Below are 72,089 nucleotides of genomic sequence, written 5' to 3' on the forward strand. Positions count from 1 at the left end.
TTACTGATACTCAGTTCTTGCAAGGAGGTATTAAAATAAAAAGCTAAGAGAACACATGCACACAAAGTCAAAACTTCAGAAAACACTATTCAAAAATTGCAAGCACTGAACTATTAGACTTGCAGTTTTTTAATAGTGGTTACTGGTGGATGTCTAAGAACATTAGCTTTAAACTCACAATTTCTGCCAAGGAGAGAGGACAGCAGGGTGCAGACGATGGTATTTTCATTTTTTCTTACGATTCTACAGGGAGGTTCAGGATAGAATAATTCTGGATGATCTTGCGTGCTTTAAAACCGCATGGTATCAAGTGATAACAGAAAAATAGATATTTTAAGTAATTTACTTATAAAACTGTAAGAAATTGTTTAGCAAATGTCTTAATTGCAACAACATGTCTCTCACCCATTCTTTAAATTAATATGCCAAATGTGTTGTTACTTTCGTACATTCTGGTGATTGCTTTTCAAAAACACATTCAATGTTCTTTGCGGAGATTTCAGAGGCTTTTTGAGGGAAAAGGTCCACCAAAATTAAGTAGTTCCCCCCTCCCCCCACCACTTATAATGTGATGTGCAGGGTCAAATCTTTTTCTGTTCACTGCCAGTAGGATTTGTCCAGCAAAGTGGCTGCAGTGGCTCTCTCCCACTAAGATAATCAGATTTTCTGTTCCAGTTGTGAATGGGACCTATGAAGGTGGAAGGAAAGGACCAATATGTCTGGAACTCAGAACCTTACAGAGCTCTTTTGAGCAATATTTTCTTCCTATCAACACTGTACAATGTAGATGGTAAGAAATCTGTACCACTTTCCAGTTCTTTGCTCTCTCTACGCATTTTGGCAGAAGAAGGGAGTGCATAGATCTTTGTCTCAATCTCTTGATTTAAAAAATGAGTATAAGTGATAGACACAAAACAACGACCTAATACTCATGTAAATTCCATAAAAAGTACTTACTGATTAATACATATTAAGGCTGTTATACCAAATGGAGAGCAGAGGGAAACAATTCATAGGACAATTACTTCAGCTTCAGCCTCTTAACCTTATAATAAAATCACATCAGAAGTAGAGCTGAAAGAATAATTCTAAGAGCACACATACACCTCCTAATATTATATGATTTTGAATTTATTATTTTCCACATTTTTTGTCAGGATTTGGAGTAAATTTATTTTTACTCCAATTCAAAATCTAAAAGACCCAAATTCCTTGTTCTATATACAAAGATCATATTATATATTCTTCTTAAACTAAGCAATTATTTTTCAGCTTCATGAAAATTACGATAATTTATGAACATGTGTAAAAAAATACATGGTATATAGAATTTTATTCAGGAAAAATATCTATTCATCAAGATGTCAAAAGATATACTTTAAGTTCAGCATGTGTTCAAGAGTTTTAGCTAAATGATTTAAGATTACTCTTACATTCCTTCCTGTACTAAAAAAGTCCACAGAAGCTATTAAGAGAGATTAACAATCTCTTTTTACTGCATATGCCTAACAATATATACAGAATATTTTCTTTAACTCAGTTTATATATCAGTAGAAGATCCATAAATGGCTTCTGAGGATTTTGGAGAAATCATGGTATTGCTTTGATTGGCTATGCCAATATTATGCTGCTATGAGGACCTTTTTTATATAACACATTTGTCGCAGTGTTTAGTAATTACCAGTAAGAAGTAATTTTTTTCTCATTACATACTGTAGCATAAACTGTTAATTGATAATGATTTATGATTTACTATTTTTGGCTTTAAGCAGATTCCAGATGAGGATATTTGTATGTTGTAAATCAAGACAAAACAACCTTAATTAAAACTGCCCACTAGAGTAAGTGATATAATTAAGAGGGAAGTACAGCCTGGGAAGACAAAGAAAATTCTGGAATAAAGTAACAGCCCTACAAGTTTGATTCATTCACTAAAAACAATATCAGTCCTACTTTCAAAACTCTGTCATTGATTCACCTCATAGATTTTGTTCAGTCACGAAACATCCTAATTGATTATCACCTGAGTAACAACAATAATAATAACTGCCTTTAAAGATCCTCAGAAGAATAAGGAATACTAAGAATGCTAAAGATTTTTTTTTTTTTAACAGAGATGTTTTTGTAGAATTGTAATTTCTGCAAATGAGCAGGATCTTGAAGTGTGCATAGTTAACTAAGAAAAATGAAAAGAAGAGAGAATGTTGCCGTAAAGCAATTATTAAGCTAAGTAATACTAGACTGAAAAAAAAAATCAAACCAAAGATAATCGCCTAAATAGAAATGTAATGTAAAAAGATTTAAAAAGCAAAAATGTGAAGTTTTCCTGTCCTTCATGTTCCTTAAATCTTATCAGCTAAACACTGACATTGATGCAGACTATGTTTTTAGGAGTAACTGCTTTTGGTAGTCACAGAAACTTTTTACTGGAGCCTGATTTTCAGTCAATATTGCACAGATCAACTTTTATTTCTCTCCTGTGTACATTAGGATACCAACATGGCAAAAGTTCAAATACAACCACCTTGTCAGCTAAGAAAACCTCAGTCAACCACAGAGATTCCTAAAAATATCATGCTTGTATCTATCTACATCGGATCTGTAGTGGCATATCTTTGGTTTGGTTAACAACTGTATGATGATGAACCATAGCGTAATTTTTTTTCTTTTAGGGTTCATGTCCTCATAAATCTTTTCCTTAAGGGTCACTGCCCCTATCCAAAAGTATATCCTTTGGGAATATCAGACAAATGAAATAGAAACATAATTTTCAAACTGATGATCTGCTTGGCTTCACTAGTAAACTTCTATTTAAGAATTTCACAGGGGCTATCAAGAGTTGCCCCAAGTGGATGGCCATCTTCCTTATTACATTTTTGCTAGTGAAGGAGGCCTGAAGTTCCTGAGACACACGAGACAATGTAAGCTAAGTTAAGAGGTTTTTGGAGACTGCAGAGAGAAGGAGAGATACTTATGCATTCTTTTTCTAAACTGAATAATAATTATTCAGCTTAATTCAATAATTTTTGCTTGTTCAGCTGCCTCGTACACCTAAAATTTAGAGATACCAGTACAGGTTGGGATTTTAAAAAGGAAAAATATTATAGGACACCACAAAGAAAGAGTGAATATATAAAGTTCATAGCATCCCGTACAGATACTGAAAATAAAATATTCTACAACTGTATTTACTGTGATTTGTACAATCATGCCTAAAATAAATTTAAAAAGTCATTAGATTTTACAAGATCAAGATTTTACAGGACAGGATAAGGAAATATTCTGATTAGGCTTTTTATTCCTTGGTAATTTTTCACTCTCTGTCAACCTCTTAAAGAGCTCCCAGCCCATTTTCCTTATTGTTCTCAAGCATTTCAGATAATTTCCTTAGGACAATCTGTTTATAGAAATGAGTATAACCAGTAGGTTACAAAAACAATAATATATCTTCAGAGGAAAAATAACAGTATTTAAACAGAAAATCTTTGGAAATTAAAAAAAAAGTTAAATTAATAAGGTTTTCCTTACAGTCTTATGAAACTGAAAAAAAATTCATTTTATCCGATTTAATGATTACTCTATAAACACATTATGACCAGAAGAAAGAACAAGTCTTGCATAAATTATCTTAATTAATAGATCAACAATTATGACAGAAGTTTCCAGATGTGGTATTGAAAGAAAACTGGCAAAAATCTTTAGATGTAAAATATTTTCATTTTAGTTTTGATTTTTACCTTAAATCTGCCAAACATGACTGTTAACAATAATCAGCTCCCAGCTTTCTTCTGACACATGCTTCTGTAAGTTCTTCCTCCTGGCACTGTTGTTTTAATAGCAGTCTTTATGATTTATTTACAGTTTATTAAATATATCTTTATAATGCAGGTAGGGGAAAGAACAGCAGCATCAGAATTTTGTTGACATAATATATTTTAGGAAACTGATAAAATATATTAAACAGAAAAAGATCTGTGGTTTATGCACTGTTGCCTAGATCCTTTAAAAATTACGGGTTACACAGCTTACAATCCTGCTCATTTGGTTATTCCTAGTCATACTTTTCATGATTAGCTTGAAGCATTAGCTTAAACATCTTAATTTGTGGCAAAATGTTATTCAGCAATCTATTAGTAAAGGACATCAGGGAAAATCGGTGCTAGGTACAGATGTATGTTCACTGTTAACGGGGAACAGATACTTGTGATATTGCTTGTCTGATACCTCAGTCCATATTAATATAGATTTGCGGTATTCAACACCAAAATGTCTAAGAAGCTATAGGAAATGACAGTCTAAGCTGTTTGACCTGCATCCCAAGCGTATGTCTTAAAAATTCCCAAATTTTTACTAGCTTCCATGTTCAATTTGCACTTTTAAAACATTCCGTTATTCTCATTCCTTCTTCACTCTCCAAAGCCATCTCAGTCATGCCAGGGTTGCAGACTATATAAGTATATCCCAAAGCATACCTACACACTCAGTTTCATACATTTCTTCAGTGTGCAGTTTCAAGCTGAATCTGTTTGGTTACCTATGACAGGATTCATTTAATCTCTCCTTGAGTTGCACCCACCATGTAAATATTTATGTCTAAGCTAATAACTTTTTTCTTTAGTGGGAAGAAATAGACATTTTTAAAGCATGAGTCTTCACACATTTTCTTGGGAGGAAATCTTGGATACAGTAAGTTATGCTCTAAACTTGCTTAGTTTCCTCCAATGACATAAAGGATATCCCGACAACTAGCCCAGATGCAAAGGACTCTATAGATGGACACAATGATCGGGTGAATTACACTCCCAATGGCTGTATCGCTGAAAATTAATTAATTTCAAAAGGTTCTAAGTAGTAAGGTCTGATATACCACTGTGTTCACTTTAAAAAATGCCCTAAATTCTCTATCATCCAGTAAAAAGGAAATAGTATTTGCAGTCAATTTTGTAATATATACAGATATTACTTTATGGGCAGTATTGGTATTATAGCTATTTAAAGTATGATAGAAAAGACAGGTAGAAGAGAATTACTATGACATAAGATCCACTGCCAGACCACTGTAAAACTGTCTTGGAAGTTACACCTTCTGATTCATCATCCTTTTAATATACCCCAGTGAATTCATTTGCAGTATTTCCTTTGGGAGAAAAATCCAGCTGAGGAAACCAGGAGGCAACATCGACAGACAGATGGCATAGGTACCACGAAGGTAAAAACTACTCAGTATAGACAAAACTTCTTAGATTAAGAGTTGAGGCATTAATTGCACAGAAAATTAGGAGTTAGTTGAGATTTAAGGTAGAAGCAGAGTTAAAACAGAATAAATCATTGACTTTTGAGAAGTCAAGAAAACAGATACTGATTTAACCCAGAATAAGTATGACAAACTGAGGTGAAAGGAGATTTCTTCATATGTGAGTTTCAAAGCAACATGGCATGTTGACATCCAGGTTTGTCATCCACACTTTTTGGTATCCATTAACACAATATGAATAGGAGATGTTTTTCTAGAGAAACACCTTGGAAGGGAAAGCTTATGAGGTTGTTCATAACAGGACTTGAGGCACTCTTTATAGTGACATCTCCGCCTATTGTCATTCATAAATGTTCCTGAAATAGAAAACTGCTGTCACTAGGAGGCTTTTCATACTGTTTGTGTTAATCCATATCTCCTGTATGGTGAAGCAACAACACAACTGAGGTATGAAACTTGTGTTCATGTACTCCTTCCCCCTGCCATTACATGTTTTTTTCCGCCATAGCCAGTGGAACTTCTGGTAGCACTCGTAAGTTGTTATGAGCTTTTGTCAGCCAGAAAGATTAATGGACAGCAGAATAATAATTAGATTTAGTTTCTATTTTCTCTTTATATATGCAAATGTGAGTTTATTATCATAAGGTCATAATATCACAGTATCAGAAAATGGTTGAGGTTGGAAGTGAGCTCTGGAGGTCACCTAGTTCATCCCCTCTGCTCAGTCAAGGCCACCTACAGTCAGTTGCCCAGGTCCACGTCCAGACAGCTTTTGAATATCTCCAAGGATGGAGACTCCACAACCTCTCTGGGCAACCTGTGCCAGTGCACAGTCACCCTCACAGTTACAAAGTTTCTCCTTATGTTCAGACTGAGCTTCCCGTGTTTCAGTTTGTGCCCATTTCCTCTTGTCCTGTCACTGGGCACTGTTGAAAAGAGCCTGGCTGAGTCCTTCTTGCACTCTCCCTTCAGGTATTTATATACATTGATAGGATCCCTCCCTCAGCTTTCTCTTTAGGCTAAACAGTCCCAGCTTTCTTAGCCATTCTTCATACGTGAGCTGCTCCAGTCCCTTAACCATCTTAGTGGCCCTTCACTGGACTTTCTCCAGTATGTCCATGTCTCTCTTGCACTGAGGAACCCAGAACTGGACACAGTACTCCAAGTGTGGTCTCACCAGTGCTGAATAGAAGGGAAGGATCACCTCCCTTGACCTGACGGCAACACTCCTCCTTAATCAGCCCATGCAGGACACTTATACTTCTTTGCCACAAGGACATGTTGCTGGCTCCTGTCCACCAGGACCACCAAGACTTTTTCTACAAAGCTGATAACATGGTAAATTAGATTTTTGATAAATGAACATGTATAATGACAGGGAAGTATTGACAAATGGTGACAATCTGCTTTGGAAATTAATTACCTTATACCTTCTTCCTCTTGGCGGGCCTAGTTCAGAATGCGTTTATGTGCGTAAATGTGGGATGCTACTCTGAATCATGCCACAAAAGATCTTTTCCTTCTCCGTGGATTTTGGTGAGCATTATTGCTGATTAGCTTCTCCCTATGGGCCTGGTTTTAGAGATGAATTCAATTGCACCTCAGTATGTTCCTGATGTGCAATTGTCCCATACTGGACTACATATAAGGCTACTGAAAAATTAACAATAGAGAAAAGGCTTTCAAGAAATTGTTTGACCTTCTCTTTTGGTTCTAGCTGGCTTTTTGATTCTACTGCTTTTAGCAAAACAATAAAAGCATCTATTAGCCTTAAAGAATAGCTTCCACTAGATTTAGTTAGTATGTGAGTCTGTATTTCAGAAACATTTCCAGATGTTTAGAGAATTCCATTTTACTGACTTGGACTAGAAGGTAACTTCCAAGTCTTTCTCTGCATAGTACTTGTTTAGGTGAAACACAGAAATGGTTCGTTTAAAGCAAACGATTCTACACAATATGCAAGGTGAACATGCCAACATATATCAGAGGTGAACTTTCAGTAAAAATATTTTTCCTAATCTTAGCTTAGATTGCTTATTCTTTTAAGACTGCAGGCAGTCCCTAGAGTATTATCCTTTTAGGACCCTCAAAGTAATGGTGTTGACCATTAGTTTTTCCAATCATTTACTGCTTTCATTGGTGAAAAAAATGGGCAGTGGTCTTCAGAGCTTTAGATGGTGTCCACCTGATGAAAAAACACAGAGAAACCAACCAGGACCATGATACCACTAAGTTTTTGCAGTAAGAAGAGTTAAATAACAGACCCAAACAAAAACCAAAAAGGGTGTGCAGGGTGGCTGGATGTGACTGATAGCCACATGAAATAAAAAGAAAGAATTAAGCTCTAAAAAGGAAGAAGGGAAGAACCATGTTTGGTGAGGTGGTAAATCTGTAAGGTTGTCTATGCTGTATAATGTATGCCACTCTAGAGAGAAATATGGAAAAACTTGTATATCAAAACAGCCACACCATACATATAGCTGAATGTCAGGTCCCAGAAGCCATAGTACTGTGTCATTCCATGCAGACTAATTAGCACTGCTTCCCTACAAGGCTAATTAGCATACACGAGCTCAGGAGTTCAGGTGTTGCTGGGATACCTCAATGCCTGTATAGTTATTTTGTTTCCGAACCTGCAGCTAATGCATTCAGAGCCAGCTCAGGTATTACTGCAAAGCCCTGTAACTATTTCCAAAACCTTTTTAGCTGATTACTTACCAGAGAGAAAAGAGATCACTGAACAAGTCTGTGGTTTCAAAAGTCACATTAGAGGAGTAAGGACCAAGCTGTGCAAGGATGAGCAGATGGAGAGAGCAGAAGCTGGTGATGTCTCTTGAGAACTACACCAGAATTTACTCCACAACAAATGATCGTCTTATGTTTCTTGGTCTTGTAATGCAATTTAACAGCCTTTGATGTATTTAACAGGTTTGTCTTCTAACCCTCCATGGAACTTTCCTTATAAGTATTTATAATTTTTTTTATGGGTTAAAAACAAGGAAAATGGTGTGGGAGGATACGTTGTTTACTTTATCAGAGATATGTATTATAATTATAATTTGATAATTATGAACGATGAATAACAATTAAATGCATTTCTATTTAATTACAATATATTGTAAAGTCTTCCCCAGTGAGAAAAATCTCCCTTCAAAGCAAGAAAGTGGCATAATCTGCAAAATTTCTAAAAATGTTTTATCCACAAAGAGAAAACCTGCAAGAATGCTATTAGCATCTCAGTATGATGCCCATTATACTAATATGTGCATCATTCAGAAAGCCTAAATGAAGGAAAAAATTACTTTCCATGGATTGGACAGCCTAAGTACACACAGAACATGTAATTAATTCAAAGATAGGAGGGTATATTTATTAAATTTGGGTTTTTTTTTTCACTCTAATAATCAAGATTATGCTTAATTAGGGTTATTGGATGAAGAATAATTTTTAGATATTTTGTGTTATACATTTAGAGGCGCTAACATTCAGAAGCTGTTCTAAACATATTACATTAGGTAAATAAGTTGATAATGGAACAAAATCTTCAGTTAATATAAAGAATAACCAATTTTAAAAAGTCAAAATGTAGTGACATACGCTTGAAACAGGAGTCATTTAATACAATGTACCTCTCTCTTTTCAATGTTTTTTCTACAAATAAAAAAGTATTTTTACCAACTGCATCACTTGATCAAAAGAAATTTGGCTATGTTGATGAAAGCAGAAAAGGAAATCCTATCTAAAACCTCTGAGTATGTGCATGCAGTTCAATAATCTACATAGCTCTTAAATAAAAATCCAGTTGAATATCTATCAATCCCAAGCATGCATAGAGATGATCACCTGTAGATTTAGCACTAATATGTGGTGCAAGAGCTTCCAGATAAAAATGTGATCCCATCCCTCTGCAATTCCCAGAGATACACATTTTAAGTAGACAAATCTAGAAAGAAATTCACTGCAGAAATTAGTAATGATTCCTAAATGAGAAAATTTTGAAAGCTATAAACACAAAACTGCTCAAAGAAGTTTTGACAAAAGTGTAGACAAAAGACACAGTCTACAGGAATGCTGAAAAATCATAGAATCACAGAATCATAGAATAGTTTGGATTGGAAGGGACCTTTAAAGGTCATCTAGTCCAACTTCCATGCTGTGGGCAGGAACATCTTCAACTAGATTAGGTTGCTCAGAGCCCCGTCCAGCCTGACCTTGAATGTTTCCAGGGATGGGGCATCTACCACCTCTCTGGGCAACCTGTTCCACCACCCTCATTGTAAAAAATTTCTTCCCTATATCCAGCCTGAATCTACCCTCTTTTAGTTTAAAACCATTACCCCTTGTCCTGTCGCAACAAGCCCTGTTAAAAAGGTTGCTGCCATCTTTGCCCCCTTTAAGTACTGATATGCTGCAATAAGGTCCTCCCGAAGCCTTCAAATCAAACCTACACTGAGGTAACAAGAAGTGAAGAGAAACAATCACTGATGTATTCTTGCCTTCCAGAAACTGCCCACCAAGAAACACTACCCACCAATACAATGAATGCTATCTCTTAAAGAAACCTGAGACAGGGCCACAAAATGAACAGTAGAGAGAAGATTAATCTAGAATTCCTCTTAAATCAAATAAGCCCATTCAGGTTCAAACAGCAAATTCATAACCGCACCCTTCATACGTATGGATAGATATCTTAATACACTTTACTAGAATGTCACTGCAGAGGTTACACTAATATACAAAGGCAAGGACTGGATTACCAAGGGGGCTTCTTACCCTGCAGCCTACCTGCTAGTTGAATGTTACGTCTTAAAGAGTTTAAAGCTCAGTATGAAAAAGATGCTAATGCTAACCAGCAAGAGAAGTACCTAGGTAGTCATGAGGGAAAAGGAATTACTGTGATCCATGTAATTCATAGTCTCAATTCTCTTCACCTAAGTCTTAAGCCCCACAGGTGATTGGTATCCTTAAGGAACATCTGTTCTTTCTCTCTTCCACAGCATTGATTAAATACAAGCTGAAATCAATAAACAACATTCCTAATCAGAAGGCATTATCCATCAGATAAATATCATCATACCATCATCAGGCTTTGTTCAGAGACTATTTCCCTGTTTGAGATCCATATAGTGGTAATGCAGAGTTAATTTTGTGTATATTATTAGTTTTACTCCTCAAAATCTTTTGTGATAGTCTCTTTAGTTGCAATTATTTTTTTTCTGCTTTGCTCTACACTGACAATGACAGTATTGTTATTGCTTTAATGCATTAGGAACAAAGTTTTGGGGTTTTGGGGTTTTTTCCTCTTCAAAATTTTACATTTAAGAGAACAGTGCACAAAACCTTCCAAAAAACCAAGACAAACAGTAGGCAAGATAAACCCCAAGCATTTTGACAAAGCTGTGTGTGTATTTCTGATTAAGACTGCAGGAGAGATACCAAAAAGGCGCTCTCTTATCAGTTATACAACTTCCTATTTTCTTTATCAGACACTATAAATGGCACACAGTGGATTAAGTTGCCAAACACAAACCAAAATTGTAATCATCTCCAGCATGTCAAGGTGCTGAGGCATACTTGCATCAATATACACGTTTTCTGTAAAGTACTACTAAAATATTAAGTTCCTGTATCTTCAGCATATTGGCTCCTGCTTCACTAAAAATTATGTGTTAAAGTTGATTGAATGTCCCAATAACTGGGATTAGCTCAGGCATATCCAAGGCTGCTAAAGGAGCTGGCTTATGTCAGCAACAGAAATTCTGATTAGATGTAAGGAAGAAAAATGTCACCGTGTGAATGTAATAAACCAGGAACAGGTTTCCCAGTGAAGCTGTTCAATCTCCATCCTTGGAGATACATGGCACTTGACTGGACATGACCCTGAGGAACCTGCTCTAATGTTAAAGCTGACCCTGCTCTGAGAGGGCAGTTGTACCAGACAACCTCCCAACTTCCTTCCAACCCAAATGCTTCTGTGATTCTAAAATGTTTCCACCACATTTATTAGCCTTATCACCTCCCTGTGCACAAAACTTTGGAGTTTTGCAAAGAAAATTAGATGGTTCAAGAGACCAGATCTGGTTACAGGACAGAACCACGTGGCAGGGATGTTTGGTTCCATCTACTTGGATTCCACCCATGGGGCTTTGTAGCCCTTCCTCCTCCTCCTCCCTCTCTTTGTTCAGAGCCTATATGGATTAATCAAACCAAACCAGAAAGTCATCACAATTCTGTAAACTTACTTTGGAATTCCTTGCTTATTCTATTCTCTACATCAAGGTTGTGCTGCAAAGCATAACTGAGCAGAACGAAAACTTTTTCTAAATTTGTGTTTAATGTAAATAATTTGAATATTTAGTCTTCCAAATGATTTGTGTATAATTGCTTTAAGGGTTTTTTTTTTTTAATTTAAATTTTTTATATAAAAATTTAAAAAAAAAAAAGCATTTTCTATGAAAAACTTCAGCATACAGTTTACTAACAGCCTGTAAGTATCATCACTTACAATTTTGACATTCCTACCAACAATCTCTTAACTATGAAATACTATTTTTAAACTTTTGTATCATTATAGAAAATAACACCCAAATTATATAATAATTTACTGAATTATGAACAAACTTTATTCTGAGAACTTTATCCTCTCTTCCATAACAAATTGATCTCAAGAAAATGGAAAACCATTTTCTAAGGTAATGCTTAGTCTGTCATTTAGCCAAGTGATTATCTAATATCATATAGCTATCATGAACTTATAAATCAGTGTGAAATTATGACATACAATTATAAGAGAACTTTATAAAGTTTATAAACAGCAAATAAATTTACTATTCTCACTTTTTTATCCAGTCTCTACACAACAAAAGCTGCCATTTTTGACACAGCTGGGAAATTACATTAGCTCTGGGAGTTCATATTTAAATATGCTCTTCACATCTACCGAGGGAAAAATGCTCAGATTTCAAATATTTTTGATGGAATAATTCATAAGTAAAGCACGCACTCCCTGAAGGATTATGCCACTATTTCCATTTAATTAAATTGATTAAATTAAAGTAAATGGTGGCCTAACCTCAAAAGGAAAATATATTTCATTTATGAAGAATATTGTCATTCATTCTGCTATATTGCATGTACAGCACATAATGTCTTAAATATGAGATTCCAGCTTTTCTAACAAGTTATTTGTTATACAAGATTTAAGGTGATATTGAACATCTGAAAAATTTCAGCTTGTCTGAATGTATTACTTTAAAAATACCAGAGTCTTATGCTCCTACCCTCTGATTACAGCTACAGATAAGAATTGAAGCTGAGATAGTGGGCACATAAAAATGTTTTTCAAAAATGCTATAATTCTGTGTAGTTGTTGTGTATGTTTTTAACCAAGGAAAAAACTTGTCAGAGTTTCTCTACTACCCCCATGACCAACAAGAATCTTATCTGGGGAAGTACTACAGCATCCCTCAAGGGATATAATGTAAACAAACTCAATATGATACACCTAGGTGACACAGTAGGATAAAAGAAAAATATTTGAAGACAACCGATCTAGATCCTATAGTCCACATATCCTTTCCTCTGTTTTGGAAAGGCTTGATTTGTCTATATTTCATGCAATAGTCACTTTGAAATAGCTACAAACCCTGGCACTTTTTTTTTTTTGGTAATGATACTGTGACTTTTACCCGAAGGAAAATATACAAGGTTAATACCAAAGCATGGGCTGATGAGCTAGAAGGGGAAAACAGAATCACAGAATCATTGAGGTTGGAGTGGATCTCTTGAGATCATCTATTCCAACCCCCTGCTCAAGCAAGATCAGCCAAAGCAGGTTACCCAGGTCTGTGTCCAGTCAGGTTTTGAATATCTCCATAAATGGAGGCTCCAGAGCCTCTCTGAGCCTCCTGTTCTGGTGTTTGACCACCTTTGCAAGTAAAAAAGTATTTTCTTGCATTCCCATGGAATTTTATGTGTTTCAATTTGTGGCCTTTGCTTCTTTTCCTGTCACCGGGTATTGCTGAGAAGAGTATGGCTCCTTCTTCTTCATTCCTTCCCATCAGGAATTTATATACATGGACAAGATCACCCTGAGTCTTCACTGCTTCAGGCTGGAATCCCATCTCTCTCAATCTTTCCTCATATGAAAGATGTTGCAATCCCTTAATAATCCTAGTGACCCTGTGCTGAACTCATTCGAGTTGCCCAGAGAAGCTGTGGATGCCCCCTCCCTGGGAGTGTTCAAGGCCAGGCTGGATGAGGCTTTGAGCAACCTGATCTAGTGGAAGGTATCCCTGCCCATGAGAGGGGGAGTGGAACTAAATGATCTTTAAGGTCCCTTCCAACCTAAACCATTCTATGATTCCATGGTTCTATGATTCTAGTAAGTCCATGCCTCTCTTGTATCGGGGAGCTCAGAACTGGACACAATACTTCAGATGTGGCCTTACCAGTGCTGAGCAGAGGGGAAGGATCACCTCCCTCTACCTGCTGTCAACACTCTGCCTAATGCAGCCCAGGAGGCTGTTGGCCCTCTATTGCTGAAAGGGTGTCAACTTGGTCAACTTGGACCCTGAGGTCCTTTGCTGCAGAGCTGTTTTCCAGCCAATCAGTCCCCAGAGTCCCCAATCATTAGGACATGAGGTTATTTTGCCACCAGCGCAGGACATAGCATTTCCCCTGGTTGAACTTAATGAGATTCCTCTCTGCTGAATTCTCCAGTTTGTCCAGGTCCCTCTGAAAGGCAGCACAACCCTCTGGTGTATCAGCCACACCTCCCAATTTTGTATCATCTGCAAACTTGCTGAGGCTTCACTCTGTCTCAGCATCCAGGTCATTAATGAAGACATTAGATAATATTGGCCCTAGTATTGACCCCAAGGAACACTACTAGGCACTTCCCTCCAATTGGACTTTGTGCCACTGATCACAGCCCTTTAGACCTGACCGCTCAGCCAGTTTTCAGTCCATATTATTGTCCACTTATCTAACCCATAATTTGTCAACTTGTCTATGAGATTGTTGTGGGAAATAGTAGCAGAAGTCTTACTAAAGTTGAGGTGAACAACATCCACTGCTCTCCTCTCATCCACCAAGCTAGTCACCTCATTGTAGGCTATCAGGTTGGTCAGGCATGATTTCCCTTTTATAAATCCCTGCTGACTACTCCCAATCCCCTTCTTGTCCTTCATACGTTTGGAAATGCTTTTCTGGAGGATTTACATCAATTTCCTAGGGATTGAGGCGAGGCTGACCAACCTGTAATCTTCCTTCTTGCCCATCTTGAGGATAGCAGTGACATTTGCTCTCTTCCAGTCTTCAGGAACCTCCCCCAGTTGCCATGATCTTTCAAAGATCATTGAGAATGGTCTTGCAGTGACAGCAGCCAGCTGCCTTAGCATCGTGGGTGCAACCTATCGGTCCCCATGGAGTTACATACATCCAGCTTGTTTAAATGCTCTCTGATCTGATTCTTTTCCATCAAGGGTAGATCTTCCTTGCTTCAGGCTTTCCCTTTGGTCTCAAAGACCCAACATTCCTGAAGACTGGTCTTGCTGGTAAGGATTGAGGCAAAGGCGGCACTGAGTACATTGGCCTCCATTTCATTTGTCAGCAGTCCCCTGCCCCTTTCATCATCAGGCCCACATTTTCCCTGATCGTCTACTGCTGTTTAAGAAATTGAAGAATCCATTCCTCTTGCCTTTCACATCCCTTGCCAGATTCAACTCCAAGTTTGCCTTGAATTTCCTGACCTCATCCCTGAAAGACTGGAAAACATTTCTATATTCCTCCTGAATCACCTGCCCCTGCTTCCTCTTCTTGTACACCGCATATTATGTCTGAGTTGAGTTAGGAGCTCCTTGCTTATCCATGCAGGCCACCTCCTGCCTTTGTTTGATTTTCTACTCATTGGGATGGAAATTCTTGAGCCTGGACGAAGTAATCTTTGAACATCAACCAGTTTTCCTGGACCTCTCTTCTCTCAAAGGCCATATCCCTTGGGATTCTTCCAAGTAGATCTCTGAAAAGGTTTAATTCTGCTCTCATAAAATCCAGGGTTGTGGTTCTATATTTTTCCCTTTAGTTTAGTATTTCTGCTATGTGGATCTCACTATCTTGTCAGAGGACAGTTCTAGATAGGTTTACATTTTATAACTTTACATGCATTTTTGTTATTGTTCTATTGCAGCATTCATCTATTAACAGCAGAGTCAGCATAATTGCAGTAGAATTGTTTGATATTTCTCTAAAATTTTCTTTATCTTAAAATTGTTTTTTTAAAAAGCAGAACTGCTTGGTTCACAGGGATCACCTCCAGTTTTCAAGACAAAAACATCTTTCACTCAGCAACTAGGGAGTTCCCTCTTTCCTTTCGTTCATCAAGGCTAATGCTCCTAAAGTTTCTTTTCTTGTCTCGAGGATTACTAAACAGAAAAAAAAATCAAAGGAAGACATACTCAAGGGTCTTAATTGGCTTGAGGGTAGAAAGACTCTACAGAGGGATCTGATCAGGCTGGATCGATGGGCCAGGGCCAGTTGTATGAAATTCAACAAGGCTACGTGCCAGGTTCTGCATTTGGGTCGCAGAACCCCATGCAATGCTACAGGCTTGGGGAAGAGTGGCTGGAAAGCTGCCCAGAGGAAAAGGACCTGCGGGTGCTGATTGACATCCGACTGAACATGAGCCGGCAGTGTGCCCAGGTGGCCAAGAAGGCCAACAGCATCCTGGCTTGTGTCAGAAATAGTGTGGCCAGCAGGAGTAGGGAAGTGATCATGCCCCTGTACTCAGCACTGGTGAGGCCGCACCTCGAATCCTGTGTTCAGTTTTGGGTCCCTCACTACAAGAAAGACATTGAGGTGCTGGAACGTGTCCAAAGAAGGGCAACGAAGCTGGTGAAGGGTCTGGAGAACAAGTCTTATGACTCTTCCCCAGCGGCTGAGGGAACTGGGGTTGTTTAGTCTGGAGAAAAGGAGGCTCAGGGGAGACGTTATCGCTCTCTACAACTACCTGGAAGGAGGTTGTAGCAAGGTGGGTGTAGGTCTCTTCTCCCAAGTAACAAGTGACAGGATGAGAGGAAATTGCCTCACGTTGCACCAAGGGAGGTTTAAATTGGGTATTAAGAAAAATTTCTTCACCGAAAGTGTTGTCAAGCACTGGAAGAGGCTGCCCAGGGAAGTGGTTGAGTCACCATCCCTGGAAGTATTTAAAAGATGTGTCGATGTGGTGCTTAGGGACATGGTTTAGTGGTGGACTTGGCAGTCTTAAGTTCATGGTTGGACTCGATGATCTTAAAGGTTTTTTCAAACCTAAACGATTCTAGGATTCTAAAATTTTGGAAAAGAAAACATTATTAATAGATTTCTGTGCTCTCCCAGTCTGTATGTAACACTGTGAGTCCCTTCAGCATCCTATTGAAACATCCACTGTAAAGCTAGTTAGCAGACTTTAGTAGGGTGAGGAAGAATATAACACTAATTTTTCAGTTGCAGGCTTCAGCTATATAAACAAAAAAAAATTCAAGGTCACTTTTTTATCAGTTTGTCTTTGCAACATCAACAATTAACCATGAATAATAATAATAAAAACCATGCCTTGCATTCAAAACTAATGTACAAATTTGTAAAAAAAAAAAAGAAAAAAAGAGTTATCATCAAAGGAAAAGTTTTCTTTAAAAACAGTTTTAAAATAAGATTGCCGTTAGAATATATTTTAAAGAGCATCTGAAAATCAGTATGAACAGTTTCCCTGAAAAATAAATCCTAGTTGATAAAGCACCCTTCATACATTCTTTCAGGAAATACATTAGAAAATATTAATTTATAATATTATTAAATTGGAGGTAAATTAAATAATATAACTGCTTGTTAAAAATCAATTTTTATAGATTTGTTTAGACTGGGACTTTGTTTTTTTTTTTCTGTCCAAAATTTTATGCCAAAATAAAATGCTGTATTTAGCATTGGTGCGACCTCACCTTGAGTACCACGTGTAATTCTGGGTCCTACAATTTAAGAAGGATGTTAAGGTACTTGAACGCATCCAGAGGAGGGCAACAAAGCTGGTGAAAGGAATGGAAGGCATGTCCTATGAGGAGCTGCTGAGGACTCTGAGTTTGTCTAGTTTGGAGAAAAGGAGGCTGACGGATGACCTCATTGCTCTCTACAGCTTCCTGAGGAGGGGATGTGGAGAGGGAGGTGCTGATCTCTTCTCCCCGATATCCAATGATAGGACGCGTGGGAATGGTTCAAAGTTATGTCAGGGGAGATTCAGATCTGACATGAGGAAACATTTGTTTACCAAGAGGGTGGTCAAACCCTGGAACAGGCTTCCTGGAGAGGTGGTCGATGCCCCATGTCTGTCATGTTTAGTGCCCTTAGTGTTTAAGAAGCATTTGGACAATGCCCTTAATAACATGCCTGAAGTTTTGGTCAGCCCTGAAGTGGTCAGGCAGTTGGACTAGATGATCGTTGTAGATCCCTTCCAATTGAAAATAGTCTATTCTTTTCTGTTCTGTTCTATTCTGTTCTAAATATTGAGTTCTACTTTCAGACATCAACAGCGAACTTTCCACTGATTTCATCAGGATTTTGGTCAAAGTATAATGACTTTATTTCATAAAGCATGTAAAAGGGTTGAAGAAAGTAACTAAAACTCTCATAAGTCGTCTTTTTTCCTTGTAATTCTGTTCTATTTTAATTTGAAATAATAAGAAAAAAATCTTCTTTCATCATATATGTTACATATAGTAAGAAAAATACATAACGAAAAACTAGAAGTGTGAAAAGAGGTAAAGAAAATAATACTTATAAAGCAAACTTCCCACATGAAAAAGCTTTGATGTAGTTGAACATATGACTTAAAACATCATGAAAAAAAAATGTCACAAAGAAATCTAAGGAAATTCAGACACAAATGATAAGACATTAAACAGCAGAATGATCACTTGACTAGAGCTAGGAGCTTGTTTCCGTAACACTTCTCTTCCTGAATACACAAATCTTTAGGTCAGGGGCAAACAAAGAAAAGCTGCTCCAGTTACTGAATTATGACACGTGTAAGAAGGAAAGAAAAAGATGAAGAAAGAAAGAAAAAAAGGTTTTATTTCTGTGTGTTTCACCTGTGCTACAGAGGCTACAATCTTCAGAACCCTCTATGAACATGTATTTTAAGCTATATTTGTTGTTCTGAAATGACCTTTGGCTGCCATGCTTTCTGCTCCTTCTAGAAGACAAACAATTCTCCTTATTTTAATGTACCTCCGTGAGTAAGGCTGATTCCAAAGATAACTGATTTTGAGCTATTTAAAAGGAAATGAAAAAAGATCATGAAGAAATAGTTATTGAACCATAAAGGTAAAAAATAACACAAAGCTGCAATTTAACAATTTCTTTCCCATATTAATGCATAACCATTCAGGTGACAAGCTTGATTTCTGGCACATATTTCAAGATGTGGATATGTGGAGTCCAACAGTTATTTGACTGTATTTTTGAATGGCAATCTACATTTTGAAAACAAATTAACAATTTCAAGCTTACTTGAAATAGGTCCAGAGCTGTAAATTTTTAGTATCAACCCTTGATCCTACACTGACATCTAGAAGAAAAAACTTTGCTAAGTTAGAGATACATGAGGTATATTCTCCACTCAGTGCTTCCTCTAGGATCCCTAGTATTCAATAAACTGAGCTGAAAAACTGTCAATGTTTTGTTTCTCATTTGGCCCTCTTTTAGAGCGTGTTCATTTTTTCTCCATTAAATTATTCAGAATAACATAAAGGATATGATCTAAGAGGTATGTGATACAACAGTGTATGGTTGAAAGATCTCCAAGTCTACAGCTCAGAAGTATTTTTTTAATGATTCATTTGACCTGGATCATCCCAGGCTGAGGGAGCTCGGCCTTTTCAGCCTTGAGAGGAGAAAGCTCAGGGAGCCCTTATCACTGTCTAGAACTGCCTAACCAGAGGCTACAGAGAAGATGGAGCCAGATCCTCTTCAAAGGTGCATAGTAATAGGATGAGAGGAACAAACACGAGCTGGAATATGAGAAATTATGATTAGATACAAGGAATAAACATTTTCTATCATTTTTCTACAAAAAACATTAGTAGAAAAGTGTTTCCTCCAAGAAAGAATAGGGGGGGTTAAAATTAATAAAGAATGCTTTTCATTTAAATAGAAAATTTTTACACACCTTTCATTTTCATAGCAAGAGTATAATTTTTTTTTTTTTAATCTATTACTGTGCATAAGAATTACTAATCTGATTTAAAATTCACCTTTTGCACTCCTGACAACTGATGCACATACAATATTAGATAAAAATCTGGAAATGTAGCAGGCATGTACTCACATAATAACTTCTACCAGGCAGGCTGAGATAGGAGATAGCTGGTAATCAAACTTATTGGAACAGCAGACACAGAGGTTTAGACTGATAAGGCTGCAGTCAGTAATGTGGTACAAGATGGATGAGAGAGGACTGGTAGCCAAATGCAGGGAGCTACTGAGTACAGAGAAGAACAGATTTATTGGGTCAGAGATCCTGAAAGGTTATCCTGCTCAGGACACGATCAGAGTAAACATTATCTCAGCTTCCCTGGAATACCAGTAAATCTGTAAACTACCCAAAGAGTGCAAGTAACTTGACTAGGTGATTACTATTTTCTCTAGTGGATGACCACTGAACAGTGTTGTGTAAATATGTAGCACATTTTCTGAATGTAAAAGTTACTCTCCTATCTATTTTCCTTCTCCTCCTCCTGTGAGACTGTTGATCGCTTAAACTCATAAACGAGTTCAGGTTTATTTTGATTTTAACTTTTTTAGACCCAAAGGTACCTGAGGATATATTGGAGTTAATTTTATGAAACTTCAATAATATTTGGAAGGAAAGGTTTCCTCAGTAAACTATTAATATTCCCATTATCATAACAGGGAAAAAAAAAATAAAAAAGGATAGAAGCTATAAGAATTTATGAAAGAATGGAAAGTTGCCCAGGAATTTACCAAGTATAAGTTGCCTTTTCAACTAGGATAACAACAAATACACGTTTATCAAGACACTTAGCTTGATATGTAACGATAGTTCAGGCTAAAATGCACACATAAAAGAGTTAGGTTTAATCATAGAATCATTAAGGTTGGAAAGGACCTATAACATCATTGAGTCCAACCGTCAAACCAACGCCACCGTGCCCACTAAACCGTGTCCCTAAGCGTCTCATCTACACATCTTTTAAATATTTCCAGGGATGGTGACTCAACCACTTCTCTGGGCAGTCTCTTCCAAGGCTTGACCACTCTTTCAGTGAAGAAATTTTTCTTAATACCCAATCTAAACCTCCCCTGGTGCAACTTGAGGCCATTTCCTCTCATCCTATTGCTAATTACCTGGGAGAAGAGACCAACACCCCCCTCGCTACAACCTCCTTCCAGGTAGACCAATGAGGCCTTCCCTTAGCCTCCTCTTCTCCAGACTAAAAAGTCCAGTTCCCTCAGCTGCTCCTCATAAGACTTGTTCATTTAGTAGGAGAATACTGTGTACTGAGAAAGGGAAAAGTTTGAGAGGAAAATGTATTAATTGGGTAGAATAAGTATATTAAGTTTATAGGGAGTTGTAGAATAAACATTTCCAGCCCTGTAGTAGTGATTTCGTAGAGCGGTTGGAAGGTCTTTTGAGAAGAATGCCTGCAACGGTTAGATACTTCTTTTCTTAGAAAGCTTCAAACTTCAACAAAAAGAAAACATTCATTTACAACGTTTATCGTTGTCTGCATGTCTATTGCCTAATTCATATCCATGAAATCTCTGAATGAAATGAACATCAGTCAGCCTTAATTTAAAATTATAATTACAGTAATTAAAATCTCAAACAAGAAGATTTTAGCTTTGCTCTTACAGGATGAAAGTTTAATACGATTTGAATCCCTCAAAAAAAACAATCTATAAGCCTCTGAGCTGACCTTACCTTTTTTTAAGAGCATGATTATGTGAATTTCTTCAATAAATTCATAATTTGCGTAAATAATGTCAACAGAGACACAAAACTTGGATCAACTGTCTGTGAGAGTTATGAAAGAGACCACTGAAGTTCAAAGTTACAGAAAAAGCCAGAAAAATCCTTCATTGCCTGTATTTTAAACAATAATGTCACTTTGTATTGTGTGTTCCTGGTGGTTTTCTATGTCTGGACTACATTTTAAACAGAACTACTTGTCTCATATGTAATGCTAGAATTGTTTCATAAAATGTGTTCTTCCATTTACAGCATTTTTAAAATAAAAATGCAGATGTATTTTGTTGTTTTACTCCTGATCATTTCTGACATAGCATGCTTAAGTTGTCAGTAGTTTATGGGTAGGCACAGAAAAGCTATATAAAATTACTGCCCTATATATATACACAGACAGAATATATGTATACATATAAAATACTAAGAAAAAAAAAACATTCAAAGCATGTAATAGTCTCACGCTATGGTAATCAAATCATAAACACCTAAGTCTTTAAAACTTAAACTGTATTAAGGCAGGAAAACAGAGGCCCACCTTTGCTCTACAAATAGCAGAATAAAGACATATGAAAGGCAAATATCTTTAGAAGTTCAAGCTCAGACCCTACACAGTGATATAGAGAAGGATTGCAGCTTGTGTTATTGGCTCCTTTTCCATTAGAAAAGTTAAAAAAAAAATCAAGTAGAATATTTGTAGCTTTTTCCTCTCTCTACAATAAATTTTATCTCTCTGAGACAAGAATAGACACGCTGGCTCTTTTGTGTTTGAGATTTAAGTCTGTGCCAGAAATGCCAGTGGAATCAGCTTCTCACATTAGAGAGAAAACAAATTCTCTGAAGAGCTGAGCCTGTCAAAATAGATGGAAAAAAATCTTTTGCTGTGTGTTCAAATAATAGATGCAGCATACATAAATAACATTCAAGAACAGCCCAAATACTTCTTACATTTAAATTAAGTTTTCTAGTGACAGATTGGACTTCTGAAAAGTAATATGTCTTAGATTGGACAGAGGAAAAGCATTAAGAACCATAAATATTAGAATCCTTATTGATATGACAAGAAGTTTTTTGTGCTGAATAATAAGGCAAATACTCTTGAGAAAAAGGTCAATGAATATACTGAACTGCAGTTGCCATGGTAACCAGCAATGTCTTTTACCTATGATTAGATACTGCGATAAATCAGGTGCATGTTTGTATGCGTATACTTGTGGGAGAAAGGATATTTGGCTTGAAGAAATACATTCCTGAGAGACAGACAAGAAAACATGTTATTTCATATTCCATTTACAGACATGCTCTTATTCAGAATTGTCTACCCTCAAAACTGGGTCAGCAGTTTAGCTGTTGCAGTAAAATAGTTTTGGTTTGGGAAAATCAACAACTGTTTTTCTCCAAAGTCAGATGACTCAGCAGAGAAAAATTTCTCAGCAAATAAACTAACTTTAAAAAATGAACTGGCTCTATTTAAAACTGCATCTACAAGTGCTTACTGAGGATTATGTATACAGACCTGGCCTCAGATGCCTTCAGGTCCTTAGATATTGTGTGTCAGCACAGATTCTTTGAACCTGTCCTATATCTTGGAATATATATTTTATTGATAATATGACTACACAATAAAAAGAATCATACTTTTATCAGTCTTCTCCTTTGGTACACATTCTCAAAAGTGCTATACAAGCTCTTATAACTCGTTATCTGATTAATTTGTCTGATAAAGCAAGGGACAGACCAACATAATAAAAAACAGCAGCAGCACAAAACATGAATCCCATGACAAACATTTATCTAAAATAAGTATTTTACGGTATAGTACACGGCATAAGGCTTATTTCTTGTTGCTGTAAAAACACATTTTTCCTTAAAAGCAAAAGCTTATAAGCAAAACCTATTGTTAAGCTGTGGTCAAACTGTAAGTGACCTGGGCGTGTGACAGACCTCCCTCTTGCGAGCTGGCCTGCGCCAGCCCCGCTCTCACAGATTCTCTGCATCACATTGCTGGCACAAGACCCTCACAGCTACCATTAAAGAATTCATTTTATTATTTTTTCATTTTGCAGCTACCAGCGTGCTCTTCATACTGAAACTGGAGAGGAAGCACAGACACTTTTTATTTCTTCAATTCTGTGTCCCTGAAGAACTACATTCTGCCTGGGAAAATTTCTACCAAATAGTTAATACTGTAACCACAGTAGGCTGCAAAGAGGTACCTTTATGGACTTTGACAGAGTAACATAAAATCTAAATTTGAAAACATTTCTTCAGTTCTGTTCCACAACAGAATTATACATTATTTCATTAAAAGTGACATTTTTTTCTTTAAAAAATCATATCTAGCTTTGGATCTTACATTGGACACTGCAACTTGTTTGCATATGTGTTCACTGTTGCTTATCTTTCAGTTCTGCAACAATTTAAGAACTGCCCATTTAGTGAGTAAATCATAGGAAGTAATTCTCCTATTGCCAATAATGTTCTTCCGTGGTGAATTTCCCAGCCCACAGAACCATGCTGGTTTGAATCCCACCCTACTGGAAATGTTAAAAGCTCTGGCCCACAAGACAGTGGTATGGACTCTACTGGAAGGTGTAACACTGAAGTTGTAGAGCACTTTAAAAAATTGTTATCGTATCTTCCCAATAACAGACATATTATCGATTGCACTGTTGATCCTACTCTGCTGTTTCACTTTAGCAAGGTGATAAATCTCAGTTAGCAGTTATAGGAAACCTCAGAATCTTGAAATAGTTTTCAGTGCAAGGCTGGTTCTACCAGAGTCAGAATTAGAGTATTTTTTTCTTGGATTATTTATTATAGATCTCCAATTTTATAAATTAAAAAAATAAACTATACTAAATGAGAGAAAAAGGTACTTTCAAAGTAATGTCACTTTCTAGAGAGAACTTCTTTAGCTTTTTCATCAAATATAGCTTATTTAAAATCAAGATCACTGTGCTTTTGTAAGCATTAAAAATAATCAATAAATCCTCCTACTTCTATAGGTATACCAGTGACAGATGATCTGATATTAAGTCAATTTTATCATCCAGTTTTTGCTTTTTGTCTTATTATTTCAAGGATAGTTTCATTACTTGTAGCATTACTCTAATGCCCATATTTGCAGGTGACAGAGAATTTCCATTACAGTTGTAACTTATGATACCATTTTATTTTCTTCAAATTTTGGCACAGGAAAATTGCAGTCATTTACTTAAATCTATTATGAAATGGACTTTTATAATAATGAAGTAAGAATTTGAAATGAAAAGCAAGTCACAAAGACCTGTAGAGAAGTTACAAGTCTAAATGTTGCTTTCAGTATACTACTATCTACATATGCGAAGTAAAATGGAGTTGTGAGGAAGATAGCATGTGAGGAAACAGAAAACCTGAACAGTATTAAACCCCAGAATTATCTGCAAATTCAATTTTTCTGCCACTGAAACTTTCCCTTTCCCCCCCTACCTAGGTGACATTCCTTCATGAGAGCACACAGGAGGACCCCAGCTATAGACAATCAGAACTACCTTTTTATTGTTGGTGCTCGCTTACTTCCTAGACTTCTTACAATGTGACAGAGTTCACTGTGGAAAGTGTTAGGTTTTGCCTGACACTCCTATTGTACCAGTCTATGCGGAGCCTAAAATAATTTCTTTCAAGGCTTCAGATGGATTAATTTTCATTCTGCACATCTAGTCAGCCTGGATACACCTATTTATCTACTAGATCATGGTTATTTTATGAAGTAAAAATAATTTCTTGCTCTAGTAGAATGGAAGCTGAGGCACCGAAGGAAGGGAACATGTAAAAAGTTGTTTTCTGGTGTGTTAACAATTAGATCATCTTCATTAAATAAATTCACTTAGTAATTATACATCAATTTTAGTCTGCATTTTACCAACATAGAAATATTTTCATCAGTTGCAAGAAACTGGAGAATAGTTTACCTAATTTAGTTCAGATTTAAATGTGAAAATTGAGTGAGTGAATGATCAACTTACAAAAAATACAACAATTGGTATCAATAAATCTTGTTTATTTTAATTTATTTCAAGAATTACTGTGTGTAATTACTAGTTTAATAAAACAGAGAGATAGAAAATAGAAAATAACTTTTTCAAACAGACTGCTTCAATCCAGCCTGTTTGTTTTACATCTTTTCTGTATCCTTTGAAGAGTTTGATGTCAGTTGTTTTCCATGTGCTGCATATAAAAGCTAGCAATTATTAAAAATACTTCCTATTCAGCAAAATAATTATAAAAAAATAGGTTCATTTTACTCAGTACATGTGGAAGTTGCAAATACTGGAATTAAGAGATATGACAGTTTGGAAAAAAACTGTACACTACTATATGATATTATAGCACAGATGCTTAGAAAATCCTAACTCCTCAGGTGATTTTTGCTTTTCCCTGCAACATGAGTGGGACAACTATGAGAGTCTTTGATAGAGCAGCATCAGGAGATCTTTGCCTGATGGGAGCTAACACAAGTCCACCTTAAGTTTAAGTGGTTCTCCAGAAGTACGATATATTAATCTTGGTTTCTTGTGCAAGGCCAAAGAAGTCAGGCTAGAACTCAATAAACTGGGGTTCTCAATAGAGCAAGGAGATTAATCATTATTAGAACTATGACATTATTAAGAATGTTAATCATCATTCAAGATTATTCAGGCCTGAATGAAAGAGACTGTCTAGCCTTTTAACAGCAGAATGATACCCACCTATTTTGTCTTTAAAAGCTCACTTTGTCCCAGCTTACTGTTCTTGGAGACCCCACAAATTTCTAAAAAAAAAAGTAAGATATTGAAATCAAAGAAAAAATTACGCTTGCTTGTGATAGAGATCATAGAAGAAATCACGTGGCCAAGAACTATGTCTATTTCTGTTCCACAACTCTTAAAATTTGCTGCTTTGTTACTCTCTGGCTATCAAAAATCTCTTCAGTGAAATGATGAGCAAGTAGACTGTTAATTCTTTCAAAATACTCTGAAAAGTCTTCACAAATGGTATACTACAACTCTCTCACAGAGTTTTAAAATAGTTTCTTCAGCTGCAAATTAGGATGAGAGGAAATGGCCTCAAGTTGCACCAAGGGAGGTTTAGATTGGACATTAGGAAAAATTTCTTTACTGAAAGAGTGGTCAGGCCTTGGAACAGGCTGCCCAGGGAAGTGGTGGAGTCACCATCCCTGGAAGTATTTAAAAGATGTGTAGATGAGGCGCTTAGGGACATGGTGTAGTGGGTATGGTGGTGTTGGGTTGACGGTTGGACTCGATGATCTGAGAGATCTTTTCCAACCTTAATGATTCCATGATTCTATGATTTGTTCTACGAAATGGAGATAAATTCCCTGTAACGTATCAGAGAGGAGAAATGGTGAATTGCAACATGGGATGTGCACACCGTACTTGAAATGCTGCTTTCAAAAAGGAAATGAAAAAACTACAGAGATTTTTCTGGTGGTGGTATATTAAGAAAATATAGGAAATAAGTAAATGTGCGTACATTTACATTGTGGTCCTCTAGTCTATGTCCCTATTACAAAAATCAACTAGTGTTGTATACATATGGACCTGTAAGGTTTATTATCTTCATTTTTAAAGCAGCTGGCCATTGTTTTACATGATATGGTTTGGGAAAACCACAAAGGTTTTCTATATTTATCATGTTAGGAATCATTTAATAACATCCCATTCCTGTAAGATTAGTTAATTCAGCTGAAGAAATTAAATAAGCTTCATTGTTTTACTTCAGAATTTGTAACTAAATTGGCTTCTAGAGCAATTTTTCTTGCATACACAAAGAATGTAACCTAAAACAATGATTTCTTGGCACAAACTAATTTTTGATTACTTTGTCCACTATAAAGAAAACACAAATGTTTACGAGTCCCATTGTGTTCAGAAGAGTTTTAAACCCCAGCAGTATTTTTATGGATAAAGAATTACTGATACATTAATCATATCACAAACACTGAAACTTAGTAAAAATGAGGCACATTATATATTTCCTACATCACAGAGAAGATAAGAAGGAGGAATCAGAAAGGTGAAATGTCAAAGTTATCCTTTCTCTTTATATTCTGCTATTTACCTTATGGCATTAACGAAATAAATCTCTCTGTTACTGAAGTTCCACATGACAGATTCTAACAATGGGACACACGCAGACTTTCATAACCCATTCTGTATTTTTTTTTTACCCTACAAAAAATCTTGTCTTATGCTTTATTATAGGCTATTAAAAACCAAAATACAGAGTGATTGAAATTACAATGACTGTTTTAGGAATGTAAAAACAAGCCCATAAGATGCTCTAATTAACCAATCCTGAAATATTTTAATATAAATAACCTGTTCCTCCATCTCCAAATTTGACCAGAATTCTAATATTAAATGAAACTCATCTACCATATGTGCACCACTGTAGATCTGCTTGCTGCTTTTATGATGATTTTTCAATAATTAAAGAGATTAATATGCTCAAGCTCTAGATGGTCTGACATTGGTAACATCCTACAGTAACATACTAGAATTGTTAGCACACATACTAACATAGAAATACCATACTACAGCCTTATCAAGCAAATGAAACTTCCCTACATGTAAAGACAACAGTCCAATAAAATTTCAATGGATCTATTCATCTACTTTATCAAATCTAAAAGATCTGTTTTAAAGAACCTAAAGGTTCATAGTCTACTCTTGGCTCAACAATTAGAGTAAGAGCTAAAAACATAAGGGTCTTCAGGAAGAAGCTCCTTTAATGTCCTTCAGGTGTAGGAGTTGGTAGAATAGAGGCTTCTACTGAGTGCTATTATTTTTTTTTTTTTAATAAAATCTGAGTCACTTGTGTGACTTTCACACTAGAGGTGAGCTGAGCACCTCTGTATAATGGAAAACAATTTTTTAAGTGCCTATAGTAAGAGATTTGTAAAATCTTATGCTAATACCATGAATGGATTTTTTAATGTAATTTTATGCTTTATTCTAGTCCTCAGTTTGCTAGCACTACACAAAGTGCTTTTCCCCCTTTATTTACTTAAATGTTAAGCTTATAAACTGCTTGAAGTGGAATCTTTAAAGTCTAAAAATCAAAACTATACTTGTACCCAAAGTGAGTTTTCATAGCAGGATTATAAAAACATTAAAAAATTAACAGGTTTTTCCTCTTCTGCATGTTTAAAGAGGGCATTATTCAGGTGGCTACTACTACTTACACATATTTCACCGATAGTTACCATATGTCTTAATGACAATCATGCCTTGCAGTGTACCTTTTTCCTTCAGTCAACAACACTCTGAAGTTTAGAGGAATTAAATGATTCTGTATTACATTTTTATTTTCCTTAATACCTTTACATTTCCTCTTTTTTTCTCCTTCCTGCACAAGACGGGAGCTCTGAAGCGTAAAATTAAGGTTGAGCTGACAAGGTTCGTTTGAAATTAAGCTTTTGAATTCTACATATCTTTTTAACTAATCCTCAAGAAAGGTCTCATCTAACAAAACTTTAAATTGATTTTAAACACTGTTTTTTAAGCCCATTATAGAGAATCTTACATATATTCAATTTTTTGTAATGTATTATTTGCCTATACCAAATAAAAATAAGAGAAGAAACTTCCTTTTCACTTTCAAGATTGCAGGGGTGCTAATTGTTATTGGTTTTGTTCTCTTTCATATCTGTAATCCAAATACTGATTATTTTTCATTGAACAGCATAAAAAAAAACTTTATTTATTTTCTATTGCATATTACCCCTTTTCTTTATAAATATGCTAGCTTTTAAATCCTCCATCTCTGCTGGTTCTGATGTGGTCCATATTATGCTTCTAAGACACGGCAGGGGGTTAAACAATAAAAACGTTATTAATTGCTCAGGTGGCATTCTAGTAACTTCAGATTCAAATAACATTTACATGCGTGAAACTTACTACACTTCCTCTGAATAGGTATATATAATAGTAGATTGGATGGAATTCATAATAGAAATATAATGAAAGAAAAAATACAAGAAATGAAAACAGATCAAATGAAAATGCTAATTATTTCTGTCTCATTCAAACTTATTTTTATTTTGTCCCTTTCTCTGCTTCTATATAATTAGCAATACAAATTCTCAGAGAGAAGAAAAGCTAGCCTGAACATGTTCTAGCAATTTGTTCAATTTGCGAAAGAGAACTTTGTGAAGGTGATCTGAATAAAACTATTCATTACTTGTTAAAAAAAATGTTTCTAGGAATCTGAAAATCAAAGTGTCACTATATAGCAATCAAAGGTGTGAATTCAGTTGTGTAGTTATGTGAAGGCAGCTTTTGTCTAATGGGTCTGTTAGTGAATGGCAGTGTACCTTGAGCACCATGGAAATCAGTTGGGCCACCTGAATGGGCCACTGTTGGATCTTGCAGCATGGAATAAATTTATCTGATGTGTGCAAATCCAGCTACGCTTACTACTACAGCTATGTACTCTAAACAGTCGTCTTGGTTTATTTTTCTGTTTTCAACATTCAAATTTTAGATGCAGCTTTTTAATCCTTGGATGTATTTTGAACTTTTAGATCTTCAGAGATTATAAATCAAGTGAGAATAGTATATTACCTCAGTTAATAAAAAAAAAGATAGGAACTCAATAAACTGGCTCTTTTCTTACACCTCCTATAGGAACTGAAACCTGACTATAATATATGTATCATTTTCACTAAATTACTTTGGAGTACTGAGTGCTCCTGACCAGATTCCCTATTTTTCTCTAAAATCCGTGGGTGGCATTGCAAAACATCTAAAGAGGAAAGGGGAAAGAGAGGTGCTAACCTCTCACCTTCAACTAACATTTTTTCCTTAAGGAAAAACTGATCACTACAGAATTAACATTCATGTGTTCAGCTGCCATCTGCCCCTTATTCCCTCTACCTTTAAGTCATTATGCAGGAAATATTTGCCAGTTTTCATTCTCTCTGAAATTTTTACTCTGGCTACCACTCTTAGTAGTAGTAGGAGTCTGGCATAATGTCTGAAGCTGGATAGAAAAAGGAAAATTCTGCTTTGTAGAGGATTTTGGTATTTTGAAATTTTGGGGTTCTTAAAGAATAAAATTATGAAGGATTACACAGATGGCATTCTAGTGACTTCAGACACAAACAGCATGTGAAACATTACATTCTCTCTGAACACACATGTATGATAGTCAATCTGACAGAATTCAGAAAGGAAAATTTTAGTAAAAGAACAAATGTAGAGAAAGGGAAGCAGATAAAATGAAAATACTAATCATTTATTCGAATAATTGTTTCTTAGAATTATTACTTAGATGAAAAATCAGAACTAATTTTTCCTAGAAGGAAATGAGTCCTTATTTAGAGGGACTTGTGCTTTTGACTGGACTTCTCCATAAAATATTTGTTTTCCTCAAGCTGTCTAAATCTTCATCAGAATGTTTGCAAATCTCTTTAGAACAATGGTGTTTAAAACATAATAAAATAAACCCTGACATTGCTTAATTTACTGTTGAAGTACACGGAAAAGTAAAAGACAATGATGTAACCCCCCCAAAAGATATTAAACAAAACAAAAAAAAAGGTCCTTCTTCTTTGTAATTTGCTTCTGTCTGAAGTTGATTCCTCTCCTCTACACGTTCTCACTACTGTACTCGTTGGTGCTATACCAGTGATAGAAAATGTGAAGAAAATTAGAAGTCAGTATCTGAAAACGATGTAAGATGTTACAGACACAATAAAGTGTAATAGTAGTTTTGATTGGAAAAGAATTGTTTTCTAACTTCAACAAAAACCCCAATAACTTTATCCTTTGGGAAGGTTTCCTGAAATCTATTTGGCACATCTAAAAAGGGTCCATATTGCCTTTCTTTCTGACGTTGCCACAAAGACCTTGCAGGAAATTGGAGCCAAATAAATGATGAAGAAGAGTTTTCTACCATTGCAACACAAAAGCTACCAAATACATTAAGCAAGCTGATCCTAAAAAAAGCAAAAAAATCTAAACTCTTAATGACTGAAAGTCAAACATCATTCAGTGCTTTATTCAATAGAAACAATGGTTATTCACTCAACTGATCTTTGCAAGAAGCTTATTTAGTTACACCACAAATTGCTCACTTAGCAACTAGCTGTTTGTGCCATGCGTGCAGTGCAAGCCTCATCCATACCAAATCAAATGAATTCTACTAGCTTTGTGTGAAAAGAAAAGAAATATCATTACTAATGTCTCTGCTGAAGGAAAAGTTCCTGTTTGATCTCAGTTATTTTTGAACATGGTGTAATCTACCTGTGAGATTGAACTGCAGAGAAACATTTGTAGAAACCAAACATATCTAATTCTCCTCCTGCACTGAATATTTTTTAAATGCTTTCTTCAGATGGCGACTGCTGTTGCATTTCTTCATAGAGGAATGATTTACCGAAATCAACACATGGTGGGCAAGAGCTTTTTCTTTTTTCTTCCTGTATTTTTAGGAAAATGTAATATCTCTGTTAAAGCGACAATGTAAAGAGTAAATATATTACTGATTTGACTCCAACCAGCATGGGCTAATACACTCACAGAGCTTTGAAGGATTAGCTTCCTACTGTATTGTGGGATTCAGCAGTACCTAATCACCACTGTCTCTGTACTAGCCTCAGTACCCTGCCATTTTTTCAGCAATTATATTTACCATCTGCCCCATCCGGGCTGTTACACTACCTGTAACAGGCTCTGCACGCAACCGGCCTGCTTTGAAGACCTCTGACACATCTCTGATTGCCCGCAAGTCCAGTTGTAATGAGTTCTCTGGCACTCCTGGCAGCCACGGTCGTGCTGAGCGACAGGTAGACTGCTTATTGCTGAAAGAGCACCTCTCTCAACCAGCCCTTTCAATTGCTCTGCGTGGTCCTGACAGCACCACATTTCCTACCGACTGACTCTGAAGCTGGATGTTTTCAAGTGGTTTCTAGCTAAGACTCCTGAGGTGAATAGCAGATCAAAAGCTGGAAAGTTTGTAACTCATGAGCTATCAAGAATAAGTGCAATATTCAAAAGCGATCAAGGAGATAATGATGTTTGGCCTTAACTTGCCAAACAGAAATGGTAGTCACACTTTCATGCTTGAATCCTCCTTCTTTCATTTTCATTTTGCTTCATATTTTCAGACATCCAAGGACAGTAGGAAAAGTGGCAAAAAATATAGTCAATATTTATACTTCTCTTAAAAATCTCTTCCTTTTAATAGAACACACTGGGTAAAACAAAAGATTAAAATGCAACACCAAGTCACTTTTTCTTCAAAGAATGCAATTTGAAAGTGTATGTTTGGACAAACTATTCCATTATCCATTGCAGATTCTGGCAAATCTACCATCCCCTGGTTCTTCCTTCCTGTAGAAAGATTTTGGTGGGGGGGCGGGGAGGGGAGGAAGCATATATATATATATGGTTGGCTAGTCCTGCCAACCTTTATCAATATCTTCACTCTACAAGCAAATTTCAGATTTATGAAGTTATGCTACTTCAGGAACTGATATTTTATATTTGCCTACTTGTAGGAAACTGTATTGAAAATTTATACTTTGAGTGCATGAACATTCAGGATACATAAAAATGAGTAAGTATACTTTTTGCCTTGTATTTGTGTTTTAATTGAGAATCAAAGCCAAGCTGGGAAAACATATCATTGTTTATACAACCACTCAGCTTGACAGGGCAGATGGAAAATTGGGATAAAAATAGAAAGCACTGGAAAGCAGTTCTTGCTGGATGAATTTCAAATACAGTAATAAGTTAGAGGTGTATGCAACCACATAACACAGAGGACCACCGGCTAACAAATACACAGCTTGAACAGGGAAATTTAACGGCAACCTTCAAACAAGTGGAAGTGATAAAAAAACAGTCTGCAATGCTTGATTTCTTGCTGAGTAAATCTTCAAGATACATTAATAAAGATGTAGTTTGTATGAATCATCTCTTAAACAGTTTGGTTTTTCTCCTAAGTAGCACAGTAAAAAAATTTAGAAAGGGAGAGGATAAATACTAAATACTTGGAAAAACAAAAAATCTTGTTACTTATGGAATTTTTGTTCCAGTCATGCCTGGTGAACTGTTCCTTCTTTTGTTCAATTAATGAGGCATCCTAGAGGTTTCTGTATAGAAGAACTGACCTTGGGTACTCAATGTTTTGCTCTGCAACAGAAGAGATATCCTTTACTGTCTAGACCTTTTTCAGGAAATTGACTCTGAAATAATATGAATTGAAATAATCAAAGCTTAGAGATAACAAACATGTGGCTCATTTTAGCTTGAAAACAAACTGTGAAGGGAAGCACTTCACAGACAGATAGTGAATATTTTTCAGAGAACATCTACTTCACACCTTAACTCACCACATGCCACAAATTACTTCCCAACACCCTTTAACACAGTTTAAACCGACCTTAAAATTCACAACAAAAGCCACATCTCCAGCATTTCCAAGGAAGGTGAAGGTCATCCTAATGCCCTAGATTTCTGAAATACCAGGAAACACCACTATCTAATTGCAAAGTATCTGTCACTTTGGCTGTAAACCAAAGTGACAATCTCTCAAAAGAGAGAGATAGAGTATGGAGAATGGAAACTTTTTTTGTGATTTATAGATTTTACATATATAGAGTCATACAGAGGTATACACACAGCCCCACCCTCACCCCCTTAACTAATGTCTCTTGCATCTTATGTAGTTGCTCACTTTCCAGGTTTTGACTTCATGTAACCACTCCCAAGTCTACGATTACATTGACAGAGAGCTATCAAGCTGTCTGAAGGTTTTTTGCCCACATTTCAGTATGTAGTTGAATGGATATTAAATGACATTGGCAAAACGTAGTCTAAGGAAGATAATGGTGAAAATCCTGAAATAGTTGTTAACTTGTAAGAGGAAGAGCCTGCTTGTAGGTAGACAGAGAAAACCTTTAGATCCTTCCAGCAGTGGTAGTCTGTGTATTACAGCAGGTGATATGAACTCTGAAAAAGAAGGATCAAATCCTCTGATAGTTGACAAATAAAATAGAAAGGTGTGGGTTTTTTCCTACTTTACTGGCAAAATATTGAATACATAAAATGAAATGTCAGTTATCTAGTATGACCAGTGATCTTTTGTATGTTTATAGGAAATACATAACAATACAAAATTTCTTTATTTGCTTGCTTAAGAATTCCCTTTTACCCCAGTCAACTTCAACTTACTTCCTGTCTGTCAGATAATTGCTTAAAAAGGTCACCACTAGTAACATGTCAAGTCACAAGCTCCCACCCATCTGGTCAGATGTGAATATACAGGAGTCCTCACAACAGAACAGAACAAAATTTGAAAGTAGCAGGAGGTCCTTACTATTAACAGTACTAAACAACTGTATTCAGAAAATTAGAAGAATTAAGTAAATAATACATGGACTACAAAATGTGTTACAACTTTTCGTGACCTTCCCTTAGAGAAGCTACACAGTCAGTTCTTTCCACTTTCTTACCTATCTTTGTTCTGTTGTCTTTTGAGACAGAAGTGAACGTTCAACATTATAACCAAAGCAGACAGGCATATCATTACTGCCACATCACTTTACTATGTGAATAGAAACATTTCTTCTTGGTAATTTTGATAATAATAATTATCAAATCAGTCCAGAAATAATGAGAATTTTCCAAATTAAGCAGGTACACAGGCTACAACAATACTGATGCTCCAAAGCTATTTAAGCATGGATACATTTCTTTTGAATAAATGGGCTATAAACAATTTCCTTAAAAATTGTCCATACACTTGAGCAGAATCTGATAAAAACAGTATTTAACAAAAATATATTAAAAATTGATAGACAATAAAATTTAAAAACATAAGAGGGTCTATTAAATACAGAAGTTAAAAATATGTAACTAATAAAAGGATTATAGAAATGTTCAGGGTTATAACAAAGAAAAAATATTAGGTGTATTAGCTCTCATTCATCTGGATAGAAAACACTCGGGAATACTTTGGATTCTGAAAATTAATTTTTTTACTGTGAGCTTGTTTCATAACCATGGTTTATGAGAATTTGTACCTTCACTGATTCATTTCAGACACTCTCAGAACACAAGCACACTTCTAAGGCAAACTCTCTATTTCTAGTAATATTTCATTAAGTAAGAAGAAATTTGTTAAAGTTCTTGTTCTTGCAAGAAAGAACAGTGATGCCTTCATTGGCATACTATTAGAGTATTTAATACTGAGGGAATTTAATTCAAGTATATCATGTATCACTGGAATTTAAGATTTGATTCTGGCTCTTAATTATTAAATGTTATTTAAATTCTTTTTTTTGTGCTTACTGTGTAGATAATAATGCTATGTTAATAAACTTTGAAGACAGCAACAAATTCAGTGTCCTGAAAAAGAGTAGTCAGTTCTTACAGATATTTTAAAAAATATGAGTCAGCTTACTGTGCTTGAACCAGTCATCATTACCGTTTCTCTGTTTCTCACAAGAACTAATTCCGCATTTTATAAGCTGTCCACATAGTGTGAAGTTTGCACAGCACAAAACGTGTGGAGGGGAGGTAGCATTTCAGGGGTTAAATAGGATGGGAATGAGGAATATAATTGTTTTTGAAGGTCTGCCAGAGCTGACTGCTCTTCCCAAGAAAGCTTTTACAGAGAAAAAACCAAACCCTAAAATCTCTGCTAAACAAACAGCTAAGATTGAAAAAAGTTGCATGTAATTGACAGAGCAAGCAAAAGGTGCTTTCATTACAAGAAGTTCCACATTTCACAAAAAAAAAGTCTAAAAATCATCAAATAAATAATGCAGACTACCACAAACCTGTAAACAGATGTTTTCCATGTTCAATCCACAGCCCACTTGAGCTTTCTAAAATCTGTCAAAAAACCCTGTACATATTGAAATAATATGTACAGTGTGAGGTATTTTTAAATAGTAACTTATTTGCAGAAAAATACAAACTTCATTGTCCAAAAATTTGGGGCAAACATGGCAAAAAGGGATTTTCAGACAGAAAAATGAAAGGTGAAACATTTAATTTTGGCATTTTAAAGATGAATTTTTCTGATTTTTTTTCTTAAATAGCTAAAAAGATATTTGCAGGAGAAAAAAATATACAGATATGAAAAAAGTTTCCATTTCAAAAGCACAAGTCTTTTCACAAGAAATTGCATGTATTTTATCTGGGGTACATAATCTTTCATCTTGTTTGATCAAAAAAATTATTATTCTGAATAAACCCCTACCAGAATATTAAGCCTAAACCATAATTAATAGTGTAGAAGCATTGGTAATCACTGTGTAGGAAGAATATATCAGATAAACAACTTTCCAAAGAATTAATTAAAAAGTCCATCCAGAAGACCAAAGTATAACAAAGATATAATAGAGCATTACACTGAAATTTATATAGATATGTTACCTCTGCCCCCGCCTCCCCACATTCCTCTAGCCAATCAAAAAAATATTGAGGTGTCTCAGTAAGAAATTTTGGGTGATTTGGAGTTCTGAGATATTTAAAATCTCCTAGAAGATTTTGCTTTATCTGATGCAGAGGACAAACTGCCAGGAAGATGAGAGGTAGGTGGCAACTGAAACAGCTTCATCTGTGAGTAAAGGGTTCTGGAACTGGTGGCTTAGGGTTGCAGAAAGATGGTGATGATTGCCATAGGTACGCAAAAAGACTGCTGGATTTGCCACTACAGAAGGAAAATAATATTGCCAACTTTCGATGCCACCTCAACCTTTTACCAGCAAAGCATTGCTCAAAATAGCCAGAAAAGATGGGAGAGAAAGGGGGTGCAGGGGGCATGCTTATTGCTCTCAAATAGTGACACTAATTAACTCCTCCAATCAGCTCAAAAGTACAATTTACATTTCAATAATTTTATCTTCTTTCTCTTCCTGTTGATATTTTCCATACGTGGTTACAAGAAATGTAATGTTAATGCCCATTTTGAATGTACTACATTAGACAATAACAGTGCCAGAAACATTATTCAAGATCCTGCTAACAAAACATTGTCCATGGTTGTAAGTAGTTTGAAATGTTGTGCAGACTGTCTCTAAATTCATAGAAAGCATCACTTCATTGTTAAGCTTTATCTTAGAATTTTAATGGCTTTCCAAAGGAGATTCTAGCGTCAGACTCAAAAGTTAAGCCTGCCATTTCTATCTTCATTACCTGATATAACTAAAATGGAAAACAGACGAAAAGTAAAAAGAAGGTTTCAAAGCTTTTCAGTGTTTCACTGAAAAAAGAAAGTTCTTATAATTGCTTCATCTCCAGTTTCAATATTTATCTTTCAAATCTTTGACACAGTGCACAGTGAATAAAAGTTATAAAACAGGCTTCAGCTTACCACCTATGTTTTAAAATGCCTTTTATTATATAGAACTCTCCACTAAAGAATTATATAATACCTGCTGGTTAAGAACTTCAACAGCCCTTCCCCTGCTTTCATCCATCCTTTCACAGGGACCATATCATCCCCCGTCTCTAGGGTCTTCACTAGTTTCTACTATCTTTCTAGGTACAGTTCAAAATACTCATTTTATAGTCCAAATACCTCTTTTTCTGTAGACTATTGCTAAGTCAAAAACTTCATCTCTTCTGTAGTAGCAAAGATATACTGAAATACGTAACCCAAGATGTACTTTATTTCAACAGGAGGAAACTGACAGAATACTGGTAATTTTTAGTAAGACATCCTTAGGTAAAATAAACTTTCCTCTTTGATCTCAGAAGATGGACATTTTGCCCAGCAAAGTATCCATGAAAGTAGATAAGTACTTTCTCTCTCAGACTTTTGAAAGAGGCAATTTAAGAAGACATTGAAAACCTAAACTTACTGTATATCTTTGTGTCCGACTGTTTAAATGGTAAAAAGAAAACTGTATTTCGAGTCAAAATTAGCGAAAAGAGAGCAGAAGTCAACTTAGACCCTCTTAAGAATACTGTACTCTGAAAACAGAGCATAATTTTCTTCCTTTTTCATTGCAGCACAAAGCACAGAAAATGCAATAAAAGATTATATTTGCATATAGAGATGGTAGAAAACTTGCACTGAAAACTAAGGGAAGGGGTATACTATGGGTTAATTCTAATTATGAAATTATTCATGAATCTGGATTTAACAGTCTGGATAAGCAACAGAGCAGAAAATAGGTGTTAGAACACCTTCTGAAATAAGGACATCTACGTGACATTTTCAGTGTGTGTGACATTTCAGTTTACATCATTGGAAACCTCCTCTCTTGCAGATGTTTCTGTTCTCCAGACTTAAACTTCACCTTCTGCTGCTATTTTTTTTTCCCTTTTTCTGCACTGTAAAAGGCAGGGGCTACAAAGGAAAGGATGTGATTAAGATTTAGTGATCTTTTAAAAGATGACATTGAGCACTCTGGAAGAAGCAGAAAAAATGGGGGAAACAGAGATTCAGGGGAGAGGGATGAAGCAGGGGAGAAGTTGAAAATGGTGACAAAGATAGAGTCATGACGTGAGTGGAACAACAAAACAATGTATATGAAAGAGATGGGAAGGAGAAGGGAGCCATAACTGAAATAAAGATTACTGAGGTGGGCAGAAGGTAGAATCTCTTTGAATGAGAAGAAAGGAGATATTTTGTTTAAACAGCAGAACAGCAGACATGAGGCAGAAGAACTGTGTAGGATCAAAACCGTCAACAAAGGGAAGAAAGAAAAAGTGGGGTGGGGAGATGGAGGGGAAAAAAAAGAAAGGAAAAGATCACAGATTTGCAAAGGCAGATGAATATTGTAACAAAAACAACAAGCAAGTGGAAAATGGGCAAGACACAAAATACATGCATTCATTTTCATGCCCAAACCTTAGTGAACTGAATGTATGCTACTATGAGTAGAACTGCTAACATTATCTCAGAGATTATTGGTGCTAAGAAAGTATGAAAGAAAAGTCTCTTGTCTTCCAGATTCAGACAGGAGCTCTTGTTGCCTGAGGCAGGCATGCAGCCTAACTGCAGCTTTGAGAGCTACAATGCCACGGAGCAGAAGGGGCCTTGATGCAAAGTTTATGGTTTACTTGTATTCCCTTTGACATGTCTTTTCAAGAAAATAATAGCTTGCTACATAGGCCAATTCTAAGAGGTTTATTTCTATAAAACAAATACGTTGATGTTATTGACACAATATCGATCTGTGTCAGATAGATCCCAGCCACTATCTATCTATCCCAGCCACTTTACAAATAATGCAGGAATGTAAAGCTGTAAACCTGTGTTAAGCAGTCAGGTTTACAATTTCTCTAGCAGACAGGTAGCTCAGAACAGATGGTGTATAAGGGGAAATCTCTTCTTTTGTAAGTGCTTCTCTACCCTGACACCTTGTAAAGTGGTTGTCAGACAAACATAAATCATCTCTGTATAAAATTCAAAGCCTGAAACTTTATGTCTTTGTACCCAAAACTACCCATGTTACTTTAAGGCTGACCTTGTGAGGTGAACAGCGTCATGAAGAAAACAGAATTCATCTCATCCTGTGTAGTACTGCGCAGATAAGTGAGACCCTGGCTATGTCTGCTCAGCTCTGATTTAGTAGAGGATGCTGGTATGCGCTGAGAAGACAAACCAAGCACAGATGATTGTTTTGGGGACAGTTTAGACAAAAGCTCTGGCCTACATCTGCGCTGCTCTAAGACGTTAGGTGCACACAGAAAATAAACAGAGAAGCACAGCTGAACTGTTAACAGGTTTCTCATCCTTGTGACACATTTGGGGGACAAGGTGAGGCGAGGAGGTAATTGCACCCCAGGTAATAACTACTAAATTGGTTTTAGATATGGAGCAAGTCAAAGAGATTGGCCTAGGGTGATTTGACCAGTGATATCAAGCATCTGAGTTAGAAAGCAATAGTGAAGATGATAGCCCTTGTGGGAGGAACATCCATGCTCAGGGGCCTGACATGGTACAGGGGCCTGAGCCTTTGGAGGGATGCCAGTGCATAGGGGCAGCAGTGAGTGCCCACATTCCTTGGGTCCCTGGCATAAGTCATAGCTGGACCACAGAGGACCACACTAGTGAGAGTGTGTACTCAACACAGGATGTGCAAGCATGTTGCAAAATAGAAATCGCTATCTACCCGGTGTACCCATCCCTCTTCATAACTACATTAAAAACATCATGTCTCTGAGTGGTATGGCTCTGTCCTTGTGGCTAGCTCACCCTGAGTCCCCCATGTCATGTCTATAATTGAAAAAAAATGCTCAAAAAACAGGTGATAAATGACAGAGAATCCCTGATGCCTCGCTTTATTATGACAATTTAAAAACTCTGTAAAATGCAACAGATTGCTATACTTTAAATATATACTTGTAATTAAAATACATTTTACCACAGCAGCGTGCACAAGCTTTTTCTACCACATCAGGGAATATGTTATTTGCTGCACCAAGATTAGTTATTTGATGCTAGCTCAACTAGTTTGATGTCAAGCCTCTTTGATCCATGCAACTCCTATTTACAGAAGTGCCCAGAACTAACAAAATCAGCTTCAAAAGTAATTTCAGAATAATTTTCCAAACAAAGTAAAATAAAAAAGATTATAAAGGGCAAGCTTGGTCTGAAAGGTAATTATTCACCAAAGTCTTTTGGAGTGAGATAAGTTTCTTCTACCTTAATAGGCTGCATGCAGCAGTGGGCAAAGGGTAGAAGGAAAGACTTTATTGTTATTATTTTTTAAAGCATAAACTGTGAAATTTGACTTCAGAGAAATTTGAGCTGACTCTTATTTCCAGTGACTACTATAAAAACCTTGAAAAAAGGTGACAAAGTATTAATGATAATCCAAGATTATCATCTTTCCAGAAGATGTAGTGTGACCACAACTGGCAAATGTGTCTCAGAGGTGGTTCTTTGTAGCTTCAAGTCAAGAAAGAGTGAACAAGACACTTCACTAATAATATCCCCCAAATACATTTACTGCAACATCCCAGTGTTCTGTTCTGCATCATCACAACCATCTGGCAATAAAAAAAATTGACCAGGTGTTACAGGAAATAGCTGGCATTCAATTACCTTGAATAATATGATCTTAAATAAGATTAACAACGAGAAGAAAACTATAAAATTAGGAAGAAACCACCACAGAGATTTAAGGTAATATGACTTTTTTTTCCAGAAAGTCTTGAGGAACTAAGGGGAAAACAAAACAAAACAAAAAACATCTCCCACAAAAGATATTTTGCTATATTAGAAGGAATAGACAGACTTTGGAACCAAACAGAAAAGAAGCAAATACTAGTAACATCTGATTTATCAAGACTTTAAGTGCTTAAGAACTATTGTGGCAATAGCCTCCTACATATATCCTAGGCTACGACAAACAGCACTTCTAAAGGATAACCCATTATCTAAATTTAGAAACACAGTTGTGTAAAGATGTTTCTTAAGACTCTCAAACCATGTTAAGACTGAACTGGGTTTAAAAATGAGTGTCACTTACTTTCCCAGTTTGGGAAATGTTAATTCCAAATGAAAAAGTACACCTGCAACATTTTATGAACATGAAGTTTCTCTTCATGTGAAGAAATAAATAATGCATAAATATCACTGCTACCAATATAATCATTCCATGTGAACAAAGAGAGTGTACAGATAGTAGAATATGAGCAGCATAACCTGTCCAAACATACATAGTATTTATAGACAGGTCAAAGTCATTTTCAGTATAGCTGGAGCTTGCTGAGTTATGTTAGTATTCAGCATACTTTCCACACTTAGTGAACAATGCATTGCCTAAAAATAATCTAATAATTACAAAAATGGCAGTGCCCACCTTCTGTTTATTTAATGTCACTAAACAAAGAGAATGGTAAAAATCTATATGTATCTTGCAGCTGAATATTTATCTCATTACTGAAAGCCTACTTAAATTCTAAATTCTAATATGGGTTATTGCAACAGTTTTCCAAATGCTTCACTGATATACTTTTTGCTAAAGAACCCCCAGTACATAATACTATTTACAGTCCTAATCATCCTTTGCCAGTATATTGAAGTCTGTGTCAAAGGCTATTCTTGAGACCTCTGTTTTAATCTGCAATTGATGAAACCAAACCACATGTATTAGTACATAGCTCTTCATAAACAGAATGACTATAGTACTTGGGAACAGGTACACAAGAGTCTTATGACACCAGACCAGCATTTGATTTGAAGCAGGCAAGGATTTCAGGATATTTTTATGGCAATCTGTGGTGAATGATTTACACATATCATTCTTTCAAAAAATACAAGAAAAGATTAGCTAGTGATAAGAAATGGATGGATGAGAGTCTACACATACAAAAAAAGGGGAGATTCATACTATTCTTAACATATCCTAGTCAGTTTAGTATGAAGAGATACAAGTTTGGTCATCATTGCAAAGAAAGCCCACTGTTTAGGCTCAAAGTTTCTAAAATTTAGTAAATCCAGGAAAAAAACCCAAACAATGCTTTAAACAATTATGGCAGTTTTTATATCATTGCAATTTAAAGTGCTTTTATTACTAAACAATCCTTCCACTAACAAAAATGATATGGTTTCAGGAAACAAAAGTATGAGAGAAGTTAAGGTGATATATATTAATAACTCTTAATAGGTTAGGATTAAATCAGAAATGATTAGGTAAGCATACCAAATTAGTGATATATGGTCTTTTTCTCTGTGTAATTAGACAATACAACCAATAATGAGGTCATAGAGTATTGCCATATTCCATAATATATGAATTCAATAGCAGATAGAAGTAGAACATGGAAATTCCACAATCACTTTCCAAATAAAGTGCGTTTCCTATATAAAACACAACACCTCAAGCTGTTGGATACAAACATCTACATGGATTTACCATACTTCAAATCTTTAGCTAGTATCAGGTGTTTACAGATTATCTGGGACTATAGTACAGAGTAAAAAAGAGGGTACTGAGAAGAAGGTAAGTTGCCAGAAGCTTCCCAAGGAGAGCTGGTAAGCATGGCGTCTGAGGAAATGTACAGAGATGCTCAGCCAAAAGGAGCAATCAGAAGGAAGATGTCTTCTGTCTGTAGACTGAGGGTAGCTGCATAATTATGGTCTTTGTTTTGAAGTTATCTTTTTCTAAATTATTGATAATTCCTTTTTACAACTCTTATTGCACTGGGAGGGATAGAATTGCATGTTCTGATACAGCTGGGAAAGAGGATCGCAGCAGTCTACTGCCAGGGCTGGGAAACCTGTTTATTACCATTCTCAACTTATGTAGTAGAACAAGTAGACCTCTGTGTGTGTGTATTAGAGTGTAAGATTTATTTGAAGATTAAAAAAAAACCAAAACAAACTAATCAGGAGATAATACATGCTTATGATGTTATTTATCCGGAGCTGATAGGCATCTGGAAGTATCTTCATCAAAGCTTTCAGCCAAATTCAGACACATACAAATTTAAGTGACAAAAAAGATCATATGAAGAGGGGAAGTTTATTAGTCATTAGTTTTGTTTAGTTCCTCTCAAAGTACAATTTATCTGAATCACACAGTATAGAATCTTACAGTGATGGAAAATCAATATAAATTGTTGACTGACAATTTGACCTCAACATTTTAATTTAATTCAAGAAGAACCCCAAATATTACTGAACAACAACTCAGTTTGCTAAAATAGTTTAATTTACTTTCCATTCACGTTTTCTATTAGACATTATATACAAATGCTGATATGAAATTATAATTAAAAAATGTCTTGTGGATGAAGGAAGTCACAAAAGTGATGCATATCTTTCATCGGCTTTCAGAGATAAACCATTATAAAAGATTTATCCCTTGATAAACAAAATACTTCAGCCTCCAGTACCACTAAAAACAGAACATATGGGTTCTTTATTAATTAATGAAGTAGAGCTTACCATCTCCAGCAACAGTCATACATAGACAAAATAATGTTGTTTATCCTGAGATTCTAATTACTTTAGAACCATCATTTAATTAGTATTATTAGTTCTCCAGCACTATGCTTGACATTAAGACAAGCTGTAAAAGCCATAGTAAATTTGAGTTAATAATTTGGTGCAATTGCTACTAACATAGTTATTCTCTGTGGCTGACCTTTGGGTTATTGCACTTTAAAAAGGAATTCTCATGAAATTAAAAAGCAGAATAGATCTATAACGTGCTATTTATTCAACTGTATGTATTCATTAGATCCCAATGCGAAATGCAACCCTATCAAATGTATATTTTACAAATTCATATTACAATAGTAGATATTCCTATGTTGTAAATTCTCAGGTTACACCAAAACTAGTTTCTAACTTTTAATATGTCTTTTTTATTATCTATTAAGATTTCAATTATTTTTATTACAGTTGCATAGATATAATTTGAATTAATTTCAGGCAATATAAGCTCACAGTGTTTTTGACTGAAAGATCAACTTTGCCTAGCGTCTGCACAAGAACTTGGGGGTAATGAATCTTCCAGAAGTGAAAGAGAATATTGAAAAGCACTGAAAATTAAAAAGTTTCTTCAGTGAATATTCTGGCCTATACCTACTCAGTTATGAAGTTTTACGATTCAGTAAGTAGCTGAAAATGAAAGATCCTACTTTAATCTGGAAAACATCCCATCCTACTATATTTGACCTTCCATGATTCTGTACAACTTCACTGAATACAGAACTATTGTGATATTGTGCTTTTCTAGGACACTCACAACACAAAAATGTTTAACGCTCCTGGAGCTAAAAGCTCTATTTTGAAAAAGGGATTGAAGGCAGGATCCAGAAGAGTATTTGAACATGTCAAAACTTGACTTCTAAACGCCTTGGCCCTTGAGTGAAATCCCCACTATTAACTTGTGGCACAACATATAGATGCAATTAAATACTTCAAAGTCAGGTTTACAACAGTCAGTATAGTAAGCAGAGAAGTCACTTATGGAAGCAAATAGGAACTCCTAAATAGACAGGCATGATTACACAGCTTGGCTCCTGTGGAAACTTAAGCACCTGCATCCATACAGCAAGAAGAATCCCTACTAAAGTTTTCCTTGAAAAGGCACCAAAAGTATCTCCATTCTATGCACTGAACACAGGACAGAGACCTCCAGGCTGATATTGATGGACGTTAACTCCATCTGATCTAAGAGTAGGCTTGCAACTACAGGTTCACACTACTGTTGTTCGTTACAGCTACCTTAACTTTATATGGGAGCTAACAAATCAGGACTTTTCCTCTGCATTGAACTTCTGGGGCTTGGGACTGACTTATGAATAGCCTGCTTACATAGGTCTATACTCACACTGTTGAGGTGTGCTAAGCCACCCTTTAAAAGTCCTGAGCTACAGTGACAGCGGTGGGACTGGTTTTTACAATTGATATGAAAGTTATTATTATTCATTAAGTTGAAAGCATTATTCAAAAATCTTGCTTCCCCTGAATTCTCCTGCACTTTTTTATTTGCTCCCAACTATTCTATCCTCATACTTTATTCTCTTAGGAATTAGGTAAGGATTTTCAGAAACTTTTTTTAACTTCAGATTCAAATCCCACTGGACATCATAGAATAGTTTGGGTTGGAAGGGACCTTTAAGGATCATCCAATCCAACCTCCCTGCCATGCTTGATCTTCCACTAGATGAGGTTGCTCAGAGCCCTGTCCAACCTGGCTTTGAACACTTTCAATGATGGGGCATCCATAATTTCTCTGGGCAACTGCTTCCAGTGTCTCACCACCCTCATCATTAAAAAAAAAAATTTCTTCCTTATATCTAATGTAAATCTAACCTCTTTTAGTTTAAAACTGTTACCACTTGTCCTATCAGTACAGACCTTCATAAAAAGTCTCTCTCCATCTTTCTTATAAGTTCCCTTTGTATATTGAAAGGCTGCAATAAGGTCTCCCCGAAGCCTTCTCTTCTCTAGGTTGAACAACCCCAACTCTCTCAGCCTTTCTTTATAGGAAAGGTGTTCCAACCATCTGACCATTTTTGTGGCTCTCCTCTGGACCTGCTCTAGCAGGTCTGTGACTTTCTTGTACTGGAGACCCCAGAGCTGGAAGCAGTACCCCAGGTGGGGTCTCACCAGAGCGGAGTAGAGAGGCAGAATCACCTCCCTTGACCTGCTGGCCACGCTTCTTTTTATGCAGCCCAGGATACATGCTGGCTCAGGTCCAGCTTTTCTCCACCAGTACCCCCAAGTCCTTCTCGGCAGGGCTACTCTCAATCCCTTCATCCCCCAATGTGTACTGATACAGGTGGTTACCCCAACCCAGGTGCAGGACCTTGCCCTTGACCTTGTTGAATTTCATGAGGTTCACATGGCCCCACTCCTCAAGCCTGTCAAGGTCCCTTTGGATGGTATCTCTTCCCTCTACTGTATCAACTGCACCACTTAGCTTGGTGCTGAGAAGTATAGTTGTTTTCCAGATGCATGCTTTCTCCCTTCCTTAGTCCAACAATTGTTAGTTTTCAAACCTTTTCTCAAGCTCAACATTGTGTATTTTTTCCTATCCAAAATATTTTTTCCTTATTTTCATTCAAATCTCTTGCTAGAATGACTTTCCTTCAAAAAGAATCCATCAGTGCAGAAACACTAATATTAAAACAGAAAAATAAAAAAAAGATTTGCACTTTGTTGGCAGGGAGAATTTTGTGACAGCAACAAGTACAGAAGATAGAAGGATCAAAACAATAGCTAATGAACAGCCAAGGATACATAAATAATACAATATTACCTTTCAAACCCCACATTTGTTAAGGCATTTGTTATGATAATGGTAATATAAGGTTTAATTTTTTGTCATGCAATTTTTTGTCACGTAATTTTTGACACGCACTTTTTGAAATCTGCATTATTTATTCCAGTGATGAAATTTGGTCCTGTATTTATCTTTTTCTTTTTAAAAAAAAAAAAGGCTGTAGGCTTAGTAGAAAAGTAAATAATCCTTATGAAAAAGTGTTCATTTAAATAAGTGTAAACACCTTTGCACAGTACAAGCTGTGTTAATATATTTTTATGTTAATTTATGTTAATATATTTTTAAGAAGTTTTCAAATTCTGGTATATTCAGCAATTATATTAAGATCATATCAGAGAAAGAAATCATATCAAGAAAGCAACATCTGCGAAGTTGAGATTTATCATTTTTTAAGTGTGTCTATATTCTTGATGCAGAGGTATTTGAGGGGTATTTGGATGAACATACAGAAGTTCAGCTACCAGGCATACTGGAGACATTGTTGAACTAACTTTGAGTAGATCTGGTAAGAATTTTTTCAGTAAAACATAGTTTCAAGGTAAAAAAAGCCAGGTCAGAGACAAAAATTTTGAATTTTCGTTACCACCACTTCAGCAAATTTTTAGAAAGTGCAAAGCAGATTGCTCATGAAATGGAGTGGCCAACTTCCAGTACTGGAAATTAGATGTCCCTACAGCTTCTTAGAACCTTGACATGGTGCTTCATTTCATGATTTTTATTGAAATATTTATTTACCAAACACCTACAAATTGAGATTGAGCATTTATCAAACCAACTGGGGATATGATACCAGTATAGAACCAATTTAAAATTGCCATGAGGGTTGTTTCTTCATGAGAAAAGACGTTACATCTAGGTCTTTATGTGTAGACCTAGTTACAGTCCAGTGCTATAGCTTACCCTAAAAACTGTCCCAGGAACTCAAGGATGGACAAGTGTGATGGATGTACACTCAGTTGTTTCCAGTAGTTAGCCTGGGTCTGATGTGGCTGCAACCATGTTGAATCCAAGAAGCCATGCTAGTCCCAAATGTCTGAGACTACTGTTCCCAGACTTCTTGATTCTTGGAAATATGCAGAATGCATCAGCACAATGACTAAGCTGATAAACAACTTCTGAACGTGGTCTATCCCCGAGATCATAAATTTGAGTTCTTGTTATGCTTCAAATGATCCAATAAATTCTGCAAAGCTCTATCTTGAGCTCCACCACAACATTCCTAGAAAAATATCTGGGATACCTGCATATTTTTCTGCATCTCCAACAGCCCATTATAACACTCACTTTTACTGAGGAAGACGGTAGTCATTGTGATTTACTTCCCACCTGCCTGAGATAATAAGTCCTGCTGAAAAGGTGTCGAACTGGGAATGTAGCATACAGGTGCTAAAATGACTACCATGGAGACAAAGCTAAAAGTCTCAGCGGAACAAAACTGAGCACAGTTAAATGTACTGCATTCCTCAGCATGTCCACACTACCTCTCTTACCATTACCAGTTTTCCCATTACTTGGCATATGCTATTTCCCACATTGCCAGAGATAATGGACAGCTCATTGTGCTGGGGCAGCAGCCAAATAGCTGGCTAGCACTAAAAGTCGCCAGTCATATGGAAATTAGTCATCACTGTGTGGTATTCAAAATGTCACCCAAGATGCAGAAGGGAAGAGATGGTGTGGGCTCAGTTGTGTCTCGTGCAATAAGACCCTCTACCTATTAAATATGAAATAGCAATCTCCAGGCTCAACTGAAGTGTTTATGAATGTCTGTATTTCTAAAAACAAAGCTAAAAAGCTCAAGCCAAACTAGAAATTAAGTAGCTCACCAGGTTGCTATATTTGCACATCAGTGATAGTTAAGATTCATACTTTTGTTCAATAGATTAAAATCACTGGGACAGAGCCTTGCGAGCAGAACTGTTAACTTCACCTCTGAGGATCTGGCCAATTAGCTTTTTACTGGGGCAACTATAGGAAGTCAAACATAATAGTTTTTCAGCCTTAAAATAATAAAAGCCACAGGGATTACTCCATTTTAATTGAAATATCATTAATTTAACAACAAAAAAATTTAAAGCCATATATTAATATTTAACAAAAATACTTTATACTTTTCGTTACAGTTCTCATAGAAAAGTGGGGGAGATCTGTGCTCCTCCTTTCCAAAATTTGCTTTCTTCCTTCAGTCTCTGAAAAAACATCAGTATTAAAAGATGGCTTCTGTTGCTTTTAAGCCCTTTTTCCAAACCCAGAAACATCATGAGCCCTACATTTCTAACAAAACCTTTAATTCAGTGTTACAGCAACTGCCACTAATCCTGAGAGCAGAGTTTCACAACTGGGGGGTGGCTGCCATGATTTCTGACACTGTCACCTCTCCAGCCACTTCTTCCTGTTCCCACATTCTCAAATGCCTTTCTGAGCTGTTAGTACCGCTGCTGGAGGTAACTGCAAGATCATGCCAACGGACTGATCCAAAGGGAAAATAAAACTAAACAGTCTAAAAAATCTCATCATAGTTGTTTGTGTTGTTCATGGTAATAGCCAGCTACTTAATCACAAAGAGGTCCCAGATTTCAGAAAATAATGTATTTTTCTCATGAAAGATTAGTCTATGTTTTTTGTATGTAGATAGTTGAATATCTTTAAATTGAAAGAGATGAAAATTTCACAAGAACACGCTCATAACAGCCATGAAAAATATTGCATATGATTGCCAAAAATCCTTCAGAGTAACAGTAAAGAATATATAGAATAGAAAGCATCAAAGTTCAACTATGCACCTCTACTTTACTTCGTACCTCAACAAACATGTTTTGTTTATCCTTTACCTAGCAAATTAAAATAGTAATATTCTGCTTTGACAATAAACCTTAATTCCATGCTTTATAATCTAAGGTTAGTCTTCGATACAGCCTGTAGCATTATACTTAATTTATTAATTTAATTTAATTTCCCAGCTTTTCTCCAGAAACTTTCCAGACCTGTGTTGCCTGAGTAAATGCCTCTGTCATTTTAGAGCTCACTTAGAAAGAGGTGCATACATACGCCTGTTATATAGCAGTAAAAGACAATAATCTTTACTAAATATCAACTAAAATTCTCAGTTTCAGCTCACAATGCGACAGAGGCTGTGGTGCAGAGAGATGGGAGGCCAGATCACCAGTTACATCAACAACTCTAAGAAAATAAAGAGCCCTGTATTTGAGAGAGTCACTGCTTTTTTTTTCAGATTACAGGATGGAACTTTCATTTCATTGAAAGAGAATCCAATGCAATCCCCTCACTTATGTTCATCTTCCATTCAGATAAAACCTTCTTAAAATACATGATTGCATAGCGCTATTCTTACACCAAAGTACTGCAAATATTAAGCCTTAATAGCTTAATAAACATTATTACCACACCACTGTAAGGGCATAAAGTATATAAATACAGACATAGGAAAGAAACCTGCTGGTTATGGAATTCTTATTTCAGTAAAGGGTATTAACTAGGAAAAAAGCTGGAGTCCTGGTACTCTATGACCTCTTTACAAAGTCAGAAAAACAACATAGGGCTTTGTTCACTTTTACAAGATCTTCTAGTCCAACTCTGAAATAACTAAAGATTATAAAACACACCTTTTTTTCCTCACTAAAAATAGTAAGCTATTTCTTCAAAATTCTCTTCTCCTTCTGATTTTTATTTTTAAACTAAATTATTTTCATTTTTTGTGGTGAAAAGTAAGGAAAAATAGGTTTAATGGATAAAAAGCAAAATCCACAACCAAAATAAAATGGTTTTTTCCACCTCAAACCAGAGAGATGTTTGAGGTGGAAAACATCCACCTCATGGATGGATGAGGTGGGGTAAAGGGGATAAAGGGTGGGTGTCCATCCCTTTAAAATAATGTTTTCAAAAGATTGTCTTTCGCTCCCCTCCTTCAAAATAATTTTAAAGTGCTTCCTTTTTAAGGTTCTGCTGGAGGATTAAAAAGTATATCTCTAAAATGTGTTATTTTACACAGATAATTTTGCTTGTGTTACCCTAAATTTGGTTTTTATTTAAAAAAAAAAAAAAAAAAAAAGGTCTAGGAATCTTTTTTCTCATCTACTCACTCATCAATGAAAAAATAAAGTTAGGAGTATACAGATACATATTTGCCAAATTTATCAAGAGGCTTCAGGATTTGTCTCATCAATGCAATCTAATTTTGCAACTTTCAAAAAGGGAAAGGAGAGAACAAAAAACATACTTAATTTATTTTATAACATATTTTCAGATGAATTCCAAAAAGTTCAGAGGTTAGCTCTTACTTATTAGAACACAATAAGTTAGAAAAACTGAATAAAAATTTAACAGGAGATGCTCTCTTTATTAATGTTTACTAAAATATGATGTGTATTCAAAAAGCACATGGTCTACAGAGCTAAAACTGCATTCCATAACGTATTTAGGTACTCCAAAGACAATGCTGGACAAAGAGGTCAGTTTCAGGCTAGCTATTTTTAGACTTCACCACAAGATGTTGCTTGAATGCTTCATAAGGTGTTGTATACCCTAACTCTTTAGTAAGATCATGTGTGCAAATGTATGACTAGTATATCCAAAAGTTATATCCCCCCACTTCATTGGGATAGCTCTAGCTTAGCACAATGCCACTCTAACCAGCCCCCAGCAGCATTTATACTGAGATTTTCTGTGACAAGCAACATAGCAAAAAACCATCTGAAACATTTTTCTTACCTTTATTATTACCAGCTTCCAAAATTATATTATGAGAGGATTTACACATTGATAATCAACATGTATTTTCTTATTTATCCTAGAATTTATTTTCTTTTAAGTCAGAAAACCTATAGATGCAATTGCTGAATTACAACCCAAAGGTCATCCACAGTTTCAGCCCCCAGGAACCAGATAAGGACCAGAATAGGACAGCAGGGTATGTACCGTCTTGGTAGCATGCAGTGACTAATAACTACTTCCTTAGCAGTGACATAAATATCTCAGTCAAACTGCCCTCCTTTGAATCTGTCTACCAGTCTCCTCACACAATCTTTCTTCATGAATCCACCACGGTAGACTGCCTCTCTTTATCACATTGTCACCAAGCACTTTTCTGGTAAGAGGCATCTTGTGTCCTATGTCTCAGCCTTTCTTTAGTTCCCTTCTCTCATTACACTGAGAGACACGGAAGTTTGTGCTGACTGGATGCTGGCTAACTCAGTACCCAGAGGTAGGACAGTATGTTCTTGCCATGCATTATAACCCACAGCTGCTGTGATCAGCATATAGCAGAATTCAGTCTGTTTCACTGCAGTTAGGTATTGCTTCATTACAAAACAATGGATGTAAATTCTCAAAACTAATTTAGCAGGAGAGTTAAACCATAACTTGATATACTAAAATTGCAGGTCCATAATATCATAACAAATACCACTAGAAATACATGTATTTTAAAGTCATTCATTTACTTTGTGATGGCTTTGTTGCTTTAAGAAAGCTCAAGGTGTAAAGACTTTCTTTTCTTCCATTATGGTAAGGAGTTACAACATCATAATACATTACTTTCCAACGCATGAAAAACTTGATCCAAACCTGTGATTTCTTCTTCCATGGTGAATTCCTGACAATTTTTTTAGGGCTTACTAAAAGTGAGCTTCATCACTGCAGAAGTACCAGTGGTCCTAACCAGGGATTATAAATCTGCTGCAGCAAGCAAAGATATTACACCTGGATTCATGTTTGCAATATTTACCTCCTAAATGACTGCTAACAATCATTCATCTATTAAGAAGCAAAAATAATTTCCCCTACTCTGTAGCAACACCTAAAGTAAAACTATATTATTGTTCTCCTGTAATTTTTCAATATTACACTTAAAACTTTAAGAAAGTTATCAAATGTAAATTATGAGCAAGAAAAGTGTTTGCTATGATTGTTTACAGTAAAATGTGAATATCAGGAATGATACAAAGATTTCAGGAACTACAGGCACTGTAATTTTGTGTCTTTGCATTCATTTCAGTACCAATCCTAATCTCAATGTACTTTTCACTTTAACAAAACAATATGAAGTATTTTTTTAACAATTGAAAAAAAAAAACCAACACAGCCAGCTTTTCATACAAATACTTCAGAGGACATATGAGGAAAATAATCTTTTTTTTTAATACACAAAATTCTTTCACCGCTGTTATTTTCTAGGTCTAATCATAACAATGTTCAGTACTAAACATTACTCTCAGCTCTGGTATACAGTCTTCAGTTTTCACAAAAATGAGTTTACAACATTGTACCTAATATATATATTCTGGTCAATCTGAAATACACTGAAACTTCTTAGTTATCTTTTCTTCTGTACCACACGCATAGAGGAAGAAAAAAATAATTGATACTTTCTGTACACCGATTCTGTTGTCTCAAAGCATAAACCTGAAGCCTCACTTACTCATCTTTAATACTGTCACATCCAACAACTACTCAGAACTTTTAATTTCAAAGAGAAGATTGCTGTGGGAACACAGGTTGTTCCCACCAGTTGCAAGCTCTTTGCTTGATAAGGGTTCTTCTTTTCATTATTATTGGGCACCTACTGCATTGGATATAAAATCATCATAATTTTTAACACCTAATTAAGCACTGTTTAATCAAGTGGCATTAGTCATAGTAGTCCCCGCTAAAAATAAAAAGGGAGTGAGAGATTTATGATAATAGTGTTCCAATTAAGCCTCAGCTACTGCTATTTGCTATCATTCACTGGACTAAGTCAGCAGATATCCCTGGGGGACATCCCAATAAAGCAGCTAGTCTAATTAAGTGGAATATGGTATATATTGTATAATATGATTACAAGAAGATTAAATATTGACTGTCTGCATACTAGCTTTTCTGATAAATAGTGATTCACTGAGGGTCATGTTCGCTGAGGTCATGACAGGACCAGTCACTCTTTCTATCTCACTGTAATGAGCAGCAGTGCAGATGTTTTCGTACCATGCGGTTTCTGACATTTTTCCCGAATCATAGTCATAACCTCATTATGCATGAATGACATGGAACCAATGTCTGACACATTAGACAAAGTACAAACAATAAAGTGGTAAAAAAAAAAAAAAAAAGACTATCTAAAAATGCAAGCTGTGCAGAGAATGATAAGGAGCCATGAAACCACAGACCAGAATTTACTTTCAAAGAGAGAAAGCTGCTATGAAAGAAAAATCGCTGAAGAAACACCAGGAATTTGAAATCAAAGACAAATTATGTACAATACAAAGACATTTATAAAAATAAGGAAAATATTTTAGAGCTGTGAAGGATACATCTAGGCTAAGTGACTGGTGATAAGGGTGCATGAATCTTTGTAGTGTCAGATGGCACTAAGTTGTAATGATCTTAATACAGGTCTTGATTTTTTTTTAAAGTTATAATTATTAAAACTACTATTCATTAATCATTTATTACAGTGTTAAAAAAATATGTAGAGTCAAAATTATCCTTTCACCTTCAGAAAAAGTCATCAGTTTGAGTCACAGTGGTTTTGCACTCTTAAGAGTATAATTCTTGATGCAGGACTGCAAACCAGAGATCTCTTACAAGTTCCACTGTTACTGCTAGCAGAAGTGCAGTTCTTCTTAGGGATCATTGTGCTTCTTGTTTACAAGATCAGAAATACAATGCTAGCAAAAACTTGAGTTGTACTAAAATATTCTATAAAGACCACACATTAAAGAAACATATAAATTACTATATATATATATACAAAATTATACAAATATAGTTATATTGTATTTGAAATTATTGCTTCTTGAAGTCAATGGTTTCCAGTGGAAGAAAATATATTTTTAATTAAAAGATTTTCTGAATGAAAAAACCTTTTAGTTTTCTACAATAAATTGTTTATGCAACAATAAATGTATTAAAAATAAAAAGTTTCCCCTGAAAATAAAGATGTGATAAATTAAAAAAACATTGTTGTGTATCCTTAGTGATGTCTTATGGGAGAAATACCTTATGGGAAAGTGTCATAAACCTCTGGATTATAACAGTAAATTCAAGGTCTCTCTTCACATTTTATTTCTAAAAGAAGAGAAAGTGAATCCTGATAGGAAACAGTTTACACACAGATCTTCTTCCATAGGTGAGAACAGAAACATAAGGTACGTGGTCCACAACTTGCATGGAATGTTCTGGCAAAATTCTGTGTTAAGACTTTTCTTTTTTTTCACATGACTTGACATTTTTCTAAAAATAATCTTTTATATCCAATTTCAGTAAAAAGGTTTCACTTCAAAAAAGTACTATCTATCTTGACTGAAAAACCATACATACCAACACTACGCCTAATTTTAATTTTATTACATAAGATTTTTTTTTGAGTGTAGAGATATTAAATGCTTCCTGAAGTCAAGTTTAACTACTGTTACATTCTGAATTGAAGCTCAATCCCAAGTTAATATAAAAGCATAAAGTACAAGTGCAAACTATAAAAAGTATTTTTAATTTAATAATATATAAATTATACTATATATTGTATACAAAGGAATATAAAAGCATCCATTCTTCATAATGTGAAAATTAAATGCTGAGGTAAATTTTAAATATCATTAGCGTAATTATCATAGAAAACCAATACTGGACCTATTTAGTCTTTTCTGTCTTGTTTTCTTCTGAAATAAACAATCTTTCAGGATGACTAAGCCACAACTAATGACACATGCACAGTATGAAACAACCGTAATAAGGTACAGTAAATGCTGTATGATTACAGTATCTCAAGGACAAGACATATACTACATAGAAGAAAATCAGATACAGATATTTAACAGCTGAAAATCATAAATCATACAGTGAAGACTGACTGGAACAAGTTGCTTCAGAATAGGTCTAAGTGATTTCTCATGAATTTCTATAATGATAACATATCCAAGATTAATCTCTCCATACTTTGAAAGAATGAGGTATATCACTATGAATACACTTGGTTAGTTGACCTTATCTACACTTTGGAATACATATTTTACGTATTCATTTCCCAAACACTATATTGAATAGAAAAGACCACCTGGAATACAGTTCCAAATGTTAATCAATATATCTTCTTAAGATGTGTTGAAATTGATATGCTACCTAGGAAGAAAAAGGTGATTTTTTAAATGGCCTGTATGTATTAATTTATAATGAAAGAGGGAGTAAAGACAAGAATATGCATTCCTGAGTCTAAGCCATAGTCATTCATCATTAAATCAGCTGAGACAACTTCACCGTATTCATATAAGGATAATCTTTACAGTAAATCTACCAAATTTTAAACAGGATACATCTAATTTAAGAAACAGAATGTTATCAATTAATGTTGGTTCCTAAACCTACATATTAAATAAAATATACTGGTTATTCAGAATTCAGCTATTTTCATCCAACAGAATTTAGGACAAATATTTATATATGTGTGTATATTTATGTAATAAAGTGAGCCTGCAGTACAATTTAATATGAATGTGAATGAGCATGGAGGGAAGGATATTTAAGATACAAAAAAGACAGCTGATCTTTCTTATTAAAAATGAAACAATATTTTATTTTTATATAGAATAAGCAGAAATCTACCTTTACAAAACCACTGTAGAAAATTTTGGCTTTTACAACAGTACTCTTTGTGGAACTCCATTACTGCTGGCGGTAGCATTGTGGGTTGGCCAGAAGTTGCAGCTTCAGAAAGATTAATAATTTAAAAGAAATATGATTTTTCTAATATATTCTTTATTTTTTCCTCAAAAATGCTAGTACAGTGCCTAACTCTCTTAATATCTTAAAGAAAGGCAATTGCAGCTTGAATTATTAAATAAACTGAATTCTCACAAAACCTCTAATGGAATTTCATTTATCTCTAATTTATAATAGCAATGTATCAGCCAGTCTTGCTTGGCCTAATAAGAGTTTGGCCCCACAAAACAGAAGTGAATACTGATAAGACTAAATATATAATCTAAGCGAGGAAAAAAAGGCAACGTTTTAAATTACTGATGTTGATTCATGCCATATACTGGAGATTCAAAGTCATTTTTAGAAATGGAGCACATAGTCTAATTACTACACACCTGAGTTTTCAAACTGTGATATCTGAGCCCTTGAGTAGTTCAGCATCAGAAGACAAGAGCAGTAATGAATGGCACTGATTAGCTAAAGCATCTGACAGAAAAAGATCAGTTTAGAATAAAATCATCTTCCATTTCTAGAAAATATACAAACATAACTCTCCAGGCAAAGGCTTTGGAAGGAAAAGAAAAGCATTGAAGAAGCATGAGGAACGATCATACTTGGCTGACGGTGTTTTTCAATTTTGCTCTATTATAAATAATGTAAACAAATAATATTTAAAATTTTAAGCTTAAAAAGAGAAGGAATTTTTATTTTAAAAAGCTTTATAAAATGTCCTTGGCTCTTTCGCTTAGAATATATTAACAATTTTTAGAAGTCTAATATTAAAAAAATACATATTTACCAAAAGGTCTAACACTATGATATTTGTGTTCAGTAGAACAGGAATGTATTTTATTTAGAGACGAATTTGCAGCAAACTTATAAACAAGTTGTATTTTCTAGCTGTATGCACTCAGAAACAGCTCTAGTTCAAGCTCCGGTTTCATGTCTAGTCCAAACCAACAGATAAAGTAGCTACATTGAACTTTGAATATTAGGCAACCTAAAATTACAGCACTAATTGGCAAACGTCAGAATTTTATACACAGAAGTGTGCTGATGTTAATATTTGCCTTCCACATACTGACTTTAAAACTTAATCTGTAACTCTAAAACTAGGGTTTCATTTTGACAGTTTGCCAGCTACTGAGTAGTACTGAGATGAATGATCTATTTGGCACTATCTACACTTCTGCAAGTCTATCAGCAAAACTCTTCTAGAACTTTAGAAAAAAGAACATTTAAATCTTGTCAATTCCAAGATTAACTGCCAGGTCTTATAATTATCCTCAAAATATAACAACATGGCATGCATTTAAAAGGAGTCAAAGTTTCAGTGAAGGACTCATAATCTGTCTATATGATAACATGGTACTTAAAATTGTGGAAGTGACATTAAAGTGCAGAAAAATGTCCTTGTAGTAGCCACTATATCAAGAGTAAAAAACGCTGTCAGTGCAATCTGGATGAGCAGACTGTCTGGCTAAGGAAGATAACTTCTCACAATAGCTGACGTAAGGGGTTTCCGCTTGACCAAGATGCTTGAGAGTTTTCTGAAATAGCAAAAGGCTGAGTGAATACATCTAGCTGCAAATAGGGCAGGCACATATCATACTGGTTTCCATTCACTGACTTCAATTTTGTTTTCCTTTCAGGTCATAAGAAAATCAAAGGTGACAATCTCAATTACGTATATTCAAGAGAGTCTTAAGACAACATAATGAAAAATGTAGCCAAGGAAATAGTGTTTAGATTTAGATCTGAACTGAATTTATGGCATGTTTCACATTCAGAATAGGGCCACACATATTCTTGTGTAGGCACCAAATTCTTGAGTACCATTTCATAAAAAAAGTGCCATTCCCATGCATTTCTTGGGGGATAAAAACTGTCAAAAAACTCATATCAAAGAATTAAACTGCTAAAGGTCAAATTTTTGCAGATTGAGCTATCTGAAGAGTTTACACTTCACTAAGAAAGAATAGCTAACTTGGATTAAAAAGGCATTTTAAATTAGTACTTGAAAGAACAGAAAATAAACTGAACATCTAATTTTACGGATTTGAAATCCAAAAACATAACAGAATTACTCAGGGTGAAAAAAGAGCAAGAACAGTATTACTTTGTAAACTACATTTGTTGCCACCAAAATAATAAACATTTTTTCCTACTTCTTCAACTACTGATAAACTTTCAAGGGTTTAAAGGTATCTTATTAGCTATAACTGATCAATGCATAGTAGTATCTTTATAGCACTTGTTATTTAAATTGGTTTAACAGGCAAATAGATTTAGTTTATGTGTACAGCTGGGAATTTTCTGATTCTAACACAATTGCTGCTTTTGGATATGGAAAGAAGAAAGTGAAATTAATGTAGTTGTACTCCATCGTTTTTACTAGTGTTTATAATCCAAAATCTTTTATTCTGAGAGATAAGAAAATCCATACTTGAAATGAAAACTTCTATTTGCTTTTTGAAACAATCCATCTGCTTGTTAGAGCTGAGCTCTTTATTCATAGATGTAAGTTTATTTTGGAAATAAAGAATTTGGGGTAAGATGACTTTTTTTTAATAGCAGTTCAGTACTGATCTTTGTGATGATCCTATCTAGAGTTCAGTACAACATACCCAAGAATGAGGTAATTTTTTTACACATAGAAATAACTTGCTTTTGTGGGAAGACCTCAGCTAGAAGCAGCCATGGACACTACTCTGGAGCACGTGGAATTCATTTGTTGGCACAAATACACAGGCACAGAAATGTCCTTTCAGTGAAGGAGACTGAATCTGCTTGTGACATCTGGATAAAGAGAAGTGGTCTTAATGAATTCTGGCCTTTCACTTCATATGAAAAACAATTAATATTAAAATGGACACAAAATATGGCTACTAAGGTATCAACAACACCAATAAAAAAAAGCATGCTGATCACATAGCATTTCTAAAGGACTGTAAGTATATGCTTGTATTTAACAAGTCCAATTGCTTATTTGCAATTTTGGAATTTTCACTACTTCTAGTAATGATGTTCAAACCCTATGATCTATTTTTATGCAATGGAAATTGGACTAAAATAAAATTCATAATGTTTTTTAGAGAGGTTGATCCAGTTGTGTTACTATACATCTCATTGCCAATGTATTATAAATAAAAATTTAGGAATTATTGTAAGAACGTACTCAAAAACAGCTTCTCCCCATCTTGTTTCAAGGGAGAGCAAGAGTTAGTGTCCACACACTCAGAGACAATAATCTTATCATATATTTTAAACATTTGAATTAGGCTGTAATTAGTATTAGATTACAAAACAGAGATTGTAAAAAATAGAACTTCTTTTGCATCATTTTTCCAGGCAACATAATACCTGTAATCAGAGTGGCTTCTTTAGTTATATTTGTTATTTATGTCTTCTTTTGAACCTTTGTGTTTCAGAAAGTCTGTCAGTAGGATTACAGTAACAATTTAATAATCCAGACACAAGCTTGTTAAAGCATGAGTATAAATTAACAAGGTTAACAGCCTATTCATTAGGCAGTGACGGACTGAAAAAAATAGAAGACACATCCATTTACCAGTTAGCCTGGCTTTGGAAAAATTGATTTGTATCAGAAACATTGCTAGTTCAGTCATTTTTTCCAGAAGAAAGAGTAGTTCATTTGGATGCAATTTGCACTCAGAATAAGAAAATGAGTAATTTTGTTCTCTGTCTTTATTTTAGAGAACTCAATTTGCAAGCAACAAATGGTGAAATTATTTATGAACACAAGTCTATTATAACTGTATACTCATTAAGGAATCCTTAACACACAAACAATGTAGGAAAGGTTAATTAGCTCACCTGTTATTTGTGTAGCTCAGAAATCAATTTCTAACAGAACCAGGTGTATTTTATCAAAACATTACCTAGTAACTTTTGAATGGCTGAACTAACTGTCTTTCTTTTGCATAACTCTTTTTTTTCTTTTGTAATGTGAACACAACAAAGAAAGCAATAAGATCCTTGTATGTTAAGATAACTAAAGAATACTGTAAAAGTAGACCCAGATTTTCTGCAGAATCATGCAACTGGAGTTTCTACTGAGATGAATTTAATTTGATACGGAATAGATTTTTTTATTATTATTATTATTCCAGAGAATCATAGAATCATTAAGGTTGGAAAAGACCTCTAAGATCATCGAGTCCAACCGTCAACCCAACACCACCATGCCCACTACACCATGTCCCTAAGGGCCTCATCTACACATCTTTTAAATACCTCCAGGGATGGTGACTCCACCACTTCCCTGGGCAGCCTGTTCCAAGGCCTGACCACTCTTTCAGTAAAGAAATTTCTCCTAATGTTCAATCTAAACCTCCCCTGGTGCAACTTGAGGCCATTTCCTCTTGTCCTATCGCTAGTTACTTGGCAGAAGAGACCAACACCCAGCTCACTACAACCTCCTTTCAGGTAGCTGCAGAGCACGATGAGGTCTCCCCTCAGCCTCCTCTTCTCCAGATTAAACAACCCCAGTTCCCTCAGCCGCTCCTCATAAGGCTTGTGCTCCAGGCCCTTCACCAGCTTCGTTGCCCTTCTCTGGACACGCTCCAACACCTCAATGTCCTTCTTGTAGTGAGGGGCCCAAAACTGAACACGGTATTCAAGGTGTGACCTCACCAGTGCCGAGTACAGGGGCACGATCACCTCCCTACTCCTGCTGGCCACACTATTCCTGATAGAGGCCAGGATGCCGTTGGCCTTCTTGGCCACCTGAGCACACTGCCGGCTCATGTTCAGCCGGCTGTCAACCAGCATCCCCAGGTCCTTTTCCTCTGGGCAGCTTTCCAGCCACTCTTCCCCAAGCCTGTAGCGTTGCATGGGGTTGTTGTGGCCGAAGTGCAGGACCCGGCACTTGGCCTTGTTGAACCTCATACAGTTGGCCTCGGCCCATCGATGCAGCCTGTCCAGGTCCCTCTGCAGAGCCTTCCTACCCTCCAGCAGATCAACACTCCCGCCCACTTGGTGTCGTCTGCAAACTTACTGAGGGAGCACTCGATCCCCTCGTCCAGATCATTGATAAAGATATTGAACAGGACCGGCCCCAGTACTGAGCCCTGGGGAACACCACTCGTGACCAGCTGCCAACTGGATTTAACTCTGTTCACCACAACTCTCTGGGCTTGGCTGTCCAGCCAGTTTTTTACCCAGCAAAGAATACACCTGTCTAGGCCGTGAGCCGCCAGTTTCTCTAGGAGAATGCCGTGGAGACAGTGTCAAAGGCTTTACTGAAGTCCAGGTAGACCACATCCACAGCCTTTCCCTCATCCATTAGGCGGGTCACCTGGTCATAGAAGGAGATCAGGTTGGTCAAGCAGGACCTGCCTTCCATGAACCCGTGCTGGCTGGGCCTGATCCCCTGGTTGTCCCGCACATGGCTTGTGAGCGTCCTCAAGACGAACCGCTCCATAATCTTCCCTGGTACTGAGGTCAGGCTGACAGGCCTGTAGTTCCCCAGATCCTCCTTCCAGCCCTTCTTGTAGATGGGCGTCACATTGGCAAGCCTCCAGTCGTCCGGGACCTCCTCAGTTAACCAGGACTGCTGGTAAATGATGGACTGGCAAGCTCCTGTGCCAGCTCCCTCAGTACCCTCGGGTGGATCCCACCCGGCCCCGTAGACTTGTGAACGTACAGGTGGCGTAGCAGGTCATTAACTGCTTCCTCTTGGATTATAGGAAGTTTATCCTGCTCTCTGTCCCTGTCTTCCTGCTCAGGGGGCTGAATACCCTGAGGATAACTGGTCTAGTTATTAAAGACTGAGGCAAAGAAGGCATTAAGTACCTCAGCCTTTTCCTCATCCTCGGTGGCAATGTTCCCCCCCGCATCCAATAAAGGATGGAGGTTCTCCTTGGCTCTCCTTCTGTCATTAATATATTTTTAAAAACATTTTTTTTTGTCTCTTACGACAGTGGCCAGATTGCGTTCTAGCTGGGCTTTTGCCTTTCTAATTTCCTCTCTGTGGAAATGACCTAATGAGATCCCTGTCCTCTTCTTGAGTTGCCTGCTCCTTCTTCCACAAGTGATAAACTCTCCTTTTTTTTTCTGAGTCCCAGCCAGAGCTCCCCGTTCAGCCAAGACAGCTGTCTTCCCCGCCCATTCTTCTTACATGGGGACAGTCTGCTCCTGCGCCTTTAAGACTTCCTTCTTGAAGAACGTCCAGCCTTCCTGGACCCCTTTGCCCTTCAGGACTGTCTCCCAAGGGACTCTTTCAACCAACGTCCTGAGCAGGCCAAAGTCTGCCCTCTGGAAGTCCATGGTAGCGGTTTTGCTGGCCCCCCTCCTTACTTCACCAAGAATCAAGAATTCTATCATTTCATGGTCGCTAAGCCCAAGACGGCCTCCGACCACCACATCTCCCACTAGTCCTTCTCTGTTTGTAAACAGCAGGTCAAGCGAGGCACCTCCCCTAGTAGGCTCGCTTACCAGCTGCGTCAGGAAGTTATCTTCCACCCACTCCAGGAACCTCCTCAACTATTTCTTCTCTGCCGTGTGGTATTTCTAGCAGACATCCGGAAAGTTGAAGTCCCCCACGAGAACAAGGGCTAGCGATTGTGAGACCTCTGTCAGCCACCTGTAGAATGCTTCATCTGCCTCCTCATCCTGGTCAGGTAGTCTATAACAGACTCCCAGCAGGATATCTGCCTCGTTGGCCTTCCCCCTCGCACTCGACCTTATCATTGCAATTGTTGAGCTCTAGAAAATCGAAGCACTCCCTAACATACAGGGCTACCCCACCGCCTCTCCTTCCTCGCCTGTCCCTTCTGAAGAGCTTATAGCCATCCATTGCAGCACTCCAGTCGTGAGACTCATCCCACCATGTTTCCGTGATGGCGACTAAGTCATAGCTACCCCGCTGCACAATGGCTTCCAGCTCCTCCTGTTTGCCGCCCATGCTGCGTGCATTGGTGTAGGTGCACTTGAACTGGGCTGCCGATTTCTCCCCCGACATTGGCGTGCCGCCCCTAGGCTCTTCTGTAGTGAGCCTGGTTTTATCCCCTTCCCCCTTCGAACCTAGTTTAAAGCCCTCTCGATGAGCCCCGCCAACTCATACGTGAAAATCCTTTTCCCCCTGTGAGACAGCTGAACTCCGTCCGTCGCCAGCAGGCCCGGTGCCGTGTAAACCTCCCCATGATCAAAGAAGCCAAAATTCTGCCGATGGCACCAGCCCCTGAGCCACGTGTTGATCAGGCATGTTTTCCCATTCCCTTCAGTATTCTTCCCTGCCGTTGAAGGGATGGAGGACAACATTACCTGTGCTCCTGATTCTTCCACCAATCACCCCAGTGTCCTGAAGTCCCTTTTGATCGCTTTGGGATTTCTCTCTGCAACCTCCTCACTGCCAGCCTGTGTAACCAATAGTGGGCAGTAATCTGAGGGTCGCACCAGACCAGGGAGTTTCCTAGTAATGTCCTTAACCCGGGCCCCAGGGAGGCAGCAGACTTCCCTGTGGGGTGGGTCTGGTCGGTATATTGGGCCCTCTGTCCCCCTCAGAGGGGAATTGCCTAAGACAGTTACCATCCTTTTTTTCTTAATAGAGGCAGTCATAATGCGTGGGGCTGACAATGGACCTTCATCTACATCCTCATTTGCCTGGCTTTCGAGTTCCAGGGCCCCGTATCTGTTGTGTAAGGGCAACTGGGAAGGTGAAGGAGGCGGGGTGGGGATTTCTTTTACTTTTAAGTCCTTATTGCAGTTTTCCTTTTTCTTGAGTTCTCTATCTATATTTTACTATTAAGCAAAGAAACTTGAACTGAACTCTCTTTGAGGCAGCTATGAAATTCATTCACCAGCAGCTAAATGAGTTTCCTAAGATATTTTGCTTCTTCGTTAGAAAATGAGGTTACATTATAAATTAATTTTCTGTCACATTCTTACATTATCTCAGTGGCTGTAGTGTGTCTAATATGCATAGAAAACATTTGGGGAACTGCCCACTATACAGTCTCAGGTTACAAAAAGGAAAGTGGTCCTGCCAAGTGCACGGTACTTTGTTGCATCAGCGTGACAGGCTGGCCTTGGGACATTAACATCACCCCCATCTATAATCCTGGCAGGTTCTTCCGACCTGCCTGAATGGACCCTGTGCTCATTACAAACACAATTCTTTTATTTCAATTTTTTTAATTACAGTATTACATTTCCTCACATAACCATATTCCATTGTGAAAGCTCTTGCTCTCCCAATTAATGCTTTACAAGTACACCTATCTATATTCTACACAGCTCAAGCCCTGCTTCTGTAGCCACATTATAAGTACCCCATCCCTTCCATCTTAGATTTTCATTGCTTTTAAAGGTTCTCAAGTGCTGAGCTACCTTTGAGCCAGAAAAGGTTTAATACATAGTTTCATTCAGGAAAGCTGCATGCTTGTTTATTTTTAGTTTTGTTTTTATCTACAAGGTATTTGCAGAGGATTTGTGCATAAAATCCCCTGATACAGTTATACATTACATCCAGGAGTTTGGAGGCTGCATACGTGCATACCAGCTCTTGATCAGGGAAGCGTAATACAGACTGTGCCTACATTTAATTGCTGCACAGGCTGCTGGAATTGTGAACAGCTAAAAAAACCAAACCAGCAACCCAAACCCACAGATGCAATAGGAAAGCAACTGCCAAATGCAAACTTCGAATAAAGGAGATTTTGATCAGTTTTACACCTTCACATAACTTCATCAGCTAATAAAAGAATTTCCAACACCTAGCATCCCTTCTGATATAGTTTAATACAGTCTAAAACATCATGTTGAATGAATAGTTTGCTATGGAAAGTTAGTGAAAGTAGCATATCCTTAAAACTAAGTCTTTGCTTCTTCTGTGTTATAAATGCAGAAAGCACAATTTGTAATTGTTCCATAAAAAGATACAAGTTTTAAGTTTGTGATCTTTTAAAAAAAAATTATTTTATATGTTTTCTCTCATTATAACAAATTAAACAAACCACTTTCGGGGATAGTCTCATGGTAAACAGGAATGCTTTAAAAAAAACCCAAAACCTGCTTGTGAAGTTTCATCAATGTAGAGATTGCTGTTGTCAGGAACAGGGAAAATCAGAGACTCCAGTTATTGAAAACACAGTAAGTAAATTCAAAAGTCATATTCTGTGGGGTGGTTTGCTGGGTTTTGGTTTTTGTTTGGTTGTGGTTTTTAATTTTTGTTTTTTTTTGTTTGAGTTTTTTTCTTCCCCTAGCATGTCCCACCCCCCGCATTTAAATTTTGAGAGAGACTTACTGTAATATTGGCTATAACTACACAATGTTATCTGATAGCTTTGGAGGAAACTGGATTCTTGTCTAACTAATTTTTCTTTTTTTTCAGGTTCTTTACCATCCCTCCTCAGGGTTTGCAGAGCTATGACAGAATAAGTCTTTTATACTGAGACCACAAAAATGGGTCTAGTTTTCTTTCACCTTTGTTTGCTCTTCTTCCTCTATGTTTAAAGAAAATTACCTATCTGAAAACCACAAAATTACCTACATGAAAACCACAAAATTCTGTGTGTTCTGGGAAAGAAAAAAAATTTTTAAAAAGAGACAAAATACAAACTCTCGAAAGCATTATAGCAGTATAAGCATAGACTAAGTCATCAGAAAACTCAGACATGACATCTCTGTTCCCAGACAGATGTCAGTCCTGGGATGGTCCAGCACCCTTAAGCACATGCTGAGGCAGATGGTCAGATGCTTAGCTGCTGTGAATCAAAATTGATTTTCTCTAAAGTAGTTATACAATTTCCTCAGCTGACATTGCCCACCCATAGTGTCCAGTAATTAAAGTAGTTAGTCTCCAGGGTTTTTTCCCCATGGATTTTTTTCTTGATCAAAGAAACCATGCTGAATATGGATTAACAACATGAGAATAGTAAGTGCCACAAAACAAATCATCCTTAAGATCATCAAGAATGTTACAGACAGCGAGATATTTAAATTACAATGGGTTAAACTTGTTGCAGAGTTCAAAAAAGCCCTCTTAGGAAAACAATGTGGGTGGTCATCCTATCATACATGATGTTACTAGAGGAGCTTGGCATGTTTCAGCTAATAAAGCAAAGGCTGAAGGAGTATATGATTGCATTCTCTAAATACAAAAAAAAAAAAAAAACCACAACCCAAAGACACAAGTGAAAATAAACAAGGTAAAGTTAAGGGACTGCTGGCACAAGGACAAATGGCAGTAAGATTACTCTCAATACAATAGACCAGAAATTAGAGTGAGAATGCCCAGTGTGAACAAGATTCAAACTCAAATTCATCAAGACATGTTTTAACATTAATCATTGATTACATGACACAGCTGCTTTGGCAGCAAAGACCTCAAACTGGTGACTCAGTCCTTCCAAACCTATATTTTTTATGGCACAAGAAAAAGCAAACCAATGGAAAGGAAAAATAGAAAAACAAATATTACAGAAAGCGTTACCACCTGGAAGAACAAATCTTTAACTAATACAGTATCTTATTGCGGATTAAAGAAAGAAATCCACTTACAATTTCATGCAAACTCATGGTGATCTAAACATACTCTCTCTTGGTACGCTAACTGTCCAACTCTAATCTAAAAACTTTATTTCCCCTTTGACTTTAAAGACGCCACTGGTGTGAAACTGTAATTTACATGTTAATAGAGGTCTGCTTCAAGCAATGTGTGACCTGGAACAACCAGTCATAAATATAGCAAGTTAATGACTTATTTCAAAATATTCCAACAAAAATTTAATGGAAAAAATATTAATGCCTTCAGAGGTAAAAAAAGGTGCCATGCAAGTGGAAGCAGAATAAAAAACCTCTTTATACAGTGTTCTTACATATTCTTTGTTCTGAGCTAGGCAAAAACAGATGGGAAAGAGTGGGAAAATAACATTTGTAAAAGAAAACAGCAACTGAATATCAGTCTGTGCAAGCAATTTATCAGAGAAAATGCTAATTACAATTTTCCACTAATTGCCTGTTTAGGTAATATAATCTTAATACATACAATAGATAGAACACTTTCAAGTGACTAGAATAAAGTAATTCACAAGGGTAGTTTTTTGAGGCTGATGATTATTCAAGGTTGATGGTCCAGCTCTGACTATAATGCCCATCTCTGGAGGGCTGAGTGATCAATCTGATTGTTACAGCTAAATAAATGCATGATTGGAGTCTTTAAAGCTTTCTGAAAAATTTGTCTCTTCTTCAAATGTTATTGCTACATCCAAATTGCTACATCAAAATAAAAATATTGCTTGCTCTATCAAACTGAAAATTGGTTGCCATTTCAAAATTGAACCTGTATCAATTTAGCTGCTGCCCACCTGTAACTAATCAAACATATATTTCACTTAAGCTGATTGGATGTAGACAACTTTGTAGGGAAAACTATACAATAGCGATCTTACAAGTAGTAATTTGACAAGAAATCCCATCAGAGAAACCTCAAGTCCATAGTTACCTTCTCTAAGACATGTGACAGTGAGGTCAGGAAACCAACAGTGATGGCTCACACAGCTGGGAAACTGGGCAGTGTGCTGAATGCCAAGATACCCTCACTTTTTAGATGGTTGTACTACTGGTGTAGGTATCAAGGTGTTGGCAGTGGGGGCTGCAGGGTGGCCTCCTTCAGGAAGGAGGGTCAGAAGCCAACAGTTATGGACTGAACATGGCAGCCAGCCACCTACCCACCACAGTGACTAACTCTGACTCGAACCACAGCCATACATCATCGTGAGCTTGCTCAATTGTGGTTCTGTGCTAGATTTGTGATTCTTTTTACCAATCGCCTTTATTTTTCATGTAAACCTTTACATAACTCAGGACCAAAATGCAAAACAATTGCATGTAATCTTATAAATGCTGGCCCAGTGAAAAGAAAATCATCAATAAAGTTTTGTTCATTATACAAATCTGGCATAAACTCCATTGACAAAGTTGTGTAACAATGGTTTAATCAGTTTTTATTCACGTCAGAACTAATGGAAGCCAGTTTTAAATACCTTTCTTTCCCTATCTCATAATACCACTTCGAAGAAACTTCATGAACATTTTAAACACGTGATAAATATCATGTATACATACAGAGCAGTAAACATCACACTCACATCTGATCAGAGAGACTAAAATTGTCAAGAGAGAACAATAATGAGAATTAAGATTTACAAGCCTAGGTCACTAGCTTCTGTCAAGCTCAGATAAATATGAGTCAAAAATAATCACTATCTAATGGCAGCTCAAAGACTTGCATAAATATGTTGGTAGATTGGAAGCAATTCTAAGTAAAGCAGCTACCTGGTAAATTATTTCACCTTTTTGGCTCCCTGAGACAAGGTAGTGTAATTTGTGTGGTGGAACAAAAGAAGGCTGGAGAACAGAACCAAGCTTGCTTCTTCCTCACTCACCACATCAAGATCTGTAGAGCAAGACAGCAGAAGAGGCTTGAGGAACTCTACTGTCATCAGCTGTTGTACAGCACTTTTTGCAAAGTTTTGCATCTAGATTTTACATTTTAAAATCTCTCCTGGTTTCAGCAGGGGTAGAATTAATTTTCTTCCAAGTAGCTGGTACAGTGCTGTGTTTTGCATTTAGGATGAGAATAATGTTGATAACACACTGATGTTTTAATTGTTGCTAAGTAGCACTTACACAAAGTCAAGGACTTTTCAGCTTCCCATGCTCTGCCAGGTGCACAAGAAGCTGGAAAGGAACACAGCTGCGACAGCTGATCCAAACTGACCAAAGGGGTATTCCATACCATATGATGTCATGCTCAGTACATAAGCTGGGGGCAGTTGGCCAGGGGGCAGCGATCGCTGCTCGGGGACTGGCTGGGCATGAGTTGATAGGTGATGATTGTACATAATTTGCTTTGTATATTCTTTTATTACTACTACTATTTTACTTTATTTCAATTATTAAACTGTTCTTATCTCAACCCACAAATTTTCTTACTTTTACTCTCCCGATTATCTCCCTCCTCCCACCAGGGGAGAGTAAGCAAGCAGCTGTGTAGTGTTCAGTTGCTGGCTAGGGTTAAACCATGACAGTCCTTTTTTTGGTGCCCAATGTGGGGCCCGAAGGGTTTGAGATAATAACAGATTAATCAGAGCGTATTAAGGAATTTATATCTGTTAACAATTGCCGGTCACAATATTGATTCAGCTCTTCTTGATATTAGTTTATCTGATCTGCACTGTGCTCTTGTTCTTGCTGTACATGTTAAAGATTGGTGTTGGTTTTTGCAGTCTGCTGTGCTCTGCAGCGATTAGTGATGTTTTGCCTGGGAGATTTGTTGCTAAAACACTGGCCTTGAGTGTAATCTGGTATTTCGGTTTTGTACTGAAGCCATTACTGTACTTTGGGTACCACCTCATGGAAATAATTAGCAATTATACCTCTTCCTCTGAGAGGTATTTTAAGGAGGAAATACAGAATGGCACCTTCTCTACCTTCTTCTATGATGTTTCCTTCTTCATTACAATAACTTTTCAGTATCTTGAATGTCCCTGGGTAGTAAGATACTTCTATTGGTATTTCTTAGGAATATTGTCTCAGTTTTGTTTAAGGTTAACAAGCAATTTAAAAATATGATCCAGAGATCTGCCCCGAGGCTGGATAGTTATGAGTGGAAGGGTATGTGGGATAGTATGAACAAGTACCTAGGACAGTGGGTACCTCCAATGTTTTGGAACTTCACCCCTGAACAAGTGCAGAATACTGAAAAACTAGTGAAATATTTGGAAGAAGTATGCTGTCACCTTGGCAACTCAAGAGAGACACAAATTACTGCAACATGCTGGGGCCTGGCCCATGCCTACCGAGCCCTATTCAGCACTATTCAGAACCCTAAGGGGAAGAGAATGTCTCTGGATCTGATGACAAAGCGACAGGCACTGCGGCTATTCCAACCCCTGTGACAGGCATTTCGGCTACTCCAACCCTGGTAACAGAGAACCAACCCGTGCCGGTATCAGTTGCCCCTATACAGAAGAAGAAATACACAAGAAAATCACCTAGTTTAGTAAGGGATGAAAATGAACCAGAGCCATCACAAGAACAGGAGGAGGAAGAGGCAGAAGCCATAAATGAGATGGTAACCACTCGATCCCTATTCCTGAGTGAGCTACGAGATATGCGAAAAGATTTCAGTCATCGTCCAGGTGAGCACATTGTCACCTGGCTGCTCCAATGCTGGGATGACAGGGCCAGTAGCCTGGAATTAGAAGGTAGGGGAGCCAAGCAGTTGGGATCCGTTTCCAGGGAAAGGGACACTGATAAGCAATTGGACAAGGGGCACAAGCCCTCAGCCTCTGGAGGTGATTCCTGTCAGGCGTGAAGAGAGGTATCCCTTCAAGCAAGATGTTACATGCCACCCAGGCACGTGGACCACCATGGAGAAAAGTATCCAGTACCTGAGGGAATTAGCCGTGCCAGAAGTGATTTATGATGACCTGAACAACGAGCAGTTATCCAAAGACCCAGATGAAGTCAAGTGCACGCAACCCATATGGCAGAAGTTTGTACGGAGCGTACCATCATCGTATGCCAACTCATTGGCAGGAGTGACCTGGAAAGATGGAGAGGAACAAATGGTGGATGAATTGGCTGGCCAACTCCGGCAGTACAAAGAAAGTCTCTCTTCTTCCCTGCGGGCCTGCATCTCTGTTGTGGAGAAACTGCTGGATGTGCTAGCTGAGAAACTGTCCTGAGACTTCCAACGATTTAAAGAGGATATGTCCTGCTCCCCACCAGTATGTCCATATGGACAAGCGATCGCTGCTCGGGGACTGGCTGGGCATTGGTCAGCAGGTGGTGAGGAATTGCATCATGCATTGCTTGCTTATGTATTCTTTTATTTTTATTATTACTACTATTTTACTTTATTTCAATCATTAAACTGTTCTTATCTCAATCCACGAGTTTTCTTACTTTTACTCTCCCAATTCTCTCCCCCATCCCACTGGAGGGGTGGCGGGGCAAGGAGTGAGCGAGCCACTGTGTGGTGTTTAGTTGCTGGCTAAGATTAAACCGCAACAAAATCCTTAAATACAAAGCATTCTATTTTCTTTATCAGTGGAAGTATTGTTCAGCTGGTGAAAAACAGCTCTATGTTCTGTGATTTATATTGCAGCTGTCCCAAGAGACACATTAGGTCTTACTTTTCACTGACAATCAACAAGCACTATCCTCTTCAGCAAGATATGGTAGGTGCTTAGTTGTTTTTCAAGTCATAAAAGTTAAGCTTCGTATGATATCACCTGATAAGTTATGCAGAGCAAAGATTCTTTTTATTGCTAATGTACTCATAATATGTATAAATACACTGTTTCAAATCGTCTTAGTTTGTCTAGTAACA

The sequence above is a fragment of the Calonectris borealis genome, chromosome 1 (assembly GCF_964195595.1).
Source record: "Calonectris borealis chromosome 1, bCalBor7.hap1.2, whole genome shotgun sequence".
Classification (NCBI taxonomy): Eukaryota; Metazoa; Chordata; class Aves; order Procellariiformes; family Procellariidae; genus Calonectris; species Calonectris borealis.